The 72,089-nt window shown below is 35.9% G+C and overlaps 1 long non-coding RNA gene across 1 annotated transcript; it reads left to right on the top strand.

The window, feature by feature from the left end:
- The first annotated feature begins 24,057 nt into the window (after positions 1–24,057).
- Positions 24,058–59,780, top strand: LOC137858183 (uncharacterized). Its single transcript, XR_011097554.1, has 3 exons — positions 24,058–24,214; positions 24,521–24,607; positions 59,350–59,780. It is a non-coding gene; the product is annotated as an uncharacterized lncRNA (long non-coding RNA).
- Positions 59,781–72,089: the final 12,309 nt, after the last annotated feature.

Below are 72,089 nucleotides of genomic sequence, written 5' to 3'. Positions count from 1 at the left end.
TTTTTTAGTTCCCTGCAAAGTATACTCCAACTAGTTCCAAAGCATGAACTTTCACTGGAATAGTAAATAGTAAAATGAACATAGAAAAAAAGAAAGCAGAGAAATATATATAGTAAAACATACTGACAAAATTATAGAATGTCAGATAAATTACTGTAATTTTATACAGTATATAGAGGAATCTAGGTATACTTGCAGACTCCTATGCAGATTAAGCAAGAATCAGATTGCTTTGATAAACAGTTAAACAGAGGAATTCTGAAAATGGAAAAAAGAATGTACTTTATATATATATATATTTATTTCATTTTTGTGGGTATCTACTTAGTCTCTAGTAGTAAATGTAAGTTACTTCAGGGAGACCTCATTTTGTGACACAAATGTATATCAAGACTGAATATGAAAATGATTCTTTAGTTATCTCTACTGTGAAATCTGCTTTACTGTATTCAGTGACATTTAGAGTAAATTCCAACTTAAACTCGGAGCTCTTCAGGGCGGGAGCTTTGTTTGAACTCTATAATGAACTCATCACTCATATTTTTATCACCAGAAAAAAGAAATAATAATGACTGTAATAACATTTCCTAAATATAAATATTTACAACCTGATTTCCTAAATATAAATATTTACAACCCCCACCTGAGAAATCACTTAGAGAGATGTATGTGAGATCTGGGACAGACGGTTTTTACCAGTATACTTGCTTACCTCCGCTGATTCAAATGAGCAACTGGGGATTTCCCCAACCTAGAAAGAAGAGGAGAGCTGGCTTAAAGCCAAAATAGCCCAGTGTTTAGCACGCCTACGAGTCTACACCACAAAGTGTATTTGTGGTTGATTATTTGTTTCTATTGTGCAAATAGAACTAAGTACCATTAATAGAAATAAAATTTAGTATGTAGTCACAACACTACCCATCACCACAGTTTGCTTAACAAAATCTAAACATATTTTTGTCTCTTTTTTCTCGGTATCATTTGCTAAAGCCTCTTGGCATAAAAACCATGAATTGATTGGTATTTTATCAGAAGAAGTAGGAAACTGTGAAGTGAGCAAGAAGCAAAAATAATAGAGTTTGATTCTGATCCTTCCAGTGAAAGCAACTAGAAAACTTTCATAGTACAGTACCACTCACTAAGATTAATAATAGAATTTAAATTTTAGCACAAACATTTTAATTTCTTTCTCTCTGATCAATATTTACTTATTTATACAAAAGGTAATTTTTTATGATTTCAATGTAGGATTATGTGAAACCAGAAACCTTGATACAGAATTGTAATTCTGTTGTGAGGAAGAATATTCAGGCTACCAGACCCTTCAGTTCTACAGATGTGGATGCAGACCAGCACTTTGGTCATAATTTGTGCTAGCATAACTAGAATTCTCCCTTGTCAACTAGTGACTTACCATGATATACAGCAGGCTGACATCTAGGAGTCCAGAGCAAATGCTTCCCATATATGACACACAAAAAATCTACTATTGTACATAGATGTGTAGGACATGCTGTGCATGTGAGTCCATCTGTCTATGCAGGGCTGAAAGTATTTAAAACATGTTGGATGCCCTGTGCATCAGTATGTACCTGACAGGAGTCCAAGGCAGAAGGCACTGAACTGTTTGCTTTTTTCAAGCACCTTCCAACTGTGCCAAGCACCTTCCAACTGTGCTCATGTTAAGTTTAGTTGTTTTTTTGTGTGTGTGTGTGGTATTTTTTTTTTCTGGCAGTTTACAATAGTACTCTCCCCAATATTCTTTTGATTACTTTACAAAATACAAAAACCTTGCTAATCAGAACCACTTTTGAGTGTGATATTCAGTTGCTAACATACGCATTTGTTGTCAATGAGCAAAACTAGTACTGACATTTCTCAATAAAAACAAATCTAAAGAACATTAAAAATGAATAAATTGGACATTTTTGCATTATCTTTTATACTAAATTATCACAGAGTACTTTACAAAGGTATTGGAATTGGACAATGCAGAGACTATGTAGGCAAACAAAACACCGTTAAGTTCTGTTATAGTTCAAACACTGGTCAAGGACCAGATGCTGCAGACAAGATAATCTTTCATGGAATACTGAGCTCCTTCCACACTGATGCTTAGTGGCCAGAAAAACTACCTCCTCCGCAGTGGGAAATACAAGGAAGGATTTGTGCCCATGAACATTATAACTTGCTTTATTGAGCAAAGGGAACTTCATTGACTGCAGTGTAATTGGCTTCCCTGAGATGCTGGTGTATTTTACAAGCAATTGACTTTACAGTTCAAAAAACTTCAAATAGCTTTATTTAAAATGACCGTTTCAACAAAATTTTGCTGAAATTAGTATTAATGTTCAGTTCTCTTCCTTATAAAACTACAATGAAATTGAAGGAAGCTATGAAATAAACCCTTTTAATAATATGAAGCATAAAATGTGTTTAAAATAGTTGTAAAACAGAAATGAAATCTCAAATTATAAATTGTCTCAAACAAAGCATAGCAATTACATTTTTTTCTAAAATAAATTTAAGTGAATTTCCAGGATGCAATAAAGCAACTAGTACTTAGTAATAAAAATCATTTATATTTATCTGTAGGAGTGTTAATACACAGGTTTTCTGAACAAAGGCATCTTTTATTTTTGTATGAGGAGCAAACTTCCAAAGACTGGACATTTCCAAGTCAATGGAGTCAAGGCAACCTTCACCTACCAAAATAAGATTTGGAACTGTAAATTCTGATCATCCACTCAAGACCCTACTAAATAGGAGTTTTCACTGATAATTTATGGAGCAAGCATAGACAGCCCATGCCATATCAGCAAGCAAGAGTCACAAATGATTTCTATTAAAATTTCATGCTGACAGTGTTGAAACTTATCAAGCCACAAGATCAATTGACAGAAAGGTTGAGCTTTTTGCCCTGCACATTCCTAAACTCGAAGAGAAAATTATCGTAATTGAAAAGCCTTATGAGGCTATTAATAACAAATGTCCAAATTTAACTATTGTGTAACCTAAGACATGTAATTTCCTTCCAAGTAGTAACTCTTTACACAGTGTATATGATAAACTACCTCATAAATAGATACTAAAGTAGGACTTGTTTGAATTTAACCTGAACACTAGAAAGCTGTTCTTATTTGTGAAAGCTCAAAAATCTCTCACAGGTATTGTAGCTCTTTCTCTGCCATTGTAGTCAAAGCATTTCTTATGGATGAGAGAGGAAGAGAGATGTGGGTTCTGAAGGGTAAATTGAGGATACAGAATGGGTATTCTGCATTAAATAAACACCTTCTGGTAATTTTGACACTGAAGAAGATATTTCAGGCTGACCCTTCACCTCTGTCCCTGTGGAAATAATTTTTCTGTCCCCATGACTGTGAAATCTGCCACCCCTTAAATCTTGCTTTGTCTTTAGATTTGGTCTACACTGCTGAGAATATCGATCTGGCTCTGAACTCTGGCAGCTTGTCTGTTACTTGTAGGGCACAGGGCAGCCCTACAAGGAAGGCCTCCATGGCTACAGAACTCAGATCTGTCTGCAGTAGCTGATGCTGCCTGGAAAGCAACTTCTTTATGTTCTCCAATGAGAATATAAAATGAAGTTTGAGCTACAAGTATGGTCAGGCCTCTAGACACTATTGTATTATAAGGGAACATATCAGTACACAAAGCACTTTCCTCACTCTGAATATGATTTTCAAACCTAAGTGAAAGCTCATTCATTTTGTATATAGTAAGATACAAATTGTGAGTGACTGTAGACTCTAGCTGGACTGCAACTGCCCTCTCTTTCTTTCTTTCTTTTTTTTTTTTTTTTTCTCCATTCCACTTTCTCAGTGTAGAAAGAAGACATGTACAGCTTTCACATTCTAAAGCCCTTCATTTCAGTGTAATTTTAACTGCAACTTCTGAAAATATTGTTCATACAACTACAGGCAGATCTCGTAGACCAATTTTGGCTAATTACAAGATATTAAAAAGTATCCCTTTCCTTCATCTCTTCCTTCATCTGTGTTTGTTTTCAATCTATCTTACAATTTGGTTTTCTTAGTGTTCAATAAAGTCTCTCTGCCAGGGATTTATGTCATAGTTTTGCTTCAAAATCTGGGACCACAAGCAGTGTGAAGTCAGAAAGTGGGAATCATATTTCAAATAATGACATAATTCTCGTTTTTGTGCTGTGTTCAGGAATATCTCTTGCTTGTGGTGAACCTATACAAACATGTATTAAACCTCCTCCTCTTATTTCCATCTTCACTTGTTTTCACATACTGGAATGTACTCTGTGTTCACTTGAAAACAATGCTCTGACAAATGTAAATGTATTTTACTCAGGAAAAAGAAAAAAAATTGATCATATATTTTTTTCCTCCAGAATATCTTGATCTATAAATTTAATCTTGGATTCAAATGTTATGGTTTTATCTGGGAATCTGGGAAAGTGATGCAATACTTTATTATTATTTTTTCCTTCTCCTCTGATTGTCTCCTTTGAAAATATTAACGCTATGCTCTTTATTTATGTAAACTTTCAGGTTAATTATCTGTATTAAGCATTAAATATTCTTAGGCGGATCTTTAGTTGGCATAAGCCTGTAGGTTTGTTGGTTTCATTGGTGCTCTGGCAGTGTATCCCAGTAGAAATTACAGAGCACAATATTTTATTATAAGGGCACAATCAAGAAATAATAACCACCTCATCAGAAGCCCTCAAGGTGTTTTAGAAACATTAACTGAATAAACCTTATTTCATCCACATGGTGTAGACAAGCATTATTAGATTCCCTGACATTTTCTCTATCAAACATTTGAAGTTGTTATAAGTTGTTTCAAGGGAAGAGAACTACATTTTTAGAGGAAATTAATATTAAAATGTCGTGTCTTAAAATATCATTTTTAAAGCAGTTACTGAAGTTTACAGGAAAGTTCACTTGCCTTTAACTTGTGTCAGCCTGCACAAACTTCTACCTGACCATCTGCCAAATTGTAAAAGTGAGATAAAATATTTTGATGAAGGAGTTTTGATAAACATTAAAAAATTCACAGACTATTGCTTTTTACACCCTAGATCAGATTCATTGTATTGACCTAGACCCAGTCAGAGGGAGTGAAGATACAAACCGCTGACTGAAGGAGGAGTTATGTGATGTTTTTATGTATGGAATGCAAGGCTTTTGTAAACATATTTCAATAGAACATTGTAGACAATATCTATTTAAAATAAATTGAATAACTAAGGAAGGTCAGTGATCTTTATGGCCCTTCCATGAGGGATGAAAAAGTCTTTTATTACATCTAGAAGTATGTTAACATCTTAAGAGTTCTTCCAGTGTTACCAGAAGTTGTCATAATAGTAAATCATATCTCCCAGGTTGCAAGGCCATTTTTGTCATCAAATGTGTTTCTTTATCTACCTTTTCAGGTTGTCTTGTAGATCCATTTTCTATCTATCTCCCTATCTGTGTCTTCCTATCTAGCTATCATTTCCTCATGTTCAGTATTTCATCCTCAGTAATCTCCTTTATGTTATCTCTACATGTATATATATATTATTTAACTTAATTATTGAATATTGGAAATGATTATTTTTATCTTCTCTTCCTCAAATATATCTCCTATACTGTTTGTTTTTTGCTTTTTTTTTTTTTTATTCCTGCTTTCCTGAAAAAATAAAATAAATAAATAAATAAATAAAGAGGTAATATCTTCATACAGTGTATTGCTTTATAACGTGGAACAGTAAAGGCTGTAAAACAGCCTGGCTGTTTTTTTTCCTTTAATGGAATGAAATGACTTTGCCCACTGAAATGCTTATCCCTTCTCCCTCAGCAAGCCATGCTTTTTATTGTTATTTAACTTTATGGATTCAGCTTTGGACATATGAGTATCACTCTCAGTAAAGAAAATTAGCAATTTGGGGCAATACTTTGTTACATTTAGTCCGTGAAACAGGCTGAATATATTTTTAGACACTGCCTGTTTATAACCTAATTTTCTCTCATTGCTTTAGAGAGGTGACCTTGTTTTAATACCTTCAGCACCTGATGTTATAAAAGTGAAATTCTTTTCAAATCCACTCTGTTAATGTGTTCCTGCTCTGAAACAAATGCAAGATAACATTAACATTCTTCCCACAAAATACCTGCTAATTTGCTTGCAGTGGAGATAGAAAGCTTTTCATTACATATCACAAACTTCATTTATGTGGAATGAGTCACCAGGCCTTCTGAAAAGCCAAATGAGTACCTAATCTCTAATGCTGCCTTCAGCTATAACATCAATCCTCCCTGGTTCTATTCATCTTTTATCAGCTATTCAGTTTTTAAAATTTTCCATTCTGTTACAAAATTGTGTTGTTCACCCATCAAAACAGCTTTGATTTATGTTGTTTTGTTTTCTTTTCTTTTTTTTTAATACTAAGGCTTAAAAGAAAAAGTCCACAGAAGTACACTATTTTGTTATTAGAGACAACCAAAGCAATGTAATGCAAAATTATTAACTCTCTTTTGCATGATTGTTGACATTATTAACCTAACAAAAGTCATACTGCCAATAATAAAGTCTGTGTGATACTCATCATGTGTATCCTTTCCTGAATTTTATTCTTCTGGAGAGATCATGCTGGAAGATGTATATGCTGTATGCATATTTGTATATGGTAGATGATATGTAAAAATATATGTGTTATTTTGATTTATTTTTCTTGTAAGTTAATAGACACTAGCATATTAAAGTTTCTGTAAAACTGAAAACAGATGCACTAGACTGTGAGAACAGAAACAATAGAACCTTGGAGAAATTAGTTTGGAATTGATCAAATTAATAATTAACAATATTTTGGCAAATAGTTTACTGGATGAACAAAGCAATTTACAGTGACTTGAAATTATTTGTGTACTTTCATCCAAGCTCACTGAATAGTTTCAGCTGAAAAATAACCTCCTGGAAGGAATGGACACAAAGCTCATTTCTAAAACCAAGAGACAGTTCATCTTTCATACAATAAGCTTAAGGCCAGCCGGCTCATCCAACATGTACAAAACTACGATTATGTTCTTTCAGCTTGTTAAAAGGACTGTAACTTATACTGCCAGCTTGCCAAGAGAATGTCCTGTTGGCCAGTAGGCTGTACAAAGAATGAAGTAGAAGGAAAACAGAAAAGAATTGAAACCCACATGCCCCAAAATTGCAGCTCTACTATATATAAGCATATAAAGCATTGCTGTTATTTTTGGATTACTAGGTAGTTTAAATTTTATATGGATTGATTGTGAACATCTCTCTCCATATTAGAGAATGGCAACAGGAAAACTCCTATAGGAGACTGAGTTTGTTTTCCATCAGGCAAAAAAGGTGTTTCCCAAGTTCTGTTCCCTTTCCATTGATCTAGGCAGAGAAAACCATCATCTTCCTCTTGGGCCTACCCTTCTAATTCCAACTGACTTTTTAAAAAATGCAACTGCCTTCCGTGAGAGTGAAATCTTGATAAATCAAGACAAACAAGAAAAACAAAAGGAAATGTTTGTTTCTGTTGGATGTAAACTACTCCGTGTCAGCAATTTTTCATCTGGTTTACATCTAAAAAAGCCTCTGCTGGACTAGCTATGGCTGCCCACTTGCATAATAAATTAGTATGTTACTGCAAATTTGAGAGGAAATGTATGGATCTAAATAAGGGTCTTGTATAACCACAAAAAAAAAAAAAAAAAAAAAAAAAAAATAGAGAGAAAAAATACTGAAGGAAATAGCAGTCTTCTGAATTGGGAGCCCTTCATTTGTATGCTTGCTTCCATAACCTCATATATGCAATGTTATGTTTCATTTTATCATTGGCAATGAGTTTCTAATGAGTTATTAGGTTGGATAGTCAGATGACTTTCCTGTAGCTTCTTGTGAGGAGGAGTAGAAAGAGAAATACTATTTGCTGAAACAAGTTACAGAAAAGCTAGGTCATCTTTTAGTTGAGCTTTCCTAACACATGGTGACCACCATAGAGAGTATGGTTAATGTATACTTAGATCTTAGACTATCTTTTCAGATGGTCTAGGTGACCTCATGCCATGCAAGGAGCGAAGTAGATAGGTAGTGGTAAGGGATAGACTGAGGAGTTATCCCTTTGTCTGCTCAAATCACTGTGCTCAGCTTTTGAGTAGCCTCTGGGAGACAGATGTTACATTCTAGCTACAGACATCCTTAGGCTGTTTAGTTTTGCCAGAAGGTATCCTGTCTAGGACAAAGAAGCAGCAGTTATATGGACATGATCCTCCTGCCTTCTTTGTCCGTGTTTCAGTTTGTGACTGAGATGGGAATTTGCAGTCTGCTTAGGAACAAGTACTTTTCACCAAGTACTTTTCACCAAGAACCTTTATGGCAAATTGCAGATTGCAACTTCTTGCCTTTTAGAAGCCCTCAGCTGTCTGAGGACTACAAGACCATACAAAAGATATAGGATCGTGCTGGAATATGTATGATGATGACAGCTAGTCAAGCAGTTGTAACAAAAACTGGGACTTCTAATTTCCTCATCTGTCTGGCACCCAGAATGAGTAATGTAACCTTAATGCCTATTGCTTCTGTAAACACTGGCTTGAACTATAAATTGGTTGTATGACTTGTTTACCACCCAACAGATTCAGCATCTCCGCAGTTTCCTTCATGGGTTTATGAGGTACTGAACACAGTTAGGTTCCTAAGTACTACAGCTAACCGAATGAAATCATGGCACTGTCCAGAATATTATTGCTATTCATATAATAAAATTAATCCTCAGTTCACAGAATATCCTTTACTGAGGAAGTTCTCATCTTTTTTTACTAAGAATCTCATCTGAGTAAGCAGAGTTTGAAAGCAAGGTAATATTTTTATATTTTATTGCTTTTTAATATTTCATAATATTAGAGATGAAAAATGACTGGTATATAATATTTAATTGAGATTTTAGATTATGTATTCTGTTACATAAGTAATAACAAATAGATTAACTAATACTTTTGATTTGTATTCTCTTTGTCCATTTAGAACAAAAAATTTCTCATAAAAATTAACTGAAAAAAAAGCATATTCAAGTAAACCTGAAGAATTTTCTAGTTATTTTTATCAGCTTAAGTGTCTGATTAAGGAAAAAAAAAAAAAAAATATATATATATATATATATACATACACATGTATATATTCCATTTCAAAATTAAACTTTTCAGTCTTTAGTTTCTAAATTATTTTTAAGATCATGCCTACAATGAAAAAGAATAAAATGTTAGAGTAGCCCTGAAAAGGAAAAGCAGCAAGCATAAATATCTCCATATACATAAACATATATGTATATGTATATATATATATATATATTAATTTAATTCCTGATCAGAGCATAACAGCCTAGAAGTTCTGAAAAACTTAGAATTTTTATACATGCTCTTTCTGTTGATATGTGTAATAATAAACCAGTAGTTGTGAGCTTAACGCTTGATGTATCGCACTAAATTGTATCCCTAGAGGTCACTGTTATTCTAGATGAACACAGAATTTCTGGGCACTAAAGTTCCCTTAGGAGTGGAACATACAAAAATAACTTCTAGATAATTGAGCACAGTGGTAGTTCTACTGCATAGGATACTACTTACAGCTCATGCTGTTTCCAAATTGTTTGATTACTCTTCCAATTTATATAACAATTTATATTTTCATAGGTAATCAAAGAATTATGTTTCTTATGAAACCACAAAGCTTGGGAGAAACAACAACAACAACAACAAGAACACATATTTCATTAGAGGAAACTCTTCAGTTTTAGACACACAATGGCAAAACATTTTCTCCTGGTGTTCACAATTCAAAACAATAAAGATTTTCTTATTCTGATTTCTCTACCATGATCTATAGTATGAACAAGCCTATTTATTAATTTATTACCTTTCATCTTTACCTTTTTTTTTTTTTTTTCCCCCTTTTTTAAGGAGAGCTTGTTATTGATGTTCTCATTCTAGACTAATCTGGGTCATCCTGCATTTCACGCAATATTTCATTCTTCCCATCGTGATAAATCACATAGCCAACATCTCCCATCATCCTCACCCTGTGACTTCTACTTCATTAAATGGTTCATGAATTAGTCACATTTGGTATCTGGGCTTACTTTGGCCAGTGCCTCAGTCAGCCTTTTGACAAATGTTCTGAAAAGGTTTAAGGGCAACAAACATATAAGAAATTGAGTATAATAGTTAAAAACTTGTAACATAAACCTTGTACTTTGGGACAGAAAAGTTGGAATTAGTTAATTAGATGCTCATTAGATGTTGCATGCTGCATGAGCTGGTTAGGATTATTTCCTTTTCCACATGAAACAAACCAAATTTAATTTAAAGTTAATTTAAAGTTAAAACTCAACTATTTCACCCTATCATGGAGATTTTACATCTGAAATCAGAATATTTGTTTCTGAAATGCAGTCAGTGGTGACTGGTCCACAAATTCACTTACTCCCTTTTGGGTCTTTCATCAACATCCTGAGATTTCGGACAGGGCTATCCTTTTTTTTTTTTTTTTTTTCTTTTTTTTTTGACAATTTTGCCCAGTCATTGAGAGGGAAAATACCATGGAATCCATGGAATCAAATAATGTTTTCTGGCAAATTATGTCTTTTCTATTCTGGTATTTTTAGATGATCTTCTCATCTCCTCTTGAGGACAATAGTTTATAACTGTATTATCAAAGTGTATGAAATCAATTTTACAGTATTGTTTGAATGTTCAAATATGGTATTTATTTACCCATTGGGAGTGCTTGCTAATGAACTTACAGCAATTTCATGAGGTCCTCAGTATGTATATATAGTGTTGGAGAGCTGAGGAATGTACGCTATGTATTCTTCACAGGCTGATGACATCACTTGCTAAAAGTGACAAAAGAGACAAAAAGTGACTTGCCAAAGTTTAATTTTCTTTAACTTTTCTTTAGCTTTTAAAGGAAATGCAGACAGTTCTTATTGGTAATAGCCTGTAAGCGTACTGTCAGTAAGAAAAAGCTTTTTCAAGACGATTAGCATTTAAGGGGTCTTTATTGATGATTTGAAGCTAACGATTAGTGCAAGTGGAATATTACCCTCTAAGCGTCTTTCTGCTGGTTACTATTTTTAAACTAATGGTTTGATAATCAAGAAGATGAAGTGTGTTTTGATTTAAAGACTATAGCCTTTCTATTGTGTCAGTCAACTGCATTAAGATCATTTTGTTTTCAATTATCATCTTTCATTGAGCACCATTATCAGGCCCTGAACAAATATCACATTGTCCATCTTCCCAGGCAAGTACTGTAATTACTCAATAACTGCAATATTGATTCTGGAGAACTGAGTCTTACTGGCTGGCATACCAACCTGCTTACTAACTCAGAATTGCAGCAGCCAGATAGAGCTGTTTTTAATGTAGTTCCAAGCGAGAATTCACTCAGATTAAATTTAAAGTTTTCTCTCCTTCTTTGAAGCCTTGAATTGCTAAGATTGTATTACTTAATCAGAGTTGAAACCACATGTGAACTGAAAGCCTCCAGCTTTGTAAAGCTTTGACAAAGGCCTGCAGAGCTTAATACAAGAAAAGGCATATCAGAGGTTGCACAGCTCCTTTAAACACATATCTGCAATGTATTAACAAGATGTCATATGATGAAAAATCAAGATCCATGAAGAGGAATCCCAGAGTAAAACACCACACAGCCATGGTCAGTATATAGGCAGTACTTACAGTTTCTCATTTATGAAGATGTTTTCTCACTCTTGTCTTACTGAACTTTCTCCTTTTTGCAATGCTTCCAGTGGCAAGGAAAAGGCAAAAATCACATTGTTAAAATGGAATCAATCTACTCAGCATTGCATGTAATATGACATAGAATCAATTTTTGAAAAGGTAGAACAATTCAGTTCCATTTCATAGGAAAGTTTCAGCAGTCTGCTGGATTTAAATGTTAGATTGGCTCTATTTCAGGTTCTTCACTGTTTCTCTTTTTCCTCCTTCTTCCTATTGCCCTTACATACTGCTCCCCCTCACCAATTGCAAGTAGCCTTCAGTACACGTTTAGAACTATTTGGTCTATACCTTTCCATTTTGAAAGACAAAAGCAATGTATTAAGTATGACTATAGTAGCTCTGAATTTGAGAGGACAAGAAGTAAATGGACTGGCAAATGCATAATGAAGTGAGCAAGTCAGTACTGCAAGCTCAGTCATAATCTTTGTGCAGTACTTTTATTTTCTATCATAAAGAGCAAATTCTGTATCACTGTGCTAGTACAAAACTGATGCAGTGCTGACAAAGCAAACCATGAGACTGTCTCCTGAACTGAAAGATTTTGCATTTTGGACCTATCACAGCCACCCCATAACTATGCTGCCTCCAAGAAGTATGTTGTAGTGCTATTCTGCTCTGTTGAGAGATGGCCACCATTTAGACTACAGCTATATACCCATATGATGATGCCCGAGACCTCTTTCTGAGTGGCTATAGCTTACTGAAACCTGTTAGATAGAAGTCAAATTTTATTTATTTAGCTACCCCTCCCCTCCACCCCCAGTGCTCATTACATTATATTTAGCAACAGAGAACCATAGTTGCAACTGTACACTCATCCTCGCTCAGCTTGTTTTGATTACACAGATTTTTCTAGAGGGTTTCTAAGGACTTGAATCATACAACTGTGCTCTGCAGATTTTGCTACTTGTCTAGGTTATGAACAAGTGTATGAAATAACTTCAAGCCTAAGAGTCTTGAAAAATCTTAGTGTTCTCCTCTGACCATGATGAAAATTGATCATTTATTCATCTCTATTTTTCTCAAATTCTTTCAGCCCTTTTTAGATTGTGGAGGAGATTTGGGCTCCATTATTTTTGTAGGGTATGCCAAAGGTTTGAGATAGTCTTACAGAGTTATACAGAAAACTACTTAAAGCCTGATTCCATTAATGCTGAAGCCTATAACAATATTTTTTTTTTAAAAAAGTAAATATAATTACCCTTAAAGTGCATTTTATAGAAGCAAAGGAAACCTTACAAGTAATTAATAGCCATGTCCTTGGTGTTTCTAATTGCATCTTGGAAATTACCTAGTGTTCACCTAGTGTTTTCTAAGGTTGCTTTTACCATGTTACACTCAGCTACAGTTAGAAAGAAGGTGACCTCTGAGGTTAGAAACAGTTACATCATTAAGCAATCAGATTCAGCTTCAGCTCTGGAGAGAACTGAAATTGAGTGTAGAATGTTTTAAGTAATTGTATCAATAGAGGGGAAATAATTTACAATAGCTGAAAATAGAGGGAAAAGTCTGAATTTCCTTTTCATTTCAAAAGGACGGTTCTCTGTATCTGAAATTTGCCTTCATAGATCAACTACCACCAAGGAATCTCTACAGTGCATGAAACTAAAGAAAGCAGGCTGACACTAGTCATTTAATTTGCATTCAGACCATCAGCATAGAAGCATTACAGAAAGGCTTATGAGAAAAAGAGTAGAAGATCAAGCTTTGAAAAGCTATACTTTGAAACCATTGAGTTTCACACAGGAAAGGAGAAAAAGCAACAGATACTACATCTGGAGAACAGATTTGAAACAGCCTGAGTCCTGACTTGTTCACTGACTTGTTTGGTGTACACTGGTGATAGGATACTTCTGTATTTCAGCATCCTCCTCCGTGGGATCTTGAACAGCTCTAGAAAAGTCAGAGCATCCTCCACTATCAGTGTGAATTCAGTGGTGAGTATATACTGCTTCTTAGCTGTATAGCTAAGAAGTATAGCTAAGAAGCAGTATAGGAAGTTATTCCTTACTACCTCAGCATTAATTGCCATTTCCTAGCTGAGCCTGAGCAGGACTGTACTTCCTTTGCTCCATCTCCTAGCTGAGACCAGTAGCCTTCCATGTGGCCTCCTGGAGACGAGCAGCAGAAGACTAATCTCTCACTCTTACCTCAGAACATGCAGTTAAGGGTATGTTTCCCAAAAGAGAGAGCAGGTTCACCGTATGAATTTCCTTTTCCTCAGTTCCTGGGTTGCAAGAGCCTGGAATCTTTCTCTCTCTTGAAACAAAAGGAAAAAGCAAAGGGTGTTTTTGTTTGTTTTGTTTTGTTTTTTAATTTCACAGTGAAAAATGTGTAACTTCTCAGGAAGTGACACTGTTAGTTTCTGATTTCTAGTAAGAGCAACAGCGTAATTTATGTGGTCGTGTCTACTCCACCAGTACCTGACGTGAAGCAGTTGAAGAAAGCTGAAGCTTGCTGCTCACACCCTTAGCTCATATGCATTAAATCCCACATTCTGTCCCAGACAGTAGCTGAAAAGAAGTTATCTGAATTCAAGAACTAGTTAGTCTGAGCAATGATTATCAGTAGAGCTCCTTGAGACAAGGCCAGTGTTTGCTATTATACTGATGAGATGCATACCTAAGTATACTTTAGTTTGGACACTAGCAGCAGATTTACATGACCCAGTCCCAAGGTCCTATTTTGTAACATAAGTGAAAATTCAGAAATTTCTCATTTCTGAATGAGAAATAAACTCAGCATTTTTCAGGATCAAGTCTATTAAATATTCTTCTGTTTCTTCAATCTTCAATTATTAAAAAAAAAATCTTTTTTTTTTTTTAATTATTTCTTTGTGCCTTTTTTTTTTAACATTAAGTAGATGGTAAGGCAGTATGTGGTGGTGTGCAATTTTTCAGACACTCAACCTACTTTGAAGGTAAATTACTAAATTTGCACATCATCAGAAAATCACTGAGTTGTATTGGTCCAGCTGAATTTCTATTTGACCTCAGAAGACAGTCTAGCTCTTAACAGCAGCTGAGCTAGACAACATGGCCACTGATGAAAAGTGATCGTCTTAAATTTTGCAGAAGTCAAAGGCTTCTCACTCTGAAGAGCATGAACTCAGCAAGTCCTGAGAAACCTTGGCAACCACCAGTCAAACTCCAGCCCACAAATTCCACTGAGTGCAAAACTCATCAAGAGGTAGGTGTCCTCATCTCTCACAAATGAAATATCATCTGGAGTTCAGGAGAAGCTTCAAAACCAGCATGAGCTGGAATCCCCTTCCTGCTACAGACAATGCCTACTAGTTCCCACTGAGTTCTATCTCAGCAGGAAATGGAAGTAAAGCAAAACACTCATAATCAGCATGAGAGTGAATGACTCTCAACTCCTGCTGAGCTGAGAACCTTATGAACATTTTTTTTCCCTACCATTCAGGTAACATTAGAATTCTGTAGTGCGCTGATAAGTTATGCAAACTCCTGCTAAAATCAAAAGGAATCTTTCTAGCTCCTTCAGAAATATGTATGTCAGGTCATACATCTAGGCTAAATCAGATTGTGCTTTAAAATCTCTCTAGCAGATAACAATTTTTGTTTTCTTTTCCATCTGAAGGTACCATTTTATAGGAAAAAGTGACAAAATTGGAAGTTACGAACCTCAAAAGCACCTTCAGCTGCTGGGAAGAATTTTATATAAGAAAAGAGTTGTCTTTCTAATGACCAATCTGATGTTCATTAAAAAAAAAAAAAAAAAATTAAAAAAAAAGTTAAAGGATTTTTTCCTCTTCGATGTAGTTTAAGTCTGGATCACTTAGTCTAGTGTGAAATGGGAATAAAACAATAAACCATTCAGTACATAATAGGACAGAGAGATAACGTAGTGACATATAAAATGACTTTTTTTTCTGTCCTTTCTAGCAATCCTCTTATGTGCTCATCTTTTACATTCATTTGTACTGCATGTGTATATTTTAACCTTATCTTTTACTATTTATTACATGACTGAATTACTTTTTAGGGAATGGTTTCCAGGGTATTTGTTCGTTTGTTTGTTTGTTTTAATTTTTGTATTCATTAACTGGCTGTGAATGTTGATTTTGGCTTGCTGCCTCTTTCCTGCCTTGGGGAGTATTTCTCAGTAGCTAACAGTAGGTGCTGAGTCCTAAAGTGTCGATTCAGAGCAATGGAGACAGGTGGGCCGTCAGCAGGAGTAGTAAAGTGATATGCCACCATAAATATGAAACTGTGACAGCCCACAGAAACAATCTATTTTTCCTTTCAAACTTTACATATAACAGTTCCTGAACTCTAAAAGACAGCTTCATGTAGGGAAACACAAAACAAAACAAAACAAAAAACAAAACAAAACAAAAACATAATTTAGGAATCATTTTTTTTTATCATACGATTTTTTTCCTCAATTGTGATATGTAGGTGTGTATGTAAAAATAGTTTAAAAGCAAGAGAACACATAAAACAACTCCATACTTCAAAACTGACAAAACCAAATAATAGCATAATATTATTACTACTAATACTAATAATCTGTTTGATCATCTCGTCTAAGATATTATCTAAAATATGTGAAATCTCTCTCTGTGTACTCAAGAAGAAACACTGCCTCATGTGCAATTGTCTTCAAGTGGAGGTGGAGGAAGGTAAAAAGCAACCATCTGCATCCAAATGCAGTCATTTGAATATCCATGTGTTGAGACTTAGCATATTCTCTTGCTTTTAAACTAGTATGCCTATACAATCAGAAAAGGTAACAAACAATCCTTTAAGTTCCATGACTTACTAAGCTGGAGTACGCCTATATATATGTATAGTCAGAAAAGGTAATAAACAATCCAGACAGTGAGGGAGCTGCGGGCTCCTTTACTGATCTGACTGCTACACCATCAGCTCCCCCGCCACTACTGCTATCGAAGGCCTTTGCTGTTATGCCCGCTGCTGACCTGGACGTGCCTTTTGACCCAGGCCCAATTGGCCTTGAAAAGGAGATGGATATGCTTTTCTTCGATCCGGGAAGAATGGGATACATAAGGCCCGAAGGCCGAGTTGCTTGACAACTTAAAGCAAGATATATTGTTCAAAAGGAATGGAAAATGGAAACTTGTTTGTAATTAAGAAAAGGAATGGAAAATGGAGACTGTTAAGTCATGGAACTTAAAGGATTGTTTGTTACCTTTTCTGGATGTACATATGTATAGGTGTACTCGGGTTTAGTATGTAAAAGCAATGTTCTGTATATTTAGAATGTTTGATGTTCGTGTGTGTGTGTTGGTGGAGCGTAGACTCCCTGCACACCCAGAGCTGTTTACTTACCTTTTATATCTTTTATAAATACTCATTTTCATTTATAACAATACTAGCATTGGAAAGAACTACTCTATTCACAAGAAGAATTGTGAAATTACCTCTGAACTAGACTGTCCTATCAAGTGAAATTAAGAGCAAAGGATGATAAGCATCAGTACCTTTCTTTTATTTCATAAACACAATATAAAAATTTTCATCAAGAAGACTAGAAAATGTGACACTAAAAATCCATTTTTCTTCTTAGCTTTTAATAGTTATGGTGGCTTGCATCTGAAGATCTTTGTCAGCTATGACACTGTCTTCCCAAACAGTAAATCAGGAAGTTTTTCTTCCATATCTTATCTACTCAAACCTATTTATCACGTGAAGACAAAATCCACTGTTAAAATGCAACAATAATTTTAACAATGGACCATTACATATCTAGGTAGTTTGATTACTTAGCAGGATCCAAAGCAAGAAAGGGATCATTTATAATTGTGAAACCTCCTTTGTAAATTCAAAATAATAACTGCAAAAATAAGTAAGTGTTCAGATAAGCTGTTGGATATTAGAGTTCTTTCTGTTCAGTGCAAATAGGACAATGAGAAGAGTCTGCCTTTTATTAATTGAAGCCTGGCTTCAGCTAACAGGTCCCTTGCCTTGCCTTGCCTTGCCTCCTTTCGTCCCTTCCCCTCCCCATGTTTTACATATTTTAAGAAAGGCAAAAGACTAAATGCTATGTCTAGTGCCTGAAATGTTAGCAACTTGGGCTACTTACATATAAAAGCTTAACACTATTTCCTGCTCTTGATGCTTAACTCAGCACTAGTGCATAGGGGCACTTAGTTCCATGATATCTCATTAATTTCTAGAAAATGCAAGAAGAGCTGTTATAAAACATTGTTGTGGGCTGTTAAACCTCTACACCATCCCACTGCAGAGGTGGAATTTCTCTTATGGGCTAAGTGATTCTGAAATACTGATTGAGTAGATTCAGTTCTTAAAGTGTTTTTGGAAGACTTTTAGAGTACCTTGTGAGGTAATACATATAAATATATGCAGCTACTGCTCTTAGTCTCAGAGAAAACACTAAGTTATGTTTAAGAAAACATGAACTTTCAATCTTAAGTATTTTTAGACAATTTTGCTGTATGAGGGATAGCAAAAACTTTAAATGGTAATCAATATCTAACGTACAGCAAGATATCTGATATATTGAGACTTGATAAGAAAGCATAAGCTTCAAATATAACAGATCTTTCATCTAAGTTAGTTGTATGCCTGATTACAAACAATAAATCCAATTATTGATTACCACACGACTGTCATATAGAAGTCCTGGGAAGTTTTGTCATTTAACAGAAGTGTTAAATTGTTTGCCTAATTGTATTATGAATTTGGCCCTGCCTTTCACTTGCACATTCATGTATCTGAATGCATTTATTATCGTATCAGATTTTCAAAGTATAAACTGTTCATAAACTGACTACAACTGATTATTGGCATTAATAAATATATATATAATGTTTATTTTTAGCCAGGAACTATAATCTCATGAAAAAGTGAAAAAGTAGTTTAACTCCTTTGCTCCCAAAAACTAATAGCTGACTTTTAAAAAATCATATTACTGAAAACTATTTTAAACTCACATCACAGCCACTTTAAATAAAACTTTTGGGCTACAAACGAAGTTGATGCCAATTTACCCACATTGCTTTCTTCTGAAATAAATATGCAAGAAATAATTATAAATACATTTTCCCTTCTCATTTATTAGAGCTGTTATAGATTTCAAGCCTGTTCCAAAGTAATTGCTTCTCTGCATTGCAGAAATGCTTAAGAATTTAGTGGGGTGGGGTGAGAGGGAGGTTGCTAAAAATGATTCAATGGTGGCTAAAGGAATTAAGATCAATGGTTAGCAATGCTGGATAGTCATACTAATTTGTACAGCAGTTTGAAAGATTGGGATGTAGATACATATTGTAAAGATATAATAAACAAATGCTGTTAGGCATGCACACACTGAGAGATCACCTCTGTTAAAACAGCCTTGTCTGGATTTCTGGAAAGGTCTGGATGAATCTGTTCAGCTCTCTGTAAACAATTTGCAAACATCAAAACTAGAAATAAGAGGAGAAATTATTTTTATACTGTTAATATTGCAAATCAAACTTGCTTGTAACAGACCATTTTATATTCATAGAAATATAATGATTAGATTACTATAACCAGCAAATATAATTTAATGTATGAAAATTTAATAACATGACAGTGAATAGAGTTCCACGCTGCATACAAAATCACTAGTTTTTAATTGGGTACAGTTTTTCTTTCTGGTTTTCTTTTTACTGATAAATCTTTTGAGGAAGGTTTCAGCACATCAAAATGCATTTGATATTTATTTGCGATACATCCAAAATTATAGTATGACTTTAAAGATGGAAATCTCACAGTAGCTCGAGACCACCACAGAGCAAATGAATTATCAAGGGATCTCAAAAAGCACAAATATGCTTCTATGTTATTTGAAAACCAAATAGCATGTACATACAAGGACGTGCTTTCTTTAATATACAGTAATGTGGTTCTTTATCAATTGTGAAAAAATATTAAAGCACCGAGAGTAAGTTGGAAATGCATGTGAAGACAGATTTGAAATACAGTATTGAGTTAAAATGTAAGCCATATTCGATAATAAGTATACTATAAACTGTATTAATATGTCAGAAGCATATATGCAAGTTGAGGGAAGTTACTGTTTTAACAAACAAATGTGTGTATAACAAATGTGTTTATGCAAATATATGTATTTATAAGTATTTGTTTTACAAAAGTGTATTCCAATAAATAAATATATATTTATGAGAACCAAAAGTGCAGCTGCAGAATGTACATACTGGCTAAGTAAATGATAAGGCTTTTCCTGCTTTTCTTACAGCAACCAGAGCAAGTAGCAAAAGTATATGATTTTTTTTTTTTTTTTTTTTTTTGGGGGGGGTGCGAGCAGGAAGTGGGAAGATGTTTTCTGAAAAATTCCATTTAATGAATGCTCACCCAGATTTTTTGGCCTGTCAGCAGGGTGATTGGAAGGCTCTTTGTTTGTGAAGCCAAAAGATTTACACTGCCAAGACTAATGCCCCTCTGCCATGGAGGTAAGGTGAGTGGGAAGCCTCTATTTCTACAGTAATAATGAAATAATCAAAGTGGTTGTCATCATCCCCTTCTGCAATGGAAAGATATTTGATTATTTTTAGATAAAAAAAATCTGGAGGAAATTTTGATTTTATCTAAAAGACAGAAAACATCTGTCCGATCCCACTGGGGAGGTCTGACATAGGTATCTTTGTTTTGACTGCTTCCAGGAATTATTGACTCCTAGAACTACTGTAGTGGTAGCAAGGCAATGATAAATTGAAGCCTGAACCTGATATCAAATGATCTGAGAACTGACTTTGTTTTTTTTGGAGCTCAGATTCCCAAATATTGGTAAGTTTATGTTCAGTAACTTACAGCAGTCAAAAGGACTATTGTAAAAGTAAAACATTAACTTGTTTTTTGGGTTTGTTTTGTTTAACATACTATTATAAATTTATACAAAAAATAGCCTGGCAGTATGATCCTTTATCTTACATGGAAAATAATGTAGAAAATCTTAAGAAAGGAAAATCTTTCTACATTGGAAATTGTCTCTCAATTCAGTGTATTTCTTTTTTCTAAGTGTCTTCTATGGTGGCTAGAAAACATACAAATGCATGTGTACTCCTTGTAGATTCAAGATCATAGGAAGTCTTTGTGTCTTGCCATGAAATCCAGCCTGTAAAAAAGACTGAACCATTCTAACCTATAGCTCCCTGGAGGTCACTTAATGGCATTTCTGAATGTTCATAGTTTGAACTAACATTACTATTTTTCATTAGAAAATGTTTTGGCCTTTCATTTCCTGCCAAAACATATATCTTCCGCTGGACAACAGAAAACAAATGGAGCAGATCTCTTTTTTGTTTATTTGTTTAAATTTAAAGTAATGTAACACTCATTTCATGTCATTCAAGTATTTTCTTTCCCTGAAGGAATTCTCTGCTACCTGCTTAATGAATCTTTTCATGTACATTATGCCAAAAATATGCAAAACATTGTATCTAAGAACTTGGCACAAAAAAAATGAAATGATAATTAAAAGACATAATAGTGAGTGTAACAGCAGAAGGTTGAAACATTGTTCTGCAGAGCTAAAGTAGAATGATTTCTACTGCTGCATTGCTGTACTTCCAGTAAATGAAGGCCATTGTCTGGAAAGGTGTTTTTGCAGTAGGCACTCCGCATTACTTTTCAGTGAGTTTGAAGTCAATCTAGAAAACACTGTCTCAACCTCACAGGAGTACTCACTATATACAGCAGTCATTTCTGAAATTTTGACAAATGATGATAAGATAGTGGTCCCTCGGATAAGAAGTGGAAATTAATGAGGTCTCTCTTAAAATACAAAACGAACTATGTAAATACATGTTCTGTGCCAAACGCAAATCCCTGTTTACGGGTAATAAAGATACATTTAACTGCTGGAGAGGGTGTACTGCAACTAGGACTCAAAAGAAAATGTGATGAGCTGTAAATTTTAACAAAAAGTTTGGTATTTTTTCACTGAGTAAAACAGCCTTAAATAGGTGTTGTAAAACAGTACTTGACTTATCAGAGAGACATCTGAAGCACTTTATGACCTGTCTTTGTTTAATAGTTACAAGAAAAAAACAGTGCTCTTTGTTCTGGATACACTAGATTCCATGCAATTGAGAATAGCTCCACAGTTCCTTCTCACTGTGAACTTCCAATACACTAAAGAAAACAATTGGATTAAAATGTTTCCAAGTTTTTTTCAGTATTTTGGTTTTTAGTCTTGTCTTATTATTTACTAACAGGAAAAGAGTGTTCCCATTATTTTATTGTCTGTTTTAAAGCCTTTATTTTATTTTATTTTTTTTTTTACCTTTGATCTTAGATTTGTTCAACCTTTTGTCCTTATGATAGTTCTTCAGTTCGTTACATGTGGCTGGAGATATAAACTTTCATGTAAACCTCTCATCTGAGTACAAAAATTTATCTCACTTAAAAGTCTGTAGAATCATTACTTTAGAAGCAAGTCCTACAGGATCTTGAGAATTTTGTTTCTCATTGGTAGAACTTACATTATATATTTAGCATGGTTCTGTATTAAAACATGGTTTGTGTAGACATTACACTTAGAATAAACTTGACTAGCCTAGAGACAGGATATCTGATAGAGAGGGGCACAGCGGAATTAAACAGGAGTTTTGTCCTATATCGCTCAGTGCATTCTTCCTAAGAACACTTTGATGATGTAAGAGAAGAAATAAACGACAGAATTTATAGGTAGTTTCAGGCTGGGCTACCTACAGTACATTCTGCACACTCAATTCACACTCAAGGCATCCTGCATTATGGCTGCCCACATTTATTTTAGATATATCTTACAGGCAGCACCTCAGAGGGACAAAGCATTTTTGCTCAAGGAAAGTTGTAATCATGGCAGCTCTACAATCTAAACTCTGATTTTTCACAGGACAGAAAAAGAACATGCAGAAACTTACAGTACTGTGAAACCCAAGGAAGAGGGTTATGAGCCACAAGCTACAATATCTATTGTGATTGAGTACAAAGGAACAAAAACTACATCAAATAAAGTACTCTTTGGGTCTGTAGAGAGAAAAAATAATAATAATGCTGCAATAAATATAATGACTTCTTCCCTTAATATCTATGACTATCTCAGATATAGGAGGTGGTCTGACTATGCTTCAGGTGTCATAAACCAATCTATAGTCTGGCTAGTACTCATTTTTTATCTTTACTCAGTCCTGTGTTGTTTTATGGAGAGAATGAGAAAGTCCTGCTGACTTTTGAGAACTGGATTTGTGTGTGTATGTGTGCTTGTTGTTATTGTTGATTTTGTTGTCATTGTTTAATGTATAATACACAACAATTTATTAGAACTTTAACCTGTTCCACATACATGTCCCCTTATGGCCACTGGATGCTTGACATATAAGAAGAGGTTATAAGACTCTTACTAAAAATTTTATGAAATTATTTTTTTCTTTGTAAATGAGAATTCAGTTAGATCTTTTTAATTTTGCATTTCATTTCTTACTTCATTAAGCATTTTTTTTAATGTCTACTAATAAATTGTATCTAAAACTTAGTATACACCTAAGACAAATTCTTATGTCCCTTTCTTAGTTCCGGGAAAGGGCATTAATAAGATTTTTTCTAAAATTAGTTTTGCATATAAGACTGTAAGATTCAGTCCAGGGGTCTTAAAATTCCTTTGCTGGGCTGAAAATTTCCTGCTAAGAGGACAGAATCTATGGAATTAAAATAATATTCCTCCCAAAAAGAAGTAGAATTTAAAAGTTCAATTTCATTAAATACTACTTGTAAGAATTTATACATATACACCTGTACATGTTTACAAATGTAGATGTGTATACATACATATCCCCCAAAGCAGACATTTACGGAAGACTTTGTTGAAAGATATTAAAAAGAAAAATATATATGTATATAACTGTTAGAAAAAGCCAAAGATAATTTCAGTTGTGCAACCTGAAGTAGACTCCCTCGAGTGTATGGATGATGTTGCTGTTTCTAATTACATAACTACATGCAATTTTGTTCTTATGTTCTTATGTTTCCCATTTTTTAAATAGTTGTGAAAATAATATTCTGTTCTCTTATCTCACTGACTGAATTACTACCTTTGGAAAAATCCCTCAAGACCTCAGCCTGAGACAAAAACAGATGTTGTTCCAAACAGTAAACATTTAGTAAAGTTTCAAGACATTGAAACCAAACACAGGACATTTGTTGCTAATATAGGGCTGTATTCTGATAAGGGTCCCAAGGGAAATGGGAAATTTCCTTACTTACTGAAGTGTGGGTGGGGTTCTGCCCTTAGCCTGTCCTTTGCAGAGCACCCAGGTAGAAGGCAGAGGTGAGAGGACTTACTGTGGCCCAGCCACTGTTGTTGACAGACATGGGTGGTGCAGGGTGGTGGTGGTGCTGTTCATCTGGACCAAGAGATGTGTAGGAGGGAGCTCTGCTGAGGTAAGCCATGGCTTATGTGTTACTTGTCTTTCTGATCTGTGCCTAAAAGCAGAAATTTGTCTACTGAGTGTAATGCATCTGAAGAAAATGATTGCCCAGAGGTCTGAAGTGATGGACAGTTTTATTTTATATAACACAACTGTGTTCAGTTTCCAGCTGCAGAACACTGAATTCAACTCGGGGTGGGGAGGGTGGGGAGTTGGGGGCAGAACAGTATATTTTAAAATGTAATTTGCACAGCCTAGAAATATGTACAACCTACATAATACTGCATCTAAGATGGGGAAATCTGTTCCTTTGTGACAGGAACATACTGCTGCATTCAATCACACTTGAACCTGAAGATCTAGGACATCCTTAACAGGAAAAAGCAAAAGAGAAACATGACACAAGGTCAGTTTTGACAGCTTAAAACTGCGGTATCTGAAAAACCAACAGGATCACATGATTTCTTGGAACATACAATGGATTATGGGATAATACAGCCTGCAGGCACTCTGTTTGGATATATGCCCAAGACAGACAACAAACAGCATATGCTCAAGTACAGGGACATCAGGGTAATGGAATATAAAATAGTTGTGTGCTCATCATGAGATGTGGGAAAGCAGCCAGGGGCCTGTATTCCCAAGGGCCATTTCTAAGGGCTGGTGTCTGATACTTGGTATTTGGTACAAGGCTTCCTTATGTTGTTTTCATATGGCATTGAGTATGCAAGCAGAGAGGTGTCAGATCACCTTCAAGCACCAAGCACTCCTGTCACAAGTAAACAATGAGAGATATTAAGGACTAATAAATCTTCATGATGGATCAGCATAAAATGACTTAGGAATGGTGATTGTGTAATTGTGATTCATTTGAGGAAGTGCTCAGTGCCTAATGGCCCTCAAACACCTACATCCGTGTATTGTGTTCATTGTCTAATTCTTTGAGATCCAATAACTAATTTTTGGAAGACATGCTTTTACTTTCTATTTTGATTTCTTCTTCTATTTGTCTTTCTTTTCTCAGCAGAAGCATGAGAGAGAAACATTGATAGATTGTTCTTTTGATTATTATTTTTATTTTTTTGCTCGAAAGGAATGGTAGTTTAGCCAAACAATGTATCTGGTCTCTTTCTTTCAAAACATATAAAAGCTGGAGCTGATAAAGGAATACATCTGTATACTAAAAAGCACATATTCACAAAAGGAGACAGACAACACCTCCAGCAAAATCCAGAGCTAAAGTTCTGCATCTGGAACTGGAGTAAAGCCATGTATCAGAAAGAATGTTTCCCAATGATTAGTATCCAGAACAGGGAATAACCTTCAGTACTCAGCTACAAATTCTGATGTGAGGAATGTTACTTAGCACTGCCCAAAAATTAAATCTCTGCACTATGAAAAAAAGCTTCTCTCTATTTGAGAGTTGAAAAGAACAATCAGTTGCCTGTCTATGCTTCACTACACTATTCCTTGAATGTCACACAGATTTTGTAGTTCAAAGAAGGAATCAGTCAGGCATGGATTTGAAGATTTCAGCCATTCAAATGGGACATAGACTTTGTCTGAACCAAATTTACAATTAACTTTCAAAGTACCTGCTGTCCACAACCCACTGATTGTGCTAAGTACCTAAAACGTCCTTAGCAGGGGATAAAACTTTCTTTTGGGGATGGCAGCCCACACGTATGCTTTGAGTAACCCAAATTCAATTACTCTGTGGCATTATAAACATTCACATTTCCACCTCACCTAAAAAGATCTTTAGCTACAGGAACTGCTAAGGAGCTCTGCAGGATGTACTCTTAACCCAATCTGTTAAAGTGTTCTACTTGTGTGGCATAATTAAAAAGACTTGTGAGCCTGTCTCTCGAGTCAAACAAAAGCTTAGAGTGCTTATTTGGAATTCTCTTCACAGTACAGGAGTACTGGTCTCTGAGCTAGATGGCTAAAAACATACATAGAGAATTTGTCTTTACTCTTTCTATTTTCCTTGAATGCTTCCAATAATAATAATAATAATAATAATAATAATAATAATAATAATAATAGTAAAATCTGCTATTTGTAACTGACAAATGATAGATATTTTTATTCGTATTGACAAGGAATGTATTGCTTGCTATGTGCATACACTGAGTTCGGCAATACAGCAAGCTGAACAAGATTCATTTTGAGTTTACTCTTATGAAATTCAAGATGATGGAAGAAAAAGGAAATAGAAAAGTTATCAATTGCCAGGGTGAAAGGAGTGCACTAACAAAAAGAAGTTCTGCTTCCCCTGCCACGTTGCACCCCTTTCCTACTGCTTAGCAACGGAAAAGATGCCACTTATTTTCAGACAGGAAGCAGAAACAGCAAGAAGGCTGCACACAAAGCTGGTATCACTGCAAGTGTCCTGTACAGCTCATTGGTGCACGGAGACTTTGCCTATAATGAAGTCATTTGCATTCACATGCAGGCCTGGTTCTGTGGACATCAGTCCAGACTCTGGGAACTGTTGTTTCACTGAGTCAAAAGAAATTTGCACATGAAAGCCACATCCGCATTACTTAACTCTGCAGCTCACTCAGGATTGCCTTCCTTTTAGAGCAAAGTACATCTGAACCTACGATTAAATCTCCAGAGGATTTATTTTATTTCTTTTGGATATCTGTTAGACTTGACAAGTGGTGAACATACACTGTGCAAATATCATTTGAGTTGTTACTTACCCATTCTCCATTTCTGAATCTGTTCTTTCATAGTACAGAGCCACATAGCTGCAGAATTTTCTCAAACTTCCTCAGCCAGTCCTTCTGCCAGTTGGCAACGTGAAGGCATTCATCTTTTCAATATTTCCATGCCTTTCCAATTTAATTGCAAACTTTATTCTCATGTGCAACCAGGAATGAAAGGAACAGGCATGTCTGGTGCTAAATATTGATTGCATTAGACTGAAAAGGACTGCAAATTGTGTCACTATGAGATTGGTAATCTGAAATAAAAAATTGTACTAAAAGTTGACACTGGACCATAACTTACATAAGGCTCAATTTTTCTGCCATCAACACACATGTATAAAATGCTGTTAATAGTTTGTCAGCTGCAAAAATATATTAATAATTCTCCACAGATCCCAACACTGATACAACAATTTGCACTTGATGTGGAGGTCAGCTGTTGACCACTTTGGCTCATTCCACTATTGTATTTGTGATGTAAATTTAATTTCTCTCTCCCTGCCTATCTCTAATAAATAAATAAATAAGGTAGAAAACCCTCAGAGTTTGTAATGTCTGAGGAATGCATCATATTACTGAATGTAGTCAAGAACAAAGTCAGGCTTACTCACTGAACTGCTACAGCCCCAGCACTGATGGTAGAAATTCTTCTATAGTATCCTGTTAATGCGCTTCAATCCTGACCTAAAAGAACCTTTATGGCTGACAGGATGGTTTAATTTTCATGCCCATTCGATCTTTGACTTCTGTGCTAAGACTGCCAATAGGGGTGCAAATTAACACCAATTATTCCGATGTTTTATGTACTGGGCTAAGAGCACCAACTCATTTTACACAGACCATCACCCAGCTGTCAGATGTTAATGACTTTTGGTTATTTTTGACCTGATTCAGATTCATCTGAGTAGCTCAGAGTTGAAAGGGTCTCTATTTCATTAATCAGAGACTGACCTGTATAACCTTCCTATCATTCCCTTTCACAAATTCAAGTGTGGATGTTTATTTTCCCATTAAATAATAACAAAGGGCCAAACCCCAGCCTACTTCAAACTCAGTGGATTTATGCCAGTATAAAACTTAGCCAAATCATGTCAGTTCCATTGGGCATGAACATCAACAAATGTCCTTCATGGTTAAAGCCAATCAAATTAAGCAATATGTATATATATGTACTCATAAACATTTCTGATTATTTGTCTTCTAAAAATGTGAGTAATGTAACAGATTAATATTATCATAATCTCTAAGGACAGAGTAATAATAAAAGTATTTATTAGAAAATAATTAATTTATTTTACAACCAAAGCAGAAAATATTTGTTTATTTTATTATTTGCTAACAGTACTTGATCAGCCCTGTGTTGTGTTGTTAAACCTTTTCCCTGGCTTATAGTAGGGGTGGCTTCAAGTTGCTACTCCCTTGTAACTACTATTAGCAAGGATGAGTAGTTTCCAGAATAGACTCTGAAGAAACTGATAAAGTACCATTTTAGAACCCATAATTTCTGAGACTTACTGCCTTCGGTTATGTGGCAGAGACTAAGCTTTGGAGTCGGCAAACTTATTTATCTGCTAAAGTTATAAAACCTATTGAGCATAGTCAAAAAGTATGGGAATAGACAGTGACAGTAGAAATATACAGCACCTTATGTTTTTCTGACATATGAGTTAAGACAAAAAGAGGAGAGGAATAACATTCCTAAATCCACTGTATGTTCACTTGGAACTTCCTTATCCTCAAAATATTCAATTTTGTAGGAAGGTAAGTGATGTGTACAGTGATAAGTATGACCTAGGACATAGTTGAACATAGCACAGAGAAAAAGACCAAGCTCATTGGCTGCATGTACTGAGTTTCTTAATTCCAGAGAAGTCTAGAGAGAGATAAAAGTTTTTCAGTGTGAAAAAGAGCTTAATCTCTTTGTCATTTCTATGGCTGAGAAGATGAGAAATATGAGCTTAAATTGGAAAGGTTAGGTTACTCTTCAAGAATCCTTCTCAGTAAGCAGTTTTAAAAATGCAGTAGAAAGAGTGTATCAGGAATGAAACACCCTAGCTGATAGTTTCCTGTATTAGAGTATAAGAATTAAATAGGTAATCTATTGAGTTCCCTAAATTCCATGACTTTGTCAGCTGGCAATAATAAACAAGCTAGGATCACATTGCTCATAATACTACCTGTCTACAGAGCATGTTTTATATCAGGTTAGGTAACACAAACCTTTAAGCACATATTCTAACTTAAATTTATTCCCTATGGTGGATAACTTCATAGAAAAAACAGGATTTATCTTTAAATCTGGTATGGTGCCTATAGCTTTCAGTCATTTTGTGAGTAGTCTGTGTGTCATGCCCTTTTTTCAAAACTCTACAGAAGAACACAGAGACTGGTCTTTTAGGGGCATGTGCTGCTACTGTGGACTGAAGAAATAATCCTTGGAATGAAAAGTTTTAAAGCATTTTAGTGCATCATCTTACATGTATGAGTATCTTTGGAGGAAAAGCCTTAGAGTAAAGTTGTTGATCACTAACCCTGATATGCCATATTAAATCTCACGAACTAACAGAGCTCTATTCACGTCCCATCTCACAAGGAAGACATTCATAACGTCTGAAGACTGACAGTAGAAATGGGTGAATGCGCTTCAAAATGAAGAGCTTATTGACTGAAGGTTAACTATTCAAAAGATGATAATTAAGGTTTTGTGGAACAAGGAATAATAATATTATAACTGGTTTTATATTTACAATTACCCCCTGCACTGCATCAAAGGACACTTATTGCTGCACAAATAGAAAGCATGCAATTTTTCAGTGCATAGAAATCAAGAAATGAAATCTGAAATAAAATTTAGCTGTTGTGTTTCAGACATTAAACTGTGTTCTGTTCTTTTCCCTTCCTTTTTGTTCTAAAGTGTTTAAGATCTTGAGGAAAGGAAAACATAACTTCAGTGGTACTTCCTGGTGAAGTACTAGAATATATTTATGGAATTTATGGTATCACTGGTTGCACTCTTGCCAACAACTCAAGAGCTGACACAAGCCTCCTGTCTTGCTTTCTAGCTATAGAATAAGAAAAGATGACAGAAGCCTTTTTTGCTATCTCGAATTTTCCAAAATTTTTAAGAATAATGTGTGGTTATGATGCAGCATGGTAGATACAACACAAAAGCATGTTATGCTAATGTACAATACAGTTGTTTACAATTAATGAAGTAGTAATTAGTTTACAATTAATTAATTATGCAGTAATTAATATATAGCCCAGTACTCTTCATTGTCATCTAGAATTATGATACTCATAAGCAAAAGTGGCTTCCCATGTGGGGGTATAGTCATTTTTATGCAGTTCCTCACAAGTATAATAATGCATATCACAGCAAAAAGTAATTCAGCACACTTTAAAGTGTTTCTAAAGAAAATAGGAACGCTATTAATCATTACTTTCTACCATGCAAAATAGGAGAGAGTGTCAGAAGGCTGCTGATCTGATTTAGAAACTGTAGATGTTGAATTTTCACATGGGATGTGTATGCATATTACAAACTGTTTTTAACATAAGAATTTGAGTTTATGATTAATTGTAGTCTGTTTATATTCTAAGAGTTCTGAGGGTGTCCAAGTCAAGGACCTGAAGTGTGTTCTTTTAGATGCAGTATGAGGTTTGTGTAGGAAAAATGTTATCCAAAGTGGATAGGAAAACAAAACATTAAATAGCAAACATTAAACAAGTTTCCCAGTAAAACAGTAGAAAGCATCTGTAAAAAAAAAAAAATAAGTTCAACTTTCTTATTTCTTCCCTTCACTCACAACTATGGTTTGTTCTCTAATGCATTTACTCCTCTCTGTCCTGAATCCATGCCAACCCAGAAATTTGCTTTCATGTTTGTTTTTTTAGTACCTTTAATGACGCATGCTTTTGCATGCTTTTTACAGCCAGATATAAATATCATCTGTATTTTTCCATTTAGAAAATTTGTTCGGAATCCTTAAGCATCTTGATTGTTTTCTAGGCTTACAGAGTCTCATCTGGATCTGTAAAACTCTAAACATATATGGAAATGTTCCTTTATTTGTTTTTCAGTTTTCAGAAATAAATTATGAGACAATCTGCTGGGTCTTTCATTCCAGTGTTCCTTTAGTAAAATATGTAATGGTTTAGATCAAGGTTAACTACTGAATTTCATCTAGAGGGGTGATTATGAAGCTTTTGTCAAAGCTTTACATGATGAATCATTGTCTAAACTCTTTCTTTAGAGCCTGGTAATACCTTTTCAAGATGGATAAAATATGTAGGTAGGTAGCTGAGGGCTGGAGTCGAAGCACGTATATTGGAGAGTAGCAGGATGTTCTACCAGAATGTTGAATCTTTAGTATTTTTAGCAATATAAGCAAAGCAAAGCAATCCAGAGTAAACCGTCTCCTTTCCACGGAGTTAAGAGGCACTGGAGGTGGCAGTGTTAGGGACAGTCAATAAAACAGTGAGAATTACCACTATCTATCAGAAGGTGATGAGCATTGTGTGTTTTTTTCTTTATGCTTGCTATAATAAATACATGTGATGTAGAAGATCCCTATGTATTGCAACAATTAGAAAATATTTACCCGTCATAGCAACAACTGGAAACTGTTATAAAAGTGTTATATGAATAATCGAGAAGGAATTTGTAAGAGTTAGTACACCCAGTAGATTTAATAGCCCATCCAGAATTTGCCCATAGATCTTTCAGATTTTTCATTGATATTTAACTCCATCCAGTGACCGTGAAGAAATTACTTCGCTATTTGCAGTTAGGCAAATGATTGGCTGGTGTGGAGATAAAGATACTGAACCAGTACTCCATTTGCCTTCTTGCTTTCCCTTTCCCCTTCCCCCTTTCCCCTTTCTCCTCTTTCCTTTTTTTTTTTTTTTTTTTTTTGAGGGGAGGGGTGTAGGACTATTGCGCCTGTTTTAATGTCCTCAGTTTACAAATGCAAAGGGAAAAGTGAAAAGATGTTTTCCTTTCACACGACTGTGAAATGTTTGAATGAGTGCATGAATATGCTGTAGCACAGTGTCCAAAAACTGAGTAATGGCACCACCTGGACAGTGAAGGCTGACTCATGTGTATAGCATTTCTTGCTTCCATTGGAAGGAACTCATCTCTTGTAAGGACAGAAAGTACTGTTTCTAACTGAGGAAGGGAATGACATTGCTTTGACCTATTATCCAGCTGCCCAGAGAGTAGTTCACACACAGGTCTAAGACTGTTCACCCGACCAAAAGGAAGCTTTGGATGAATTGCTCATTCATCATTCCAACATCATTAAATCAAGCTCTTCCTCTGTGTTGTTGCTTTGTTACTCCTCAGTACTAGCAAAGAAGCCAAGTTTAGCTGAGGCTAAGACAAACAAGATAACTTTGTACTCCAACCTGTTGTTCAGTTAGCTTTCAATACTGATCTGTCTCACGGTAAGATCCTTAGTCGAGGAAAGATGAATAGGGTATGTGTTAAATTTTAATGCTCGTGTGTCTCTCTCAGACTAAAAGGGATCTGTGCTATCTTTTTCCCTTCTGTTCTATATTCTCTGGTACCTTTTTTCTCATGCACAAGAACTCAGGATATAATCAATCCACATAGTAAAAAAAAATATATGAAAAGAGATGCTCAAAAAAAAAAAAAAAAGGCACAGAAAAACAAGAGTGGTCTTCTATATTCTCTGAAGAAAAGTGATCAGCGGGGTCTCTATATGTACAGCAGCAGGTCTTGACATTCACAGCAAAAAGATGGACCATTCTTGTCATTTTTTTCCCAAATATACACAAGTCTCTATTCATGAAAAAGAGGGTTTGGGAGCTGAGCTGAAAATCTCGTGAGTTGTTTAGCAAATTGTCATTTAGACTTTCTGGTGATGTAGTTTCACATATTTGGACATTTAAATTGAATATATATTCATTTAAAACTAAATTGAAGTATTTTTATTTATTTATTTGTCTGTTTGTTTGTTTGTTTAATTATTCATCGGTATTTGCTGGTCTGTCTGGCTTATAAACATCTCAAACAAAACATGTGGGTTATGTGGGTTTTCCGCTTCTGGCTAATGTCAGGAGTCACAATGTCAACTGGGAAAAAAAAATCAAGATATAAAAGTAGTTTCTTCTTCAAGTACTGAAGAAAAGGTTGAATCACTTTTCTGTGTAAATTACTACTTACTTCATTGTTTACTCATTTTCCATATTCTCTTATAGAACCGTTGGCCTCAACTGCTGTGTGCATATGCAGTATAATATATATTTCCTTTTTCTAAACTGACCTAATTTAATTTTCTATTGTGACAGCATAATAACTGTAGACATAAATTGACTCTCTTTAGTCATCACCTAGATTGGCACTGGATGTTGGAAACTTCATTTGTTTGTCAACAGCAGATCTGAGCTTATTTCCACCAAAGCCCAAAAAAATGATTATGACTTTAATGGTACAAATCTAGGTGCTGTCAAAACTTCTGTATTACTTGACTACATACATGTGTATATATTCCACATGTATACATGTGGAAAACTTAAAGCAATGCATTGCAAAATGTTTCATTGATTTTTTGGAAGGACCCTATATAATTTACTGAGTTATGAAAATTTTAGGTCACATTCTACTAAGGGGAAATCTAGTCTCAAGTTAGAAAGGCAAATATGTGTCATGGGATTATGGTACCGTATATACATATGGTATTTAAATGCTAGTTAGTCTCCAAAACATATTCAGACATGACGTCAGCTCCAGACTCAGCTATTAGTTGCTGTGTGATTTTGAATATCTCGATGTTAAAGCTCTAGAATCTCTCATCTGTCTCCAAACTGGGTCTTCTAAAGTAATTTCTGGCCCATTCTAATGGCAAGGAAAACAACAACAACAATAACAAACACAAACCAACAACAAAAAGAACAGCAAAAGAATTAATATTGTTGCTTCTTGTGTTTCTATTTGATAATAGAAATTGATATCTAGTCATACAATGCTCTTAGGCATTTATGCACTAGGAATAGAATGGATATTTTTCATTGTATACACAGATGTTTTTCAACAAGTATTGTAACAGATAAAAGCTATACCCTTTATGGATATTTGGCTAGCAGTGACACCTATGAATTGTTCTAATTGTTCCTAGATTGAATTTAGAAGAAATTATTATGAAAGCCTAATACATAAAAAGTTTGATATAAATATTTTCATGTTTGAACACAGCTACCTACTAGAATCATCTTACTTTTTCCCTACAGAAACCATTTTTTTGTCAGTGAAAGCTCTTTAGACATTCATGGCATTTCCAGTTTTGTGATTGCACAATTCTGGGACACAACAGGATAGGTGCTTGAAGATCTGAATACTGTAATTCCTAGTTTCAAAAGAAAGAAAGGTGAACGAGAGTGGTAGAACTGATGGTCCCTTCTGGCCTTAAACTCTATGGAAAAAAAAAAAAAAAAAAAACAAAAAAAACAACAACAAAAACAAGCAAACAAACAAACAAAAAACTAGTCTGCCAATCTGTTTTTCCTTAGACTTTTTTTTGTTTGTTTTTCTTTAGAATACTTTTTTTTTTCCCTCTAAAATGTGTAAGTTTATTTTCTGACTTCTACTCACTTATCATCATCTAGGTTTCCTTTACCCTGCCCTGCCAAAACAAAACAAAATAAAACAAAGTAATGGTATAATACTCTGTTACCCATCTCAGGTGTCAAAAATAAGCTTTTTTCTGTATGGATTTCTGTATATATGTATGGATATACATATGCATATAAATTTCAATTATAGCTGTTCATGGGAAAATGAACTTTTTCATCTTTATTTCCAGATATAATTTAGCAGAGATTACTAATCTAGACTGACTTCATCTGAGAAATAGAGTCTTTGACTGTTTCTGCAAGGTTCATGTAATAACAAAAAAATATTTAAGCGTGAAATACAAACTAGACTATTTTGACTGTATTGCCTTCAGTTACAGCAGCTTCAGTCAGCTGAAGTATGTCAGTTTATGACCAACATGCATTCTCAGTGAGAAGGCAACATTTTGAAAAACAGGAAAGCCTCTAAGTAAAAAGAAAGGCCTCTCAAAGCTTTCAGATGGCAGCAGTGCACCACCTCTTTTACAACAGCTCTGTGTGTGTCAAACTGATCATTTCCCTGTCAGCCAGGCTACATGTCAAACATACTGCAGTCCTTCTCATCTACTAGCAGAAGCTATGTCTTTCCACTTTTATTCTCTAGTACGTGCAGTCTTAACCCTGTTAAAATGTATGCTAATTCTTTGCAAACAAGAGCAGTAGAAACATACTAGATTTATCTATGATTCTATAATTTATTAAACAGCGAAATACCCGTTTTTTACTATTGTAAGTGAAAAAATATGTGAATCATGGTTGAGTACAACCCATTCATTGGCTAACAATCCAATAGGTCTGCAGAGAGAATCAGATATTCACCTGATGCCCCAGTTGCTGGAGTTAACATCTGAATCTAAGTTAGCTGACAGATGTATAAAAAAATCACTCAGGCAAGATAGACAGCTCCCTACCAAAACTGTTCCACAGCAAGAAGGCTTATATGTGAACTTTTAACTCTGGTACACAGATCCTAATGTGCTCATGAATGAGCACTTTCAGACAGGGGCAAGCACATTGAACACAAATTTCTCCTAGTCCACCTATTCTGGTATAGTGTTTGAGCAGGAAAACGTTGGCCTCTCAGACAGGTATGTTAATCTACTTGTTTTATAAAAAATATATGTATTTGAGCCTGTTGAGGACTTTTACTTCTTCCACAAGCAGAGCCGGATTGACACACTTTTTCAAAAGTTTTCCTACCATGCATTAACAATAATGGTATAGAAGAGATCTAGCTGTCACAAGCATCCAAGTTCTGAGTTAACAACTGTACTAAGCTTTTTCTTCTATAAAAGGAACGAAACAAACTCTCACCTTAGGTTACTTGTCATAATGCTGAGTGGTTGAAAGCAGTTCAGAAGCAGCAGTTTAAACCACAAAGGGCTACCACTTCCAGTTCTGCCAAACATGCCCTGATGCAAGCAGCTGGCACTAAATAAACATCATTATACCCTGACTGTCTGTTTAAATAGCAAATGCAGCAGAAAGACATATTATAAAGACAAATTAAAAGTTTTGTATCATTGTAAAAGACTAAATTAAACCTACTATATAAGCTTCTGCTTTTAATATATGGTATCTATTAGGGGGAAGTTATGATAAATAAAGGTAACTTACCTCTTCCTTACAGAACCTTTTCCATGTTTTGAATAACATAGCCTTTATTCCAGTGAGCAAAGTTACACAATTATTTTCAATCTTACAGTCCACTATTTTACAACTGTAGGCATGTAGAAGCACACTTTCACACACACACAAATCTAAGCTTTCAAATACTTTCTTTTGCCCTTAAGAAAATACACAGTTCAGTCTAATTGTGTTGAAAGAACATTGATTAGTATTGCCAGTGGAAAATCAAACAGACTGAGGCACTTGAAAAGAAAACACTACAACCAATATCTTAGTCAAGTTCTCTCTCTGCTGCTGCTGCTTTAGCTGTCAAAGTCAGTGGTGCACTGCAGCATTGAAGGTAATTTCCATTTAGTGGTAAAAGCTGTTTTCTTCAATTTTTTGGCTTCTTTGTCTTTTGGCTTCTTTGTTTTTCTACTTGCCCCCTATCCATCTAATACCACTCAGATGTCATTGACACACTTACATTTACCACACCCCAGTGATTCCTATCCACCTACATGACGTGCCTATAGCACAAATGCTGATGATGCATTATATGTCCAGCACTTTTTGTCGCAGTGACATTGCTCCACAAAGTACTGCCTAGGGGCAACTATGCACTCTCTTATGCAGCAATCATTCAGTTTGATTACATGTTGATAATAAGCTATTAAAAAGCACTCATGTGGGACTTTTTATTTACCAACAATCACGGCATTCTTCTTTTCTCCTTCCATCTACAAATCTAATTGGAGAAAAAAAGACCAACCATCTGAAAACTTAAAATGCTGGGAGCATCTTGAATTAATTAATGACTGTAAATATATCTGTATTAGCCATGGTGTTAGTAAAACAAAAGCTCAGAAAATTTGAGAGAAATAGGAAAGGAAAAAAAAAAAATCATTGTATTCAAGATGTCATGTTCTCTAAATAGCAGTACCCTGTTTGTTTTCAATTTAATTTAGAAATAGCAAAATGACAATACACATGCATAAATCTATGGGTTCGGGTCTTATGTTGATGAATTACCCAGATAGCAATAAGTCTGAATAGAATTCTGGCGGGCAGGATAAATCTATAACAAAGCAAAAAAAACCACACCAGATATTTAGATATTACCACTCAGTATGTGGTAGGGTCAAGGAGAACCTCAGATAGTTTAGATAGTTTCTCTGTTTTATATAGAGGCAACATTCAGAACTAGCTCTCATGACTTATTGGAGTGTGAACTAGAATAAATGCCAAATTTTAATTTCTTAGAGACTCCTGTGTCTTAAAAACAGAAGTAAAAATTTCATATGACCATCCTAAATGATGAGACTTTCAATATTTCACTGTTTATTCAACATCTATATATCATCATGTTTTTTTGTTGTTGTTGTTGTTGTTGTTTGTTTTTTGTTTGTTTTTTGTTCTATAGTGGCATCCTTAGATTCCATCTACAGAAAGTTCCCATTCTTAGAAAGTATGCATTAAATAAAGACAAGCAGCTGAATTGGTTTGAAAAATATATTTTATAGCAGATAGTAAATATAAATAAATAATGAAATCAGTGCAAGTTAGTCTTCTTGTTACCTTTCTACCTTGAAGGAAAAGAAAACCTTATTTCCACTTAGAATTACACAAAAGTGTTAGACAAGACCCATGACTGTCATATGGCCAACCCAGATCCGTTACGTCTATTTTAGAAATCAAGTCTAGATTTTCAATTTGTGTAAATCTGTCCAGAGCAAAAAAGTTAAGGCAGATATTTCAGTCAAACTGAAACTGAGTGCTACGTTTAGCTCAAACTGAGAATCATGTAGCATAGAACAATAGGAGAAAAGAGAGAGGAAAATAGTGCAGATTTATAAAATGATCTCATACCTAAAGCTGCCTATACCTCTTCACTACAGCTCACTTCAAGATAGAGCAGTCGGTAAATAACTAGCCTTTTAAAACAGTGAGAATTCAATATTAGGATTGCAGATAGCTAAAGTTCTTCCAGACACAGCAAAATGCCCTGCTTGTGTAACATGTAACCTGTTGGCTTGATCTAATTAAGCATACTAGATAAGCATAGTAAGTCTAACAGTCCTCACCTTGGACTAAAAGCTCCTAGTCTTATATGTTGAGTAATACATGATATTAAATAGTTTTGTTTGTGCAGCTTTTATTCTTTGATGGTGAAATTCCATAGCTTCTAAAAGCAAAAGGAGAAAAAATATGCCAAACTGTCAGTAGCATTTTTGGAATGGCAAACTTAAATAATAATGATAATAACAACAGTAACGATAATAATAATTTCAGGAATGACATTAAAATTGTTAACATTTTCAGAAATCCATCTATGTAAGTTAAAACTACTTAGCTTAGTAAAAGTGTAAGTCAGTTCTGTAATTGCAGTTTTACACATATGGGTCTCCTTGCACATTGTGTAAGATGGCAGTGTAGCAAATTTGAGGACAAAGATTACATAAAGAAGAAAAATGTCTAAAAATTAGACACTACAAAGTTATTCCTGTGGGTCCTCCAGATAATTATTCTTGAGTCCAAAACCTACAGAACAAATAGTTCCTCAATTGAAGCTCATACTTACCACCTTTTTTATGGATATTTACAGAAGGCATTCATGAAATACGTGAACAGCTTTCAGGTAAACCCTTTTGCCATCAGAAAGTCAGAAGCTGCTTTGATTCTTCATGTCTTTTTCCTAGCCTGATTACAAGATAGTCTAGTTGTTCTGCCAAGTGGCAGAAAGGAAAACCATTACTGAAATGTCACTCTGACCCCATTCAAAGAATCAAAGACTTTTCATAGAATCAGTTCTTGAAGTAAACCCAAAGCTGATCAGCATTTGATTAATGCAGCTTATTTCTTCCTCTTGAAAGAGACAGAGCCTAGCTCTAAAAACTGCACCTGCTACTGTGCCTCAGCAGCATCCAGTGGCTTTAACTGTACGAATTGCCATAGCCATTTGGTCACTGTCCCCAGGTGGGATGGGGGAGAGAACTTTAAACTTAAAAGTACAAGGACTCATGGCTTGAGATGAAGACAGTGTACCAGGTAAAGCAAAAGCTACCAGTGAAAGCAAAGCAAAACAATGAAATAATTTGCTACTTCCCATCAACAGGCAGATGTTCAGCCATTTCCAGGAAAACAGGGCATAATGGTTTCTTGGGAAAACGAACACTATCACACCAAATGTTCCCCCCCCCCCTCCCTTTCTCCTTTTTCCCCAGATTTATTGCTGAGCATGATGCTATATGGTATGGAATATCCCTGTGGCCTCTCTGGGTCAGCTGTCCTGTCTGTGTCCCCCTCTCAGCTTGTTTTTCACCCCAAGCCTCCTCTCTGGCAGGGCAGTGTGAGAAGTAGAAAAGTCCTTGGCTGAGTAAGCGCTGCTCTGAAACAACTAAAGCATCAGTGTGCTATCAGCATTATTCTCATCCTAAATCCATCTCACAGCACCATACCAGATACTAGGAGGAAAATTAACCATCTCAGCCAAAAACAGGACAATATCCACCCCTTACTCTCTCAGAAGAGAAGATATGGTGTGCTATGTGACATTATTGGATGCCAAAGCCAGCTCAAGTTGGGCCACTGCTGTATTTGGACTGTGTCTCATAAGGCTTGTCCTCCATTGGTTCAAGTTGTTCCTGCTATAGGACTTCCTATAACATGCAGTTCAAATCAGGAGTTACAACAGTTTACAGGCAAATCTGTTACAATCTCTACCACTTGTCCTTTTGGACCAGGCCATAGGGCCATTACAATGAACTCCTCCCCTCACTCCTGCTCCAACCTGGACTTTGTCCATTGGCCACAGTCCCTTAGAGGTGTACCAGCTCTGGCATGACCTTATCCATGAGGCACAGTCCCTTCAGAGGTCTACCAACTGTGTCGTGAATTTATCCACAGACAAAGATGCTTTAAGGTGTACCTCCTCATGGGTGGCCTTTTCTATTGGCCACTGTCCCTCCAGAGATCTCTTCAGACGTCTGCTGTGTCATGGTCTTATCCATGACCACAGGCACTTTGAGATATTCTGGCATGGCCTTCTCCATGGACACGGACACTGCAATGTGTACCTGCTGCAGCACAGACCTCTCTGTCACTACATGCTTGGAGGTGTTCTTGCTCTGAAGTGGATTTAGCTGTGGACAGAGATGCTTTGGGGTGTACGTGCTCCCACATGGAGTCATCCACAGGTCTTAGTCCCTCTGACCAAGGTTCAGTCTGGTGTTCCACCCTGTCCAGTACAGCAGCACAGAGACAGCAGCAATGCGCTGGCCATCTGCCAGTCCAGGCACATGGCCATAGCTGTTACCAAATGTTCTCAGGCACAGCAAAGAAAGATGATAAGGAGTAGAGCAAATGGCAGAAGCAAAAGTAGCCACTAACAAGCACAAGCCTCTAACATACGGTAATGAAAGCAAGCCCCTTGGCAAGCGCAGGACCCTGCCAATTAGCAGCTCAACAGCTATAATATCTCTAAGTTTGGTCTAGCACATTCCACACTCCAATCAAATCTGTCATCATCTCAACCCTTTGGGCCCCACATTGGACACTAAAAGGGACTGTTGTGGTTTAACCCCAGCAGGCAGTGTCCCAGTAGAAATAAATGGAAGAGAGTTTGAAATATTTATAGAATTCTGCATAGAATCATAAGGAGGGAACGGAACGCTTTGCCAATGGATTAGAACTTAATGTTTTCTATGGATTCAGCTGTAGTTAAATTTTTATCTCACTAGAAAAATATGGATGAAAAATGTATTTAATTATAAAAATCATTATGGAGTTTAAACTAGACAGATATCTACTCAAATGTTCTAGAAACTGTGAAGAATTAAAATCATAATGATCTAAAAACTTTAGAGTTATATATATTATATACATATTACCAAATTGGTTTTACTTTATGCTGGAGAAAATTAACAAAAAATTACTTATCTGTCTTCTCTAATTTATTATTTCATAATACATGTGGACAGTTTAATTACAGTCTACATTTAAAAAAAAAATCACTCTTTATTTTTTATTTTTATTTTTATTTTTATTGCTTTAGGTGAGGGTTGCTTAAAAATGTGATTAAACATCTATTTTTAATAAACTTGCAGCTTGTTTCATATAACTGTTCTCAGACTAAGGATAGTGCAAAAAAAAAAATCTTATTTATTGTGATTTATACAGTTGAATGCACATTACTTAATGTTAAACACTCAATTGCTTTCCAAAACAACTTGTATATACTGGCATTCATAAATAAAATGCACTCTGCAATTTTCTCAAGTTTGTATGAAAAAAAAACACCACCATGAATATGAAATTAATTCAGTGTTGATCCATAAAACTTAAATGACAATTTAAAATATAAGTAAAATTAGATGTATTTGGGGTACTATAATCATGCAGAATAAAAAAATAAATGATTGAGCTAAGATACAGCAAAATGCCAGTTTCTGATGCACTGCTTTTCGTTCAAATACTAAAAATGTCTTTGGAGTATCTCAGGAGGCTTTTGGAGTATCTGCAGGTAAGTCAGTAGTTAAATAATCAACAGAATCTTTAAAGATCCTGAACCTTCTGGATGATTTCTTGATCTATGGAGAGCTATCCAGGTTCCCCAGTGCCATCTGCTTCAGCAGCTTTGTGTGCAGCGACATGTCACTGTAGTTCATACAGATTTATATGCTGTAGGGAGACTTATACTGCTGAGCCAACAGGCTTTGGAGAACCTGACAGTTCCTCTGATGGGGAAATAACAGGTAAAGAGACACAGACAGACTATTCAAATGGATAAGATATGAAGAGGAACAGTTATGCACAATTCACTCAACTGTAACCCTTCTTCTTAGACAGCATGACCCTGTTTGAGGAAACAGGAATTTGAATAAGCGAACTTTGCATCATCATGACTGTGCAGTAAAAAGTTTTCATGTTGTCAAGATATGCCAGTCTAGCTGGTAATATTGCTTTCTGCTGCCAGAAGGTACAGTTACAATCTCCCAAGAATTTTTATTAATATATTTTAGCATTACATATGATATTTCAAGCTGTTCCTTCCAATAAAAGATTGGGATTGTGACAAAGCACTTAGTTAACATATAAGGTCATCATGCTACACTTCAGTAAAGAAATTATCCACTTGATAAAACCAAGCGTCAAAGGTTTTTAAAACACAGCTAACAAAACATTGATTTTTAAAGGAAAAAAAAAAACACATCTTACTCACATTTTAATTTGTACCACCGACAGTTCTATGTTTGACATAGTGTAAACTGAAATATATAGAAAAGCAATGTAGTAATTTCTGTATATAGCTCCACTGGGTAAAATCTTTCCTGAAAACTTAAATACATATCTTTAGCTTTATCTCATACTAGATAAACAGTGAGTATCAATCTTTAGTGTAATAAAAACCAAATGCAGCCTATTCTCAGGACCCATTAGAGTCAGCTGTCTTGTTGCCAGTAACTACAGTTTATGGCAATAAACACTTATTTTTTTTTAAGATTTGTGTGCAGCAACAAAAATGTTTTCTATTCATTGTTTCTAATATGAGAGAAAACAACTTTGAAACAAAGAATTTGCATGCAATATGATATATCTGAAGTTTGTCTCTTGTACTCTACAGTTAAGCTTTCTTAAAAATGTCATTTTTATGCATGTTGGTGTAAACTTCAGCATTTTAGAAAGGAGGAAGACCACGAGATATCAAACTTACAGTTAATAATGTATGTTACAGTTTGTTGGTTTGGGTTCAGAACATGCATTTAAATGTCTGGACACAACTTTACTTTCCAGTGGAAACAGGAAAATTAGAAATTTAAGGAATGTGTTTTTAATAAGATGCTGAGGATAACTGAGTGGTGAGAATTTTTATATAACTTGTCAAAAAAAGTTAAAGAATGATATAATTTCTTTACAGTGGGGCAGACCAGTGAGAAAAACTAGGGTTATTGCTATTGTTGCTGAATGTTGCCACAGAACTGATGGTGACTAACAAATGCAAATTTAGTGTCTGCTATGTAGAAAAGATAGAAGAGAGATTATTTCTAATAGTACAATGAATGATCTATTAAATTAGAATAAGAGATTTTCTCAGTTACAAAAATGCCCAATTTACTCAACAGCTGAAAATAAAGAGTATCAAACAGTAACAGATACTTTTTTGAATGGTCAATGTGTTCATAAAGTTAGCTGGTTCCTAACAACAATAACAGTTACTGATAATGGTATAATAATGATTACTAAAATATTTTTTCTTTCACAGAAAATTACCTAAAGACATCACTCAGTGTCCAAGGGAATTGAAAACCATAATTTTATGAGGTTTGCAGTACATTGATGATGTCATAACTACTTACATAACACTAGAGCAAATCATAAGACACATTGTTAGTCCTACAAGTGAGAGTGAATAAAACCATATTAGTGCCATCTCTCAGTCATCATCTTCTGAATATATCATCATCTAGTCATTAGCATTGATATGCAAACTTTTTGATGGTCAGTTCCAGTGCTATCTGCAGTCATCAGAAACTGCTGATGTTGTATAGATCCTGACAGTGATGTCTACCAAATGTTCTTCACACAGATGGATAAAAGAGCCTGTAATTACTGGTCAGATATGTATACATTAAAACACCAAATATAAATGCAAATGTTCCTGTTAATGAAAAACACAGATTCAATATTAGCAAACCCTACATTTTTATGACTAAATTTATTAATATTGTGGAGTGACAATAAAGCAAAGCTTTGTAACAAAACTTATTTATAAAAAATTTGGATAGCCTTAGGTTTGTCTCCTGACTTCCTTCATGTGCGTACTTCAGTATTCACAGTGTCTCAAGTTGACAGTTACAAAAGAAATAAGAATATCTTGGAGTTTATACAAGCTACTCAAATAAAGATAGGTGAAATGCAATTCATGCCCACTATTTATTAACAAGGAATTATTTTTGATTGTCTGCAATAGCAAACATGATTTCCAATACAAAACTAGACATTGTAGTGGTTCTTTAAATGTTACAAACTTTACTAGTTAGTATCCTCAGTGGTGTTTAATTGCTAGTACAGCAGAGAATAATTCAGTTCATGACTCTTAGTGCCCATCAGATTTATGTCCTTAAAATGAGGGTGCATGCAATATGCAAGTTGCCCATTCAGCTTAAAAGACCAAGTATGAATGTTGTACTGTATGAAAGTTCCCTCTTGGTATGGCAACTCCAATGGTAGCATACCTGTAAAATTGGAGGCAGTAGATTAACAAGGAAAGTTTGTTGGTATTACTGAATAATTCTTCCACAACTGTCTGAGATACGGGAATTCTAAGATGTTGCAACTAAGCAATGTAGTTAAGCATCATATAATGAAATAGCTGAAGTAACATTTCTTGCATGAACGAAAGTGAAGCACCTCTTTTCTTATCCTGAAAGAAAATGAATGATTGAATTTATAAATATTTATAGATAAATATATAAATATTTATAGATACATAAATATAGAAAAAAAATTATATTATTCAAGTAGTTAACTGCTTTCTTGTTTTTCACAGATGTCCAAATTCAATCTCTGTATTACTTAATACAATTAAATATAATTCACAGCACATTCTGTAGTTACTGGGATTCCCAGAAACTCTGAAACTATAAATGAGGGATTATGACAGTTCTGGTCCTGTTCTAAGAAGTCTTCATAAAGGACCAGAAAGAAACGGACCTGCAGCTATATTCCCCATGAAGTCTTCTTAGTTCATCACAAGGCACTCTACCAGAACAGGTTTATAAGGTAGATAAAACCATTTCTCATCTTGCTGACCGTGAATTATTGAATTGCAATTATTGTAATTGAATTATTGCAAACCACAGAGCTAGGTTATGATTAACAGAAAATGTATTTGCTTTATTCATTGTGCTTGTTTATAAACAGTTTATTATTACCTTTTATAGAACAGAGTTGGTTTTATTCCATTTTTTTTTTTCAATTGTGTATAAGTCTGAAATCTTCACTGACTTGGCACATGCACAAGGTACTTCTCTGTCACAACTCCAGAAAATTTATAAACCAAACATAAAGAAGTACCTTCAGAATGTTTTGTCTGTCAGAAACTATGGAGATCTGGAGAGCTTTGGCATTTATTTAGTTCACCCTACTTTAGCAAAGACAGTTTGTAACCTTAGGAGACTGGTCACCACATTTATAGACTCAGTATTCCAGCATGAATTCATTTATGTATTTATGTCCATTTTTGAATTAAGGGCTTCATGAAAAACATACTACTGACCAATCTCCAAAAGCAGATTCCTATGCTGGAATCCACATCTTCACATGAGATTAGAATATCTCAATTTAATATCTGGGAGTTGTATGTATTTCCAAATAATCTTAACCTAAATGATTTTAAAAGTCTGCTAGCTGAAGTTATCTAGAAAGAAATAGTGCATTTCCCTTCACAAATCTTTCCTAGCTTAGTAAGGAATATTTCTATATGTACCCTCTGTGGTACATATTCAGGACATTCATGCATTCAGGATTTATAGCTCTGAGAGTCTAGAAATGAAGAAAGTAGGAAAAGCATTGTACTTGTTCCTCCAAGGAAAATTAATCTGTTGAGCAGAGTCTGCAGTCAAATAGTACATACATCTCTACAAGATTCAGCGGTTTCTTTTCCTAAGATAGTCTGTGAAGAGTGAGCTTGTGTGTCTCCCTGCTTGCCAAGCCCTCCATACACTTAGTTTACAGAGCCTTGAATATTTTGTTTCAGATCTATATTCCTTTTTTTCATGCAGATTGAATTATGTTGTCAGAACTGATAGTATTCATGATTTTTCTTGTGGTGATGACTTCCACATTTATATATGCTTTCCTACTTTAAGAATATTTTTAGCAATTAACTAGGGTGGTGAAAATTACTAGAGAAATGTTGCTGTGCTGGTGCATTAGTGCATAATCAAAGATTATATCATTTTTACAAATAGTATTTGAGTTCCCAAGTCAGAGGAGGTAACTTTATACTATTCTCTTTCCTTCATATATTATGTTAATTTTCTCAAATCTATGCAATTCTGTTTCAGCATGGTTTAAGTTTTATTCCAACTATGGGTTGGATTCCCATCCAAAAATCTGCTTAGGACTCAGTGCTTTGCACTTCTCAGTGTCTTGGTAAATATGGTGATTGCTCTAGCTTCTGGCACCTGGTAGGTTTCTGAGTGACTCAGTCTAGCCTAAGAGAACATTCACAATTGCTTAAGTCTTGTTTCGTACAGCTGTGCCCTCATCATGTGCAGTTAGAAAAACTGAGGTTCAAAGAAATGTTTAGTCTTTTACCACATCTACTCTAATTTTATTTCAGCTTTAGGAAAATAACAACCTCACCTCCCTCTCCCCCCGCCAGCTGACTGTAAACAAATGCCAAGCAATATATACTGTGAAATTCTGTACATTAGAAATGTGTGCATGTTAGTTTTGTTTACCAGAAACAAGAAACAGATTAAATCTGTAGGTTATTTTCTCTCTGCTCAGAAAGAATAGAAGCTTTCCATGCTTTCTTAAGACCAGGGAAGCAATGAAAGTTTATGGATCCTTGCTTCACACCTAGATAAGAAACTCAGCTGGTGGACAAAAGATTGCTCTGTTGTTTTTTGTCGTCATTGTTGTTGTTACTCAGATGCCTGTCACAAAAGTATTGCTTGTGTTTGACTGAAACTAATGGGTTGAGTTCTATTTGATATGAATTAAATTAATAATACTTCAAAAAATAATAACAGCAACATCCTTATGTTAAATCATCCTGCTTATTTCAAAAACAATTCATGGTTTTGTGCCATCTGTAAGAGCAGAATTGTCATAAACAGAAATTAGCTCCAGACCTATAACACTTAATTCTCAGATACTCCATATTGTATTTCACTATTTACAGCTATGCTGGGATTTATGTTATGGTTCAAATTAAACTCATTATTAAATAGCCAGTTTAACCTAGCTCTGCATTAATTTGCTTTTGCAAAGACCAATCGTTATCAAATGTAACTTTACAGGAGTGAACTCCATATGACCTTACTGCAGACATAGAGTCACAATAAAAAATAAAATAATAATAATAAAAAAAAAACACACAGCTGTTTCTCTTTAGTCTTTTCCATTCAGTAATTCCCCCTCACACACACAATTTACAGTTTGTTAATTAAGTAACAAACTAAGTATAATGTTAACTTGGCATTAAACAAACTAAGTATAATGTTAACTTGGCATTAAACTATGTATAATGTTAACTCGGCATTCTTATCTCCTTTAGAAAGCTTGAAAGTAAATTAAAAAAAAAAAAAAAAAGCAAACAAACAAACAAACAAAAAAAAACACAAAAGAACACTACAGACTAAAGCAAAATCTTTTCAGCTGCCATATTGTGAAAATATGCCAAATTCTGTGACAAGATTCCAATAGATGGATCTTTTGGTAATTTTTCTGAAATGTTTTGCCACCTTAAAATGTAGCTAAGAGATTGTTGGGATTCATCTTTGTATTCTTGAATATAATGTTTTAAACAAGGGTTTAATGGGTGTTTTCTTTCAGCAATGTTGTTCAAACTGTTGCAGGAGATTATTTGGACTATGCAACACAGGTAAAAATATGTCAAAAAGTAAGTTAAGTATTACAGAATATAAATAGGCTGCCTGCCTAGAAGGGCAGGGCAAGAATATATACATATGTAAGTTTTAAGAACTCTGTCAAGGGTACAATCTTTGTAATTTTATCCTTAATTCTACAGTTGCAAAGCAATCTGTTGCATAACAGAATGTGTAGATGTGTAGATGTATAGATTCAATTGCAAGGATAAGGACATTGATTGGTCTTCAAATCAAAACAGTGTCTCAATCAATATTGCCCTTGACATGGACTATTCATAATTTAGGCAGGTATTTATCATAGAATCATAGAGTCATGGAATGGTTTGGGTTGGAAGGGACCTTAAAGACCACCCAGTTCCAAACCCCATGGGCAAGAACACTTCCCACCAGACCAGTCTGCGCAAAGCCCCATCCAGCCTGGCCTTGAACACTTGCCCCAGAGATGGGGCATCCACAGCTTCTCTGGGCAATCTGCTCCAGTGCCTCACCACCCTCACAGTAAAGAATTTCCTCCTTATATCTAATCTAAACCTCTTTTAGTTTGAAGCCATTCCCCCTTGTCTATCACTACACTCCCTGACAAAGATTCCCTCCCTAGCTTTCCCATAGGTCCCCTTTAGGTACTGGAAGGCAGCTGTAAGGTCTCCACAGAGCCTTCTCTTCTCCAGCCTGAATAACCTCAACTCTCTCAGCCTGTCTTCATGGGGGAGGTGCTCCAGACCCTTGACTGTCTTTGTGGCCCTCCTCTGGACTCGTTCTAATACTTCCATGGTAAGGAATCCATAAATCCTAGAAATTAACTGCTGATTTTGATTAAGGTGCTTAATTATAGAAAGATAAACCAATAACTTTTATCAATAGAAACCTTAAATCAGAAATAGATTTTTTTTTCTAATGCATGTTTGTTACTCAAACAGAAAGTACGAAGTTTTACTGAGTGATGTTCTGTGACCTATGTTATACATGAAATGAAATTAGACAATTGGCTCCATGCTCTGAAATCACTCAAGTCAAATAGTTATCAGTAAACACTTTGATGATAGTTAGAAAATATGGTGCAATTTTTGCTTTATTAATGCATTTAGCACATCCCCAGATAAAGTTCATTAGTATTTTCACTGTCTTTTTATTTTTAGATATACTGTGATTCCTCTGTGGAATGCATATAGAAAGCATTATAAAACACTTCCTTAACACAAGTTAACTGATTATTGTTTATAGATTTAATTTACACATAACAGTGGGGAGTTATATTACCATAACTGCATCTGTTCTAGTATACTGTTTTCATTCATACAGAAAAATGCAGGTCATTTTAAATATACACACAAAGGAGAACACATTAGAATGTATTATCATGGCCTTCCGTAACTTTTTGCAAAGATGGAGTTTATATGCTTATTTTCAAACTATTGTGGATCCTATATGTTGTCCTTGCAGATAACACCAAGCTGTGTGATGCAGTCACAGGATCACAGAATCACAGAATGGCCGAGGTTGAAAGGGACCTTCAAAGATCATGTAGTCCACCCCCTCTGCCAAGCAGGATCAGCTAAGGCACATTGCACAGAATGACATCCAGGCGGGTTTTGAATATCTCCTGAGAAGGAGACCCCACAACCTCTCTGGAAAGCCTGTTCCAGAGCTCTGTCACCCTCTTCATAGATGATTCAAAAGTTTCCTTTATTAATTAATTAATTAATTAATTTATTTATTTATTTATTTATTTCCTCTTTTTTTTTTTTTCCTCTCTCAGTATTACTTTTTAACCTCTATGGCAACAAATCAGTGGTAATCACTGATTCCTCACTTTGTTACTGTACAAAAGTTATGTTAGGGCATAATAGTTTTAAGACAGACTATTCTACCAGCATTAATGTCTGAAAAGTCTTGAAAGTTTGAACTATGACTTGTGTTTTCAGTTAGGTTGTGACTGGCTCTGATTCATTCCTCAAAATGAGAAATCTAAATAACAAAGAATGCATTAGGAGTTTTCAAATGCTGTTGTCATTTATGTTCTGCTCTTAATAGTAGATTCCAGCCAGACAAATTGTCCAACCTCTACCCTACCAATAGTTGCTGTTACAAAATCTGTCCAATGTGTACAAATCTGCATCTGTACATCTACAATCTGTGTACAAATGTACATCTACAAATGTGTTCGAATGCCTAAAATTATCTAAGACTGAAACTTAGATAGTGTAGAAAATATTTTTTCCTATAGAATATTTTATTTGTACTCCATTTTTTTTCAGATCTGTGTAGAAAAAGGGAGCAATCTTATATATCCACTGATGTATGTTCATAGTTCATTTTACTGTAGTTTCAAAACTTAAGACACAGTAAGGCCCTTGCTTATTAAGATTAAGATTATTCATGACAGGGACACAGGAAAAAAACTCTTAAATGGAAGCACACAGTCAACTTAAAGATTCTTTGATGTAAATATAAATTTAAATATGATTTAAATGCATATTTACAGAAACAGTTTCTCAGAGAATTTGTGCATTATGAAAGTGTAAAAATCATGACAAGCTTAGGGACAATTTGCAAGCCCAGTAAAATTGGGATAATAGACATGATACATTGTTTAAGAGGGAGAAACTTTAAGGAGAAAAATTACCATAAGTTATTATAACAGATCAGGTATTATGAAATTTCTGTCACTGACTGCAGAACATAATAGGCCAAAGACATCAGAAATGTCATAAGCACAGTTGACTTCAAGGCAGGAGAATGAGATAAGTGACCTTTCGAAGTCACTTTTGTGTCTATAATTCTACCTTAGTCTGACTAAAAATAAAATTCTCACATAATTTGAGGTGACAATTTTTATGTGACTTATGCTCTTAAGGCATCGATGGCTTCAGAATGATATTTCAGCTCTTCTTTCATTTTGCCCTTTCAGAAAATTTGACCTTGAAGCTAATCATGTTGACGCTGTTCAATAATACCTGATGTCTTGCTCTCACCTATTGAACAGACATAAGTAGCAGACGGACCATATACTGATTATGTTTAGTTCAAGTAGATTAATGTTCAGCCTATTGTCCCTGTGGGAAGTTAGATGCACCTGTGTTGACAGCTATGTATATATAATACTGCAATAAATATTATCTGTTTTGAGTATGCCTACTACATGTATTTTTAACCAAGCAATACTTTGAGATTTTGCTATATTGAATCCGCATAGATGAATCCGCTGGATCTGGACAACAGCCACCTATCAGAAATGTGCAGCTTTTGCTATCTGGGTGTTCACAATGTTTCTTTTGTAAAGTTTAGCTGAGCATCAACATTGGCTAGCACAGAACTTCAGCTGCATGGTATGAAGTACAGTAAATCAAAACTTTCAGGGAAAAAAAATAGTAGGATTGTGGAATTTTTTATATGCCTTAAAGCTTTTTAAGCTTTTTCCTTCCTTCCTTCCTTCTTTCCTTCTTTCCTCTCTCTCTCTCTCTCTCTCCTTCCTTCCTTACTTAAGGCCAAGGAGAAAACTTTTGTTATAGAACATATCATGTTAAATAAATTTATAAGTTAAAGAGACCCTTACAAAACAAAGTCTACGATGGGCATGAAATTAAATTAAATTTGCAATTCTGCAAAAAGTTCCTCATAATTCATCAGAAAGATTTTATATTCTCCATGGCAATTCTACATTGTTACTCCCAGTGTGTGTAAAATAAAAAAAACTCTGTGAAAAAAAAAAACCCTCCTCTTAAATGAATGTCCAAATGAAGTTATATACTAATCAATGCAGTGTATTGTAGTTGGACAGCAGCAGACAAGTGAAGATATTAGAATGAGGTATGAATTGGCACTTCATTTCCAACCAACTCAAATAAATAGTGTAATAAACTTAAATAACTTATTTAAATACATTTATTTTGGTTCCTGACTTTGGCAAATCACATTAGATATTCACAAAAGATCAGAATCTTTCATGGCACTTTCACATAAAATACTGTGTTTAAAATATTGTCTATCAGCATGCTTATTTCTCAAGTAGAAAACTTGTCAAAACCTTAATTGAATTTAATTGTAGATACCAAAACAGTCAAGATACCAAACTGTCCCCTTGGAGTTAGTTTTAATTTTGATTTGAGTATGAAAATCTTTATATGATAAAGATTTTTATCCGTGATCACTTTAGAAAAGTTTTAATAAGCCCTTCATATAATTGAATCCATTTTGTCCATATTCCCTCACAGTGTATTTTTCATATCTGTGTTCAACTAATCATATTTTGTTCATTCAATTAGAGGCAAATAAACATGTTATGTTTAGAAGATCAACTTGCCACAATAGCAATAAATGTACACATTTTACAAACCACTAAGTTAATGGAAGTTTTAGCTTTTTTCAGGAAGGTTTTTTTTTTTTTTTTTTGACTTTTAAGAGCTCTGTTGCAGCTAGAAAAAATAATAAAACTTGTGGTTTCACAGAGTAAGCAGATTTTTTATGTGAAATTTTTCCTTTCTATGATCTATCTCAAAAGTGTAAGATTTGAACAGTTCACCAAGTCTCAAAAAAAGAAATACGTTCTTCCTCTTACATTGCTTATATATATATATATAAGCAATATATATATAAGCTGCACATTCTATTAACATTGTTTCTGAATGTAAGTAGAGCCTTTTTTTCTTCCCAGATAGATTATAGATGGCATTATTTGGATATAAAATTTATTATTTCTCTGCCACACAGCTGGTAACACATCAGGAAAAATAAGAATCCCAATCTGGTAAGTGCAGAGATCTGAATTTCAGCTACAGGAAGATTTAATGCAGAGTACTGCATTAGTTCTCTCAGTAATTTATTGACTGTGACAGTATTTTAGGTTATTATTTCAATTAATAGTAGTGTACCTGAGCATTAGAATTAATAGCTTATCATTAAAAATAGAAAATAATTTGATAGCAAAAGTATAAAGTATTAAAGTATATAAAATATGTATTTTTAATAAGATGTTTTTTACTTTTTTAGGGCTTAGTCTGAAGCCTACTTTGACTTTAATTGGTTTTGAATCAGGCCTTTATTTTTCAGATGCTATCTTTCACTTGTATTCCCCAAAGCCTTGTATATATATACATATATATAAATATATATGTACATATATATATATACATGTACATATGTACATGTACATATGTACATATGTATACCATGTATATTCTTAGATATGTCACACTCATTCAGTTCTGTATGTCAATTAATTATTTGTTAGAAAATCTTTTTTTCCCCATCTGTAAGATTTGTGGTCTTTGTTTTATAGCTAATTTTATTAAATGGTGTTATTAAATTAAATACACAATTTTGAACACTTCAGTTTTTGAACAAAGTTCATTTGATAGCAGTGGTAGGCAAATACAGTTTCATTTAGATACAAAGTAATTGGAATTCACTTAAAATTGTGCCAGTTATCTTAGAACATTCCAAAAGTCAAATCTTACCTGCACTAATGCCCATAGAAAAAAAAAATTAGGATTGCACGCTCAGATAATTTAGATAGCAAATTTTACATGCATGTGGGAAGTTCATTATACTGTACATGTATGTGGTGTAGAACCTTAATTATTAACACAGGAGACAGACAGCATTCTCAAAGTCCCTCACTGGAACTTTAGCCCAGAGGCAATTTAATGAGTCAGATAGGGCTCTGGTGGTACCCTTTACAGCTTGGCTCAATCATGCATACATTTATTTTTTTTTTTTCTGTGACTGAAGGAAAAACCTTATGAAGTCCTTAACCTCTTAGGAACTCTTGCAGAAGCCTATTTTTTTTCCCCTCAATCTTCTGTACTAAGACTAGTAACCTGAAAAAGATTCAAAATGTTCTAAAATTCTCATATCATGCTTACCCAATGCTTTGTCATAAGTCACTTTCACTTCTCAAAAGACTTAGATCTCAGTAGGATCACCAGTTCTAATTGCACTTCTGTCTGTTCTAGAAAACAGGCATGTGAATAGTGTAAATAATCACAGAATCACAGAATCACAGAATTTCTAGGTTGGAAGAGACCTCAAGATCATCGAGTCCAACCTCTAACCTAACACTAACAGTCCCCACTAATAAATAATAAAAATAACTAGTTATCACAAATGTTAAAATAATCTCTAAGTATAATTAGTATTTTGTTGTATTGGTCCTATTAGTGTACAACTTCTTGTGGGTGAATCAATAAGAAAAAAAAGAAAGAAAAAAAAGAACCTACTACATTTTTAAGGGCCTAAGTAACTAAATTCCACTGAGTTATATGAGAAATACATACTTACTTGCTTTCTTGAACACATTTTTATAATTAAATAATTTAAGAGCCAGTCTACCTGTTTCTTTGATCCGTTTTATTTTTTCAATTTAATTATAATTCAGTATATACCCAGCTCACAAAAATGATCATATAGTATGCATATATATTTGAAAGAATGTCAAATTTGTTCAGTTTCACAAAATATTTAACATTGTCTCACATTTTTTACTTATTCACCCAGCTGAGTGATTCTTATATATATATATATATATATGTATATGTATATGTGTGTGTATATATATATATATATATATATATAATTCTATTTGTTATAGTTCAGGAAGGATTTATTTTTCTTGTAAATAGAAAAAATTCTCTGCATAGAAGCGTGAACATGTTAGCACATGACTAACATCCTCAAAAGGCTAAAGAAATAGAAAAAGTCTGGCAAGGATGCTAACAAGACAGTAAGACAGCAAGATGATAATAATACAAAGTTCCACGGAACATTTTTTGGTCTTTTATGTATATAAAGTATTCTGTTCTTCTTACTGTTTAAGTAATAGCCTGAAAAACAGAACTTAAAAATGTTCTTGATAAAAGAATATCTTTAAATTCTCACTTCTTGTGAGATTGTGGACCAAGTAATGTCCCCAGAAGGAAATATAATCCTTCCTTTAGTATTACTATAATTCACAAAATCACAGAATCATCTAGGCTGGAAAAGACCTTCAAGGTCATCAAGTTCCACCACCCACCTAACTACCAAGTCCCTAAGCACCATATCCACATGTCTCTTAAATAAACTCCAGGGATGGGGACTGCACCACTTCCCTAGGCAGCCTGTTCCAATGCCTAACCACCCTTTCTGTGAAGAAATACTAACATCCAATCTAAACATCTCCTAGTGCAACTTGTGGCTGTTTCCCCACACCATTATCATTTGTCACCCAAGAAATGAGACAGACACCCTCCTCACTGCAACCTCCTTTCATGCAGCAGTAGAAAGCAATTAGGTCTCCCCTCAGCCTCCTCTTCTCAACCTCAATTCCCTCAGCCACTCCTCTTATCTCTTGTTTTCTAGTCCCTTCACCAGCTTTATTGCTCTCATCTGCACATGCTCAAGCAATTCAATATACTTCTTGTAGTGAGGGGGCCCAAACTGAACACAACAGCAGAGGTGTGGTCTTGCCAGTGCTGTGTACAAGGGGACAATCACTTCCCTAGTGCTTTCCTAATTCCTTCTGATGCAGGCAAGGATGGCACCTGTGCACATTGCTGGCTCCTGTTCAGATGTCTGTCAAGCAACACCTTAGTCTATCAAGTTCCCTTTAGAGGCTGCAGTAGCTGGAATCATCATAAAATGGGTGGAATTTGTTGTGGAGGTAAACTTAGAATTTTATTTAGATTTTTTTTTAGAATTAAAAAAGAGGCTGCTACTTCAGTAGTCTTTTGAGGAAACTGAACAGTTTTCATATGAAACCATTGCAGCCAAATTCAGAAGGAAGTAACTTTTGAAGAATATACATGTTTAAACACGCATTATACTAATTAATCCATTAATTGCACATAATGCTTAATATTATGTCTCTTAAAGGTAATGTTGTGGTGTTTAGCACTGTAAAGATTCAATGACCTGTGGATAAAGTTATTTTCTTAAATTATTATCCTATTCCTGCTGAAGTTACTAGCTTTTAGATGTGCAGAATTAGCCTCCTTCAGCTGAAATGAGGATTACATAGTCTGGTCAGTAACACTGAAGATGACTGAATTATATTAATGGCAAAGTCTTTTACACCATTCCAGTTGATAAGGCAACAGCATGCTTCAATAAATGTAGCAATGGGTAGCAAAATAAAATTCTTTTGAGTACCCTGGGGGTGTTTGGGTTTGCTGTATTATAAATAAGGCATTCATATTACCCTTCTGTGTTTCTGCGGCACAGTGAAGCTAATAAGTGCAACTAATAGAATTGCAAATAAAATTCTATTAAAAATATTTGTTCAGTGACCCTTCCACTTTCAAGAATTTTTGACTTCTTGTAGCTGTTGGTGCTGCTCTACAGTTTCCAGCCATCTTAAATTTTCCCTCTGTTTTGTTTTGTGATACTCTCTTAATTGGCTTTTTGCTCCTGTTTGTTAGCAACTTGTCTTAATGAATTCAATGAAAAGAGTGTGATATTATGTGCTGAATATTTTATGACCTAATTTAAGACATCTTAAAACCAAGGGAGCACAAAATGAGCATCCTGTGGCAGAGGGTGCAAAAATCTACTTCTCTCGCTCACGCTTAGTTGACTTGAACTACAAACTGTCATAGCTTGAAGTAATTTTCAGTGTCTTCATGGTCACAATGGATTGTGACTTTGACTTTTGCTCAGATTCAGAAAATACTTTCCAGAAACTTGCAAGGCTTTATTGTAGTGCTTGCCAAGGTGGGAGTTTTGCTGGCATTCCAGGGACAGTGTTTGTCAACTCAAGAGACTATGCCACAAGAGAGTATGACCAGTGAAGACAAGGCCACTGCACTAACTTTGTTTTCTTAGGAAATGAATTGCAATCTCAAAACAAAGTCCTTAGAAGGTCTGGAGAACAAGTCTTACAAAGAGAGGCTAAGGGAGCTGGGATTGTTCAGCCTGGAAAAGAAGAGGCTCAGGAGCAACCTTATTGCACTTTATAGGTACCTTCAAGGAGGCTGTAGCAAGGTGGGGGTTGGTCTGTTCTCCCATGTGCCTGGTGACAGGATGAGGCTAAAGTTGTGCCAGGGGAGGTTTAGGTTGGATATTAGGAAGAACTTCTTTACTGAGAGGGTTTTGAGGCATTGGAATAGGTTTCCCAGGGAAGTGGTTGAGTCACCATCCCTGGAGGTCTTTAAAAGATGTTTAGATGTAGAGTTTAGTGATATGGTTCAGTGGAGGACTTGTTAGTGTTAGGTCAGAGGTTGGACTAGATGATCTTGGAGGTCTCTTCCAACCTAGATGATTCTGTGATTCTGTGAATTCAATGTGAGATTTCTTGACTACAGTCTCACTGACATTCAGCTTCAGTTGAAAGCAAATACACTTGTGGAAAAACGATTACCATATTATTAAAGAAACATCAGTGGACTTTGGAGTGAAGAACTTTTTTTTTTTTTTTTTTTTGAGACAGAAATAAGATACATGCAAGTAGGATAAGATTTTACTGTCTTTTGAATGAACTCATATTACAACAGTGTGCAAGGATATTACAACATAATTGCTTTGTTAATGGTTGATGGGATTACTTTGTATAGATGTTTTCCTAAGTTTGGATAAATGTAAATGTGTGTAAATGTGAAATAAAGGCCTCTTTATTTTAAAAATTTTGCTCATCACAGGCATATCAATAAATTACTATTCTAATAGAATCACTACTAAAAAGCAAGTTCCTCTAAATGCTGATGTTATCACTAAGAAAGCACAGTGATAAACATCCTACATTTTTGAGTAGTAAGAATCCATTACATCAGTGAGAGTGAATGGGTGTTGCAGACAGCATATGTTCCAAGTATCTCTATCTCCAAAAAATCTCCAAAATGGAGATTTTGCCTAAACATGTTTCAGTGACAAAAAGGTTTTCAAGCATAGCATTCACAGTGCCATTCATCCAGTCTCATCAGTTTTGATCAACCACTGCATTATCCAAACTCAACAACAGTAGTGAAGGCTGTCAATGGAGACATGCTACTCCCTTTCACAGAAACGTAACAATATTAAACTAAGGTATCTTCCACATTTACCCTTATTGCTTATTTAGAAGAAAATCAAAACATGATTTATATATTGTAAATGTCAGCTTAGCATGCTATAACCAAGAAATGGACAGAGCATTGAGAAAGCATCGAAAGGAAATCATAATCAAAATGATGAAAATTTTAATGATTTATGTTTAGTGAAGAGCCTAGTTTTATCCAGCTTCATGTTACCTAACAAGCACAACTCAGCAGATGGTGAATTCAGAAAATCAAATGGATTATATTCAAACAAATGTAAAAGCACATTGAATAGTCATATCAAGGACTGCCACAATTTTAACTTTGCCAAACTGGAAATGACTCCAAGAAAGAAATCCCAAGATGAACTGAGTAGATATGAGACACAGAGACAAAGACTAGAATGGAAGAGAAATGGATTGCACAATGAAGTTCAAGCTTCAATACTTAAAACCAAGGAAAACAGAGTTAGGCAAAGGAGAACACTAGAAAAGAATGTTAAGAACAATAAAAAATGAGGAGAGGCAAAGAATAAGAAAGCAAATAAAACACTGGAAAGCAGTTGTGCCTTGCAGTGTGAAAGCACTGTATGAAAGGATATATGTGGTTATAGACAGAAATGTGGAATAACCCTGAAATCAGTCACTGGTTTCAAAAGCTAAAAAGAAATCATACTGCTCTAATAAACAACGTACATAAATTTTGAAGAACAACCTGCATTCAAGATCAAGAAATTTCACATCCAACATTTATACTGAACATGTTGGTTGAAAACTACTTCACGTTAATGCTCAGTCAATTTCAAAGGTGATTGATAGACCCCAGATATTTGCTAGATCTTTGGTTTGATAGACTAAAATGATTGATAGAGCAAACTGACATTGTAGAATCATTTTATGTTGCATCAAATCTCAACAGTTGTTAATGTCCCTCAGGACAAGATAATAGTTTAACATGAATACTATGAAACGTATTTCCTTGCTTTTTCTCTTATCACTGCTAAGATCTAAAGGATAAATAAGTAGATAGAAACCCAAATATTGTTCATATTATGGACACAACTGAGCAAAAAAGGCAAACACTATTTTGTTTGCAAAATTATGACAAAGCCTTGAAAAGGTAAAAGAGAAGAAATGCTTAATATGGTAGAACAGCTCACCAGTTTCAACAGTCCTGTAAAAGTCCATGGAAACACCATAAACGAGATATTATCAAGGCAAGAAAAAGTACAACTATTCATTTAGCTTAAGAATAGATGGAATCAAAGGTACTCAGGAGAGATTCTTGCCAACACTGAAACATTTCAAATCAAATACATGACTGAGAGTTTCAAAGTGTTTTGTATAAAAAAAGGCCTCTTGGAAACAATAACGGAGATAAACCTCACATAGTTTAAGATATCTGAAAAGAAAACATAGAGGGATATGATGGTTCCCATAGGCTCACTGCTGGTAGACTGTAGCTGTGATAACACCTAAGACAATCTTGTATTTGTTTGAGCAAATATATAAAGTTGGTTTTGAAGAATCCATAAAGTCCCTATTTTTTTTTTTCTTTTCTTTTTTCTTTTTACTGAAGCAAAGATGTTCTCAACAAAACTAGAATCTCAGATATAACTTCCATCAGCTGGTTGTCTCCAAATTCAGCAGAAATTTTGCTTTGACTACCCTGTGACAGCATTAAGTAGAAACCAAGTGGTATGGAGAAATGAGTACAGGCACCAGGAAACAAGGGAAAAAATATTTTTGAGAGTAGAAGATATCAGTATCAGTAATTGTGAATGTAATACAGTTCAATGCAACTGAAGATGCAGTAACAAGTACAGATTGCTATACACTTGCTATGGGGAAAGTTTTTCTCATTGTTGTCCGCCAGTGATCTTTATATTAAATAAATAATAAATAAAAGCTCTGAAAATGATATATCTCCAGATTTTCTAACATTGTAGTTTTTTCCTTTATTAGCCAGTGTTTCTCATTCTGAAATAAATAGACTGAAATAACTGTGAAACTTTCTACCTAAGATTATGTAGAGACAAAAAGAGAATAAACTGAATATTGATAAAAAGCCAGAAAAAAATCCAAATGCAGAAGAAAAGGACAATCTAAAGAAATTCAAGTTGTTCTCAAAATGGAATAATTTATTGGGAAAAAGCTTCTCCTATTTATAAAGATCTTTCAAAGCTTTTCAAAGCTGAAAAGACTTGGTGACATGAATGACAATGACAATGTTTTTTATTGACACATCTTTGGATACTGTTTTTAGTGTTAAACATGAATATACAGCCAATTACCTAAGGTTAGCAATATCTTTGTTGTGGTTTACTACTGGGACTTGCCTTTCCATCACTAATTTAGTATCATAATGGTGCTAAAGCAAAAACTGCAATGCACTCAAATCACAAACATCTGTTATTCAAAATATGTCAAAAGATGTCACCTACATCTCCCTACTTTCCTTTTTTTGTATTGCTCAAACTTTATTGCTAAAAAGGTTGCAGAGCCTGTCAAAGGATGCTGACTTTTTTTTTTTTTTTCACTGAATTTGGACACTGGTGAAGCTATAACTACAGATTATTTTTTCCTTATGTCATTCTACAAAAATTGTAGTCTAAAACACTTACCTAAGTAACTACAAGACACTGTAAGTTAGAGTCTATCAGATTTCAGAGGCGAACTTTTCACTCTGCTGTTTGCAAAATACAGATAGTACAAGGGAGAAAAAAATAAAATGAGTCTCGAAAAAATGTTCTAGTTCAGGCACAGAAAATTGAAGAGCTCATATTTTACTATAAACTTTCTTTTCTTATACCATGATCTTCAACTCTTTCTTCTTTGGTAATCTGTCCTATTTTTGAAGGATCAGAAAATTTACTCTCCTACCAAGCTCCATGCCGAGCTTTCCTCTTACCCTTTCCTGATTGTTAGTATTGTTACAACTTGTTCACGGTAAATACATCAGATTATCTTTCACAGTTTGCTCAAGCTCTTCCACCTCCACAAAGCTGTCAAAGCACTGTTTGAAAAAACACAAATATACAAGTAGAAAATTACCATCTTGACAGAAAGTTTTCATTCTTCATTTGCACAAAAACTTTATACTTTACTTTGATGCTGATTTAAAGATCAAAGCCAAAATTTCTTTAAGTGGTATATTCTTTATTGCAGCGCTGGATGCACGGGGGATCCTTCCGCCTATCGTGCATGTTCGAAGTGACAAAATATCTCATATTTATACAGCGAAACAATGAATATTCAATTAGCACGCATACATATTCATTACATAACCCCGCCTACCCTCGCTTCGTATGCTAATTAGCTTATCAGTCCTTGCGCTTGCGCAAAGCCTTCCAAGAATTGTGGGCCGGGGTCTCCAGGATGTGGGCAGTGGTCTTTGGGAGGAAGGCCGTAGGTCTTCCTCGTAATGCACTTTTCACCTTTGCTTAATCAGTTGTTTTCCAAGCTGTAAAAATGCTGAGTTGGCTTTCAGTTTAACTGAGGGTCGGCAGATAACAGGAAGTCTCAGTTAACAAGACAAGACAATTGACTCAAGTTATCTCAAGTCTCAGCCTGACTGAGGGTTAACAGATACTCGGATGTTTTCAAATAACAAGATGCTTAAACATAACAAAAGGTCTACAGATAACAAGATGTCGTTTACTTTGTCCTTGCTAACTTTTAACCACAAGTTTTATTCTATCCTAAAGTGAGTTTATACTATATCAATGCAAACACCAAACTTATCTTATAAATCGGATATTTAAGACAATTTCAAATAAATTAATCTTTAATGCCCAAACAATATATATTTTCCAGAAAATGAGCCATCTTTTGCACATGGGCAGCAGATAAAGTTCATGCGTGTTAAAGAATAAAGATCTTTGAAAAAAAAAAAAATTTTTTTTTTCTCCTTACCCTCCACTTCAGGCCAGAAAATGCAAGTAAGTCATTTGGAAGATGGGTAAATAAATTGTCTCAGAAACAAGTTTCATACTTCAGCTCTTACACCTGGAAACCTTGCAGTACTTCCTTTTTTATGCTATTATTCCTTTATTTCTAGTTCTAACAATTATACTTTACAAATGTTATATATGGAGTGGTAATTCGTGTCGAGAAAATGGTTGATATTAATAAAGAAGGGAGTGTGGCCATGGGGTTTGGAAAGCCCCGTGGTTGCGATAACATTAGACTCTTAACGATGAGGCCATCAGGAATGTAAAAGAGTTTAGAGGGAACAAAGAAGGGTGATTCAGGAGACTCCGTGCAGTCTCGGGTTGCTTGTTCTCCAGCCGTTAAGGCATGGAAGTTTCTGGGTGTTTGCTGCTATTGTTATATTCAAATGTTGTTATATTCAAAGCTGTTTGACCGTTGTTTTGAAAAAAACTGCTGTGGGGAGAACGGTATAAGAGGGGAGCCTGCCCTCAAGATAAATAAATAAATAAATAAATAAATAAATAAATAAATAAATAAATAAATAAATAAATAAATAAATAAATAAATAAAAATAAATAAATAAATAAATAAAAAATAATAATAAAAAAAAGGCAACACGATGAAGTTACGTCGTCAATAAAGAAGCAGAAAGAAGGAATGAAAAGGAACAGGCTGGCAGAACGGAGACCAGGACGGGAACAGGCACTTTGATCGCCTCATGAAGATAGGTTCAGCCAAACTCAGCAAACCGCTCAGAGAAGCTCATACAGAAAGTCGCTGGAAATAGGCACACCGGAGCTGGAGAGAAGCTCGAGCTGAGAGAAGCAGACCTGTGCACACAACTGCCTCTCGCTGCTAAGCAGCTGCGCATTATGGGGAATCATACGTCCTTAGAAACAAAGACTGTCCTGGTAACCTTACAGCTTATTCTCCTTGTTAACAATCGGACAGTTTATGATCCTGAAACATGAGACCAAACTGAGGTCAAGGTGTGGGACTCTGCAACTAAAAACGGCAAGGTTGCAGTGGGATTGCTCGGCACCTGGCGAGCAGTCTCTGAGGCCTTAAAGAGCCCTGTGGGACCACAGTCAGAAACGTGTGGTTTGCCAGACAGTGAGGGAGCTGCGGGCTCCTTTACTGATCCGACTGCTACGCCATGGGCCCCTCTGCTGCTACAGCCATCGCAGGCCTTTGCTGTTACGCCCCCTGCTGACCTGGACGTGCCTTTTGACCCAGGCCCAATTGGCCTTGAAAAGGAGATGGATATGCTTTTCTTCAATCCAGGAAGAAAGGGATGCATAAGGCCTGAAGACCGAGTTGCTTGACAACTTAAAGCAAGATATATTGTTCAAAAGGAATGGAAAATGGAGACTGTTAAGTCATGGAACTTAAAGGATTGTTTGTTACCTTTCCTGATTGTATGTATGTGTAGGCATACTCATGTTTAGTATGTAAAGCAATGTTCTATATATTTAGAATGTTTGATGTTTGTGTGTGCGTGTTGGTGGAGCGTAGACTCCCTGCACACCCAGCGCTGTTTACTTACCTTTTATAGCTTTTATACCTTTTATAGCTTTTATAGCTTTTATACGTTTTATAAGTATAAATATTACTAAATTCAGATTGAGATGAGATTTCATTTATAACACAAAGATTCCTGATGATGCTTATTGATTTCTGTTATTGCTGATCAGAACTTTTGGTTTTCATTAGTGTTTATCCTAGTTCCATAAACAATTGCATTCCATTTGACTCAATTGTCCTACAAATCCAGTTTGCTACCTCAGTTCTTTGTCAGCTGTGCATTATGAAAGTGTTCCTGGTTTTCCCAGTAACAATGGCTGCATTTCAGTAGTTGATAAACAGGTCCTCATTCATGCAATTTAAAAAGCATTCCGATGGCTCTTAATTAATAATAGAATCATAGAATCATAGAATCATAGAATATCCTGAGTTGGAAGGGACCCTTAAGGATCATCAAGTCCAACTCTTGACACCGCACAGGTCTATCCAAAAGTTCAGACCATGTGACTAAGCGCACAGTCCAATCTCTTCTTAAATTCAGTCAGGCTCGGTGCAGTGACCACTTCCCTGGGGAGCCTGTTCCAGTGTGCAACCACTCTCTCTGTGAAGAACTTCCTCCTGATGTCAAGCCTAAACTTCCCCTGCCTCAGCTTAACCCCGTTCCCGCGGGTCCTGTCGCTGATGTTAAGGGAGAAAAGGTCTCCTGCCTCTCGACACCCCCTTACGAGGAAGTTGTAGACTGCGATGAGGTCTCCCCTCAGCCTCCTCTTCTCCAGGCTGAACAGGCCCAGTGACCTCAGCCGTTCCTCGTACGTCTTCCCTTCCAGGCCTTTCACCATCTTCGTAGCCCTCCTCTGGACACTCTCCAACAGTTTCATGTCCTTTTTATACTGTGGTGCCCAGAACTGCATGCAGTACTCGAGGTCAGGCCGCACCAGCGCAGAGTAGAGCGGGACAATCACCTCCCTCGACCTACTAGCGATGCCGTGCTTGATGCACCCCAGGACACGGTTGGCCCTCCTGGCTGCCAGGGCACACTGCTGGCTCATATTCAACTTGCTGTCTACCACGACCCCCAGATCCCTCTCTTCTAGGCTGCTCTCCAGCGTCTCATCGCCCAGTCTGTACGCGCAGCCAGGGTTTCCCCGTCCCAGGTGCAGGACCCGGCACTTGCTCTTATTGAACTTCATGCGGTTAGCGATCGCCCAGCTCTCCAACCTATCCAGATCCCTCTGCAAGGCCTTTCCACCCTCATTCGAGTCCACAACTCCTCCAAGTTTGGTGTCATCGGCAAACTTGCTCAAAATGCCTTCTATTCCTACATCCAGATCGTTTATAAAAATATTGAAAAGTACCGGCCCTAAAATGGAGCCTTGAGGGACCCCACTAGTGACCGCCCGCCAGCCTGACGCTGCGCCATTCACCATAACCCTTTGGGCCCTGCCCGTTAGCCAATTGCTCACCCATCGTATGATGTTTTTATTTAGCTGTATGGTGGACATTTTGTCCAGTAGGATCCTATGGGAAACCGTGTCAAAAGCCTTGCTGAAGTCCAAAAAAATCACATCAGCTGGTTTCCCTTGGTCCACCATACGGGTGATCTTATCATAAAAGGAAATCAGGTTAGTTAGGCAGGACCTACCCTTCACAAACCCATGCTGGCTGGGACCAATGACTGCTTTGTCCCCCAGGTGCGCCTCAATACGTTCAAGAACCATCTTCTCCATGATTTTACCAGGCACTGACGTGAGACTGACAGGCCTGTAATTGCTAGGGTCTTCTTTCTGACCCTTCTTGAAAATCGGCACAACATTTGCTAGCTTCCAGTCTACCGGGACCTCTCCAGACTCCCAGGATCGTTGAAAAATAATTGAGAGAGGTTCCGCGATGACGTCCGCCAGCTCCTTCAGCACCCGGGGATGAATCCCATCCGGACCCATGGACTTGTAGGGATCCAGGTGGAGTAGCAAATCCCGCACACGTTCAGGGTCGGTTGGGAGTTTGTCATCCCCACCGTCCCGGTCCTCCAGCTCAGGGCACGCTGGGTCCCAAAGCCCATCATCGGCATTGAAGACAGAGGCAAAGAAGGCGTTAAGCGTCTCTGCTTTGCCTATGTCATGGTCTGTGAGAAGACCTTCCCTATCAAGGAGCGGCCCTATGTATTCTTTAGTTCTCCTTTTTCCATTCACATATCTAAAAAAACCCTTTTTATTTTCTCTCACAGACACAGCCAGCTTCAACTCTAGGTGTGCTTTAGCCACACGAATTTTCTTCCTACAAACACGAACAGCATCCCTGTATTCTTTCCATGTCACCTGGCCCTCCTTCCAGTAGCGAAACACTCTCTGTTTCCGCCTAATCTCCATAACAATGTTCCTGGTCAGCCACGCCGGCCTCCTGCCACGCCTGCCTGACTTGCGGTATTTAGGAATTGCCTGATCTTGTGCTTCTAGGAGGCATCGCTTAAAGAGTGACCAGCACTGGTGGACATCAAGGCCTTCAAGAGCAGCTTCCCAGGGGACCTTGCTGACTAGTTCCCCGAGCAGCCTGAAGTCCGCCTTCCCCATATCTAGGGATGAGGTTTTGGTGGCACTTTTCCTTCTGTCACCGTAAATTTTGAACTCAACCACTTCATGGTCGCTATGACCGAGGCGGCTACCAATCACCACATCTCCCACCAGACCCTCTCTGTTTTCTAGCAACAGGTCAAGGAGGGCGCCTTTCCTAGTTGGCTCCGTTAGCACCTGCACCAAGAAGTTATCATCTAGGTGCTTCATGAACTTCCTGGACTTGCTCGTGTCAGCCGTGTGGCACTCCCAGTTAACGTCTGGCAAGTTGAAGTCCCCCATAAGGACAAGGGGAGTTAATCTCGAGGCCTCTCTTAGTTCTGTAAAGAATAAGTTATCGGCGCTATCGTCCTGGCCAGGCGGTCTGTAATAGACTCCCACAACGACATCCCCTTTATTCGTTCGTCCCTTGATCCTTACCCAGAGGCTCTCAACTTTGCCATCGCCGACCTGGAGTTCCACACAGTCCAGCCCCTGCTTCACATACATCGCCACCCCACCACCTCGCCTACCCTGCCTGTCCCTCCTGAAGAGCCTGTAACCGTCTATCGCAACACCCCAGTCACAGGACTCATCCCACCAGGTTTCGCTTATGCCGATGATGTCGTAGTTGCGGGACTGGGCCAGGACTTCTAGCTCATCCATTTTATTCCTCATACTGCGTGCGTTCGTGTAGAAGCATTTCAGGTGCGTCTCCTTACACTCAGCACCTTGTGGATCTAACCGAAGGACCCCACTGGCACACAGCCCCTCTGATTCTAGTGTACTTAGGTCTTCACCGGTGTGCCTGGTTTTAGCCCCTTCCCCCTTCGACTCTAGTTTAAAGCCCTATCTATCAGCCCTGCCAACTCCTGACCAAAGATCCTTACCCCTCTCCGAGAGAGGCCCATCCCATTCGGTGCCATCAGGCCCGGCGTAGCATAGACCTTCCCGTGGTCAAAGAACCCAAAGTTCTGCCGGTCACACCAGTCTCGAAGCCACGAGTTTATGCGAACAGCACGCCTTTCAGCTTCGATCCCCCCTATCGGAAGGACAGAGGCAAACACAACCTGCACGCCTGAACCTCTAAGTTGTCGCCCCAAATCCCTAAAGTCTCTTTTGATCGCCTCCGGACTTCTTTTTGCTACTTCATCGCTACCAGCCTGAAAGACCAGTAGCGGGTAGTAGTCAGTGGGCCGTACCAGGCACTTGACTTTCTTGGCAACGTCCCTGACCTTGGCCCCAGGGAGGCAGCAGACTTCCCTACGGGTAGGGTCAGGCCGACAAATAGGGCCCTCTGTTCCCCTAAGGACAGAGTCTCCCACAACAATCACCCTCCTGTCTTTCTTGGTGGAGGCAGTCCTGATGCGTGGAGTCGACCTCCTCGCCCTAGGCATCCTCCTGGGTACACTTTCTATCTCTTCCTCAGTTGCTGGTCTCTCAGTCTCCAGGGCCTCAAACCTGTTTTGTAAGGGCACCTGGCAAGGTGGGGCTGGAAGGGGAGGGCATCGCCTGCCATGTCGAGCAGGGACCAGTTTCCATTCCTCCTCAACTCCCAGATCCCCTCCCTCTGCCCGATGGCAACAGGGCAGGGGGTCCACCCCCATTTGGGGTGTCTCACCCCGGTACCTCTCCTTGAGGCCCTGTAGGGAGTTGCTCCACCAGTCTATCTCCCGCTCACACTCCCTGATGGCCCTCAAATATATATAATAATAATATAATAATTAATATAATATAATTATTAATATTAATATTAATAATTAATATAATAACTAATAATAATAATAAAAGCTTTGTTAATAATTCTACATGCATATAGCACATTACAGCCATCAATTCACATTACTTGCTCAGTAGTGGCACTTGGAGAATGGTGTATACTGTATGTTTAACTGTGCAATTGTTGTGCATGCTATCTAATCAGCTAGATTTTAAAGGGGTCACACTGTTGCTACAAAGAGGGAGAGCTTTATCTTCCAGCTGGCTTATCCTCCTAGCACTTATCCTCTAGTTAGCTCTTTTTCAGTTTCTATCCCTTTGAAAGGTTTAGAGAAAACACTTCAAAGTGTTGTTTTTCAAAGGTGTGGTACTTCAGATAAACTCCCCTCCAGTCTGACCCTCTCTTCGTATTTCCCATCTCATGCACATTCACATTCAGCTTTCTCTTCACTAGTTTGTTGCTGTTACATTCAGGAACCAAGCCTGAGGCTGACTTCCCATGTAAAATCAAAATATTTATAAAAAATGAAAATGAAAAAAGTGAAAAAAAAAAAAAAAAGATACTATAATCTTTCATTTAGCAGCTTCACAGTACTTCAGTTTTACTGAACTCACTGTAGAATGAGCAGATTGACCAAGAGGATTCAAAATTAAAAGTTAATTAAGTGCACTTAATCCATTCAATAATTGACAATTTTTTCAATAGACCATTAAAATAGATGCCTAATTTAAACTTTTTTCCGAAGCACCTAAAGAAATTAAATCTCAATAAATATTTTGCTACTTATCTCTGTGGCTATACCTGTCTGTCGTCTGTCTAATGTGTAGATTTTTTTCTAGGCATGTGCAACACATTGTCTTGCCCTTTCATTTGGTTGAATGGGTTCTTTGTGATAAATATGTGAGGCAGTCCAAAGTACATAAGTAATGTAGAGTCTACTGATTGCCATGTAGCATAGCTCTATTCCCAAGTAATAAACTATGGGAAGTCTCATATCAAGTACAAACTCCGCCAGTGCAGGTTAAGTGGCCTACAATTTCACTTCCTACGCTATTTTCAGAGTTCATATTTTCCTTGTATTTTTTTAAAGCCCCAGCAAGAAAAATGGCCTTCCTCACAGTCAGTTACCAAACATTATGATGAAAAAAATAATGCAATGACAAAATAATTGTTCATCACTGTTCTTGTTAATTTTCCCTTGGTTTTCTAGCCAACTCAAGTGTATTACACATGACATCTGATGTAGGATTAGTGTCATCAGGGGCTGGTCATTGAGACTGGTAAGCTATTCTGTAAAGCACCTCAGCTTCTATAGTGACACGCACAATGTTAAAAAAAAAAAAAAAAAAAAAAAAAAGGTCATGCTGACCCTAGCAGGCTCCTTAGCATGCACTAACTTGGCACTGTGTCATCGCTGCCACCTGCTCATTCACTGGCAGAAAGAACAAGATGATGTGTTTTGGCAAACAGACTTCCAGAAGCTCAATCACTCACATGGCAACGAAAGCAGAAGGGAACGAACACTCATGAGAAATTGTTCCTGAGGGAACATCCTGCATGACTGCCAGGACTGCTAGCCCGTCATTCCATCCAACATCCCTTCTCTTCTCCATCTGCAGAATCATGATACTCTGTACCTCTGGTTGGCCTTGTGTACTCTCGTAGATGATATATTTGAAAACTTGAGTAGGTTCAGAATAATAGTACTGGAAAGTGTACTGCTCATTGGCTAACTTCCACATCACACTTCCAAAGACTGTGATAACTTGACTTAGTGACATGGGATATTTAAAGAAGGATATGCAGCAATGACAGCAGAACCACTGCTGTTTTAATACAATTTACAAGCTAGTACCATTTGTGTTTTGTACTCTTGTATACACTTCCTTATGACAAATGTGTTAAAAAAAATATAATAGGCAGAAGTAAACACTATCACAGAGAAAAAAAAAAGTATTAAGAAATAAATGTTGGCTTTTCTAAATATCATTCCTTCTGGGATTTGCTTTCCTTTAAGAAACCATAGTATGATCTAAATAAATTGCTGCAATTATGGCTCTGATTCAGAAAAGCACTTCAACACATATTTAACGCAAGCATGAACTTGGCATGTATACTCCTGAGTGCTGGATTATGATGGTATTGCTGTAACTGAAGATAGGACCCCCCTAACTTATATTCAGTACACAGCAAAAATAAAACTTTTAGAAGTCAGATCAACAAAATAAGTCAACTTTTGACTCAATATAGACTCAATACATATAGTATATATATATATAGTATGTAGTATATATACTATATAGTATAGATAGAGTATAGACTCAATATAGTAAGTATAGACTCTGCAACTGAGTCCACAACACTGTTTATCCCAGCTTTTATTTGACTGATCTTGAAATAGCCATTTTACTTTGGCAAGTACTAACTAGTTTTTTCAACTGAACACTAACTACTAGGTGTCCTTGAAAGGAAATATATATATTTATATATCCATCTTAAGCACTCATTTATTTCATAAAAAAAAAAAAAAAAAAAAAAAAACAAAAACAATTCAGCCTTAAACCAGCCACCAGATTTTTTTTTTTATTTTTTTTTGGAATGAAATTAACTAATAAGACCAATAGAATATGGCCAGCATAGGCAACCATGTGGAAGACTGAAATTTTAATCATACATGATAAAAGTAACTGGCAAATGAATATTTGTTTATAGTCCAGCAGATCTACCTATCTTATTAGGAAAAATAAAACAAAAATGAACTTTACAACAACAGCTTAAATCAGGACCATTTTAATATTTTTCAACTTTGATCTTAAGGCACAGTTAGCTAGCTTCACCATTAAGCGCTCTAAGTCCCTGTTAGCTGAAAGAACTGTTTTCTTTGCTTTCTTCCAATGCTGATGTTCAGTCCTGCAAACAGTATTATACATAGATGGAACTGAAGGAAGATCAGAAATTTTTACCTCCTTCTACTTATTTCTTCTCATCTTTTCTTACACCAAAGAACCAGCTGCTTTTCAAGGAAGAAGATTCAGTGAGTTCTTTTCCCTTACTGAAAACAAGCTCAGTATTGTTTTGCCTTTTTTTTTTTTCCCCCTTAGAGAGACTTCTAAGGGAAGTAAGGACTTTCCACTGCAGAAATCAACACATTAAACATCTGTAAACTCTTCTTGTCTGGTCTAGCTATTTTCTTCATGTTCTGTAAATTTGAATAGGCAACAGTCAAGAAGGCAGTATGCCATAGCGGGGCAGGACCCTGTGGAAAAAAAATAATGCAAAAGAGGTAAGGAAGAAGCAAGTAAAGGTACAATCTAGCAGAGGTTTTGAAGGCATGGAGGCAACAGAAATACTGAGAAAAAAAAAAAAAAGTTAGAGGTAAGTGTCCAAAGTCTGGATAAGGGCTTTAGGCTGCAGCATTTAAACTGCTTCTCAGCAGTAGCTTTGTTTTTATTGCAGAATGTTGTTTCCCCATCTTGACTTTTAAACTTTTGGATTTTGACAGCACTATGAGGTAAAGGTCTTCTATGACTCATTAACTTCCCATGTTCTACTCTCCACTCTTATGTTTAAAGTTTAAGAATTAATGTGGCAGCAAAACCACAGTAACAACACCATGATTTATGGCTAAAGACTATTGAATAACTTCACATTTGAGTAGGCATTGGGATTTGAGAGAATCCTTATAAATAATATTGAACAGTTAGAGCACATATATAAAAAATACAAAAGCCAAGAATGTAAATGCCATGTGATGCCTTGTACGTGAGGCTATATAGGAAACAATGTTCTTTATGCAGATTCTAGATCAGAGTCTGATCTCACCTATGATCATATAATCCTATTTAATCCCTCTGATTTTTAAAAACTACAATTAATATTGATGTGTATAAGAAAGAAATCTGATGAAAATGACACATTGTGTGTTATATCACTTCCTGTTCCTGTGCTAAAACTACAAATTGTTATAACTAGTGTACCATGAATATTGTAACTGCTGCTGCAAAGGTCTAACTGTGTCTGTCATCTGTCACTTCTTTACCCATTTTATGAGACAATCAATAAGACTCTTCATGTTGTTCCTTTTTATGGATCATTGAGCTCTTATCAAACACTCAGTGAACTATAGATTAATGGACAAACTGGGGAGTATTAGTATTAGCTTATACTCACCTTGAGTCCTTGTGAACAATAACACTTTAAAATACAGCTTTGCAGAGGTTTAATGCTAAGTTGTGGAATGTATATGGAATTTCAGAGGTTTCTCAGCATCATCAGTTATTCATCTGAAGTGTCGTGGTCCCCGTAAAATCTGCAATTAAAATTAAATGTAAAACAGAATTTTAGCTTTTTTATATGTTAAACTGGGATTTTTTGTTCCACTTAAATATCAGTGCAGAAATACAAGTGGGATCCATTAAAGCACACATTTTATTTGGCTAAAAAGATTATATGTTGCCAACTAAGTGTTTTTATTTATTCATTCATCTGGTTGCAAATGAAGTAAATTTAATTTGGTCTGCCCAAAGTCAAGACAAACTGGAATTTTTATCCATAACTATAATTTTCTTTTATTAGTTGAGCTTTTCTACCTTCAAT

This window comes from Anas acuta, chromosome 5 (assembly GCF_963932015.1).
Source record: "Anas acuta chromosome 5, bAnaAcu1.1, whole genome shotgun sequence".
Taxonomy (NCBI): domain Eukaryota; kingdom Metazoa; phylum Chordata; class Aves; order Anseriformes; family Anatidae; genus Anas; species Anas acuta.
This window is presented reverse-complemented; position numbering and strand designations above follow the sequence as displayed.